Here is a 72089-nt window from a genome sequence, read left to right as displayed (position 1 = left end):
GCCTGTTTAACTATTGGTCTTTACGAAGAAACTTTGTGAGTGAGGAGGGGAAAATCACACACATGTTTCTCCTGACTGAATCTCCACTGCAGAGCCCAGAACCGGCACTTAGTAGTAGCTTAACTATTGTTAATTAAATTAAGAAATGACGGCTTTATTTCCTACTCTATGATAGTCACCCTCCATTTTTTAAAATTTCTCATTTAATTGACTGAAGAATCCAATAAGAATATTATCAAGTAGTTAGTTTCATCAAAACTTCTCTAGTCCTTCATTTTAATGGGACAATTGTGAAACCCCTTAATAATATACGACTTTAATTATTGTTAGGACTTATAACAGTACTTATTAAAGTAGTGAGTCATTGTTTGCTTTTACAGTACTAAGAGGTTTTGTAAAACCATGAATCAATTTTGAATTTTATCGAATAGCCTTTCTAAAGTAATAAAGCTTAATGGTTAGAAGCCTTCTGCATATTTACTAGTTGCATAACTTTGGGCAAGTTTCTTAATTGCTTTGTGAAACAGTTTCCTTATCTGTAAAAAAGACATCATAGTAATGAAAATAAGTGAATAATACCTATATTAAACAAAGAAGTTGGAGGCCTGGTGTGAAATACTGGGACTTGCAAGTTCAATGAAGAGGCAGTTCCAGTGAGAAGCAAGGTGTGAGAGTGGCCATGAGTGGATGAAATTCAGTAGTTCCATTGTACTGGAGGGATTTCGAGCTGAGTTGACCGGAGAAAATAACACCCACCATTGGTAAAATGATGAGAATCCAAGACATTTTACTATTAGGGGCTAAGAGTAAGTTGTCACAGTGTTTTAATGGATAGTTTGATATTGTGAATTTCTAAAATGAGCCTAGCCTTAATCTAGCGTTTCTATAAATTCACTTCTTAGAAGTCAATATTTTCATACATTTTAAAGATATAATTTAAGGGATATTGTTAGTAATATTACACAATTTTGAAAAAGAAGTAACAAATGGATTTGTTACAAAGATGGTATATTGATACCATAAGTATTGTGGTGCTGTAAAGAGTGTAGAACAATATGGTCTCACAAGAAAAGATATCTTCCACCTAAGTCCACATATACTTCTATAAGAGCATGACTTCTAATGAAGGGTTAACAACAAAAAACAAAACAAACAAAAAAAACAAAACAATGAACCAACCAACCAAACAAACAAAAACACAAAGAAAAGGTATCTACAATATTTTATTAAAAACAAAAGCAATTTCCAGTACATGGTTTTTTGCTATGATACTGATTTGCAAATTATATATTATAATGAAAGTTGCCACTATATCTGGCATCCCTGCTTTTACCAGTTGATGCGCAAAGTGTAAAAATATCTGATCTTGTCAACCATCTACTTACACTGCAGCCAGGACTTCTCCTTTTCGCATAATGAAGACAATGCTTGTCTTTATCTGCACTTCTCAGTGTGACTGGGCTCCTACTCAGCTTTCCAGACTCAGCTCAAAACATGACTCCTCTTTGTCTCTGACTCCACCAACGCTAACGTTCTGTTCTTTTTCCATACCACGCCCCCACCATCCCACAGTGCTCACAACACTAGATCTCAGGCATGTTTCCATCTTCTAAAAGTAAGTAAGTAATAAATAAACAGCTTACTCCCCAGACGACATCTCATTCCCACCTTATACACTTTCATAGATCACTGACCTTCTCTTGATAGCTCTTATTGCAGTTGTCACTATGTGCTCTGATTCTTCAATACACACTCATCAACTCCATTGGATTATAAACATCCTAGGGGGAAAAATATCTCATATCTGTTACTGTTTATCTTTTAATCATCACGTAGCACAAGATTTGGCATATGCATACAACGGACACAATTTGGTTAATGAATAAGAGCTGTCTTTATCTGATGATTTATTTACCAATCGTAAGAGGGTGGTTTTTCCTTGGAGGACCAGTTTGTGGAGATTCTGTTTTCCTCTCTGCGGTAGTGCACATTTTGACTGTTTTCACAATGAACATTCAGTTGCTCTTACTGTTAGAAAAATAACAATATGACAAAGATTTGTTTTTGTAGGATTTGCCTGCCAGACTGCAGGCTCCGTGAACGGAAGCACTATTTTTGACTCATAGCAATAGAGTGTCTGTCAGATACTATGTGCAACTAGAATGAATGAACATGACACATGATGCCATCCCTGTACATCTGAAATATATTTCAGCCACACGATCGGAAACATTCTGCTCATGTTCCTTCAGCAAATATAGAATAAACTGTAGCAGCTTCATTCAATATCTATAACTACACCAGTCCTTGTGGTAAAATTTAAATTATAGGACCATAATATAAGCACAGTTCGTCTCGATTTTAATATTTCTCTATTTAATCCATTGGTTCACTGTTATTCTTGTTATGTGTGTATATGATATTTTTTTCTATGTTTCTTGTAGAGAGTAATTTAAATGCATTTTTATTTTTCTGAATATGTCTTATAAAGTTATATCTCGGAAGGGTATTAAAATGTTGGGAATTATGGCTTAGGCAATTTAAAATTATTGGGATGCTATTGATTTGCACATCAGTAAGAATTCATCAGAATCTTGGTGGCTCTATGTAGTTCTCCTTAAATTGGCTCTTTGCAACAGATCAACATTGGAAATTGAGAGAGGCGTACTTATGTCTTGTAGCTATACCCCTGGGAAGTTTGCAGTCTCACAGTGATGATTGAACAAAGGAAAAAACGATGTCAGAATGCAGAGTTTACAATGGCTAAAGCACTGTAACTAATTTTTAAAGCATTTATGTTTGCAAGAAGGTCATCATTGCAGTCATTTTAAAGCATCTACCCCTGAATAGTTTTAAATTACTAAACTCTCATTTACCACTCAGGAAAAGTAAAAAGGTAGTTAAGCCCTGGTTCAGATTATGCTTCAATTGGTTGAATATTCCTGACTCCGGCAGATTCCTGACTTACACTGATATAACATTAAACTGGTGTGTGTGTGTGTGCAAATAGTTCGATGTACAGATCACGTAATGAATTGTTGTACAAGGTGTCTAGAGTCTAAAGAGCATTACTAAATGTCATGGGAGAGGGCAGGGCTGTCAGTCAGGGGAAAATGCAGGGCTTTTAGTGTGGAAGGAGGAAAACAGATCTTAGGAAGAGTAAAGAGGAACATTTCTGAGTGACCTGGACACAAGGAAATGGGAGTGGTCAGGGTGCTGTGATGGTCTCCACATAGATCACCAGGCAAATCTGAGGAGACACGTAGCACCAGGGCTCATGGACAAAATTCAGGGCTCTAAACATAGGTTTACCAAATCAGAATAAAACAAAGCAAGAGACAGAGAGACATAGAAGAGGAAGGTTACAAATCAAGACAGGATGCCAGCAGCTTAGAGAGGTCACACTACCTGACTCTGGTAACCCTCTAGGGGAAAGCTGAAAAATCAGTTAAATCCTGGTTAAATTATTCAATTGCTTCTAAAGGCAAATAGCTATGATTTTTAAAGATTCCTGATGCAAACTGATGAAATTGTGTGTGTGTGTGTGTGTGTGTGTGTGTATGTGTGTGTGTGTGTGTGTGTGTGTGTAAAATCATTGATGGCATATATCCTGCTCTGTTGTCTGCTGCATCAGCCCTCGCCATGAACAGTTGTGAGGGTTCAAGAACTAGCATACACTATCCAATTCATTCTGTTCTATAGAAGAGACACAGGAGCAAAAACATCTGGCTACAGCTGTAACTTGCCTAAAACCTGCTGAGCAGCTATCACATTTACATCCAAGTCGTGGGTAGAGAACATTGGGGACCATTCTGAACATCACCAATGGGTGGCCAATTTATGGATGCTATAATTGTCATGAATAGTTGATGCCCCAGGAATAATTGGTCCCTTCATCCAACTTCCTACCTATTTTTAGCAGACATATGCACTCTAATTTATCTTTGTCTAGCATGTCTCATAAGCTAGTTGCTCACTTTCTCTCATCAGGTCACATACCTAATGGTTTTTATCCATTCCACTTGACTTACTTGTTCTCTACAGCTAAGGTGAATATTGTTAAATGACAGTAAAAACATGTCGCAGGTGACATTATAAATCAAAGAGGAAGAATGGAAGTTGAGAGTGACCTAGGGCAGGTAGGATATCTGGATATCCATATCCATAGATTCATGGCTGCTTCCGAATAAAGAGCCTTCAGTGCAACCCTACAGCTGTGGCCAGAATTCAGTGGACTGTGGAGTAGTGCTTGAGCCAACACAAGAGCCTGCGGGCTGGTCAGTGCCATGTGCAATCACATATGACTCTGACATGAAAACACTGGTCAGATGGAGTGTTCAACTGGTGGATCTAATAAGTTTGAGTTTAAATGTGACACTTATAGAGACCCAGATAATCGCGATGGCACAGGTTAGAGACCAACACACACCATAAAAATGCCAGAAGGTGGATATAACCATCCATATACCAAGAACTAAAAGAAATTCAGTTTCAGTAAGGGCAGTAAGTAGTTAAGAGAATTAGAAATGACAGAGAAAGAAAGGCATTTGAGTCATGAAGATAATGGAGACTCAGAAGAAAGAAATCGACAACAAAAGCCAGGCATACTTTCTCAGCTGGGTGGGTATTGTATTCTGAAGAGTGCTCAGTTTTCTCTCAGTGTTCTCTTGTGTTGTCATTATTAATTTGTTGTGTTTGTTTATTATTTTGACATAAATTTCCAGCTCAGTCAAGGGACAGTATGGAGAAAATACTCTTTTTCATAAAAGAATTGGTTGAAAAGCAGTTTAAGCAAAGATATATCCTTTATCCCAGTCTAAAGTATGGTAAGACTCTATTTTAGGTAGTCCAGTTAGCCAAGGTGCTTCTCCCCTTGAAAAGCAGGGTTTGGAGAGCCAGGTTTTAGGGATCCAGAGATTTGTGAATTGAGAATTTCAAATGGGTGTTCACCAACATGGCAAGAATAGCATGGGTAAGAGACTTGCATTTAAACAATGGGGCGTCTGGTTTATGCGGCAGGTAACTGATTCTTGCAGATTCAGCGGTGAGAGCAAGATGGTTGTGCCTGGGGACGAGTGTACGAGCGTAGAACTGTCAATCAGAGAGAGCATCCGTATGACCATGTGACGATGGGGTGGGGGGTGGAGGGGAGAATGGTGGAATGGTGGAGGGGGTGGGACCCAGTGTCAGGCACAGTGTTGCTTGGGCAGGTGCCAGGACCAGAAAGAGTATCTCAGTGGAAATGCCCTCTCATAATTGAACCAGAAAGGATTAATCTTTAAAAAGCGTCTATAAGCAGCAATAGTTTGGGGGTTATCAAAACACAGTTCTACCTCTGGCTTTTGCTGATCATTATCTGCCGTCCGAGTGAGTAAATTTTGGGGAACTTTGGGTAATTTTTATGACCCAAATCAAGACTAAAGTGTTGAGCTTCTTGCTGGAACCTCATATGTGAAGGCTAAAACAATTAAGTGAAGAAATGAAAGAAATGAAACAAATTTGTACTCCAGATTCATGAAGCAAATCACAATGCTCTCCCTCCTCATAAATCCTAATCATCTGGGATGATCTGAGCTTGTCTAAAAGTAAGGCCCTGAAGGTGCCAACACAGAATGTAAAATTATAGAAACTATGGATGGAACATGTCAAAGAATGACAAAGGGATGGACTCAGGGACTGAGGTGGAAGGGCGGCTTTCTCTGAAAGAAGGAACAGGATGGGATGGACCTGGTTGTTTTGAGAGGAGGATGAAGGGAAGAACCATTAATGCTTCCAGGTCCCCTTTGAGGCAGTCGGTAGCCTCTAGCCCTAGGGTCCCTGGAAACTCTTAGGAACAGGAATCTGTAGGAGAGCCTTTAAGAATTCTCCAAAAGGGAACACTAGGGTGCCTTTCAGCCTCTCCTCCCACTGTTTGCGGCTGGGGCATCATTCCCCTGGCTCTGTGTTTCTGAGTGAAGGGACGTTCGGTAGAGTGACAGCCCTTTACTTTCTCCACCCCCACATTCATTCTGGGAGATGGAATTTGGTTCTTTCTCTCCATTTCTTCTGCTTTTGGAGGAGAAGAAAATTGACAGGTTGTGAATTTCCAACATTTTTGCCAATCCAAGGTGTTGTGAAGGCCTAGGGCATTGGAGTGGGAACCTCTAGGAGAAGAATCTGCCAGTGAATTTATTTCCTCCCAGTGCCCAGTTTACCATTCATAGATGCCCGGCCATAGTTAACAGGATTCTTTGGAACAGCTGTCCCTTATGGTGAGCATGATGGTAAGCTTTCTCAGGAGAAGGTGCTGATAAGACACTGTAGGGGAAAGAGCTGCCCTGTGGTTTGCGGGCTGTGAAGGGTGAGTCAGACGGTGAGGGTGAGACCAGCCAGTGGCGCTCTGTCCCAGGCGCACGTCCAGAAGGCGTGGTCGCTCGGCAACCTTGCAGCCCCTCTGCCTAGCCTGGCCTTGACCTTCCTGCAGCCTGTCCACATGAAAACCAGACCCCTAAAGGCCTCCTGCTGCGTGTTTGCATCCTGTTCACACTAAGCCGCAGCTTCCTTTGCAGCCCCACACCATCTCCATGCCCACGTCACTGCAGACACTTGAGTGAGGGATACCTGTGCCCTGCAGGGCTGCTTCTCAGTTACTCAGTGACTTGCAGACTAGCCACCTCCAGTTCAATCTGCAAACTCCCCTGCTGTCCAGTGGCCTGAACACACCTTCCGCAACAAGCCTCAGGGAGTGGTCTCTCTGCTAAGTTTCTCCAAACATGTGCACTATCTCTCAGCCCTAGAGTGCTGAATAGTTTCCATGTATCCTGTAACCACTTTTTTATTATCAGCATTTAATCATTCTTTCTATTGAACTTGCATTTTGCCCAGTGCGTGGTTTCTATCTGATTGGACGAAGATTGATACAAAGACTCTGAGTAGAATTTCTGAAGGAAAACAGCAGTTGCTGCCTGAGGATGTCACCCTCTGTCACTGGGTTAAGGTGGTATCTGCTAGCTTTCTTCACTATAAAGTCACATTTCATATCATTCTATACACAGCTAGAAGCAAGTCAGTAAGTCTTGGGATCAAGGTGTTGGTGGCCAGTTAAGAATGTTTTTATGGAGATACTTTTAGGCTATGCAAATACTCTGTTTCTCTTTCAAATTTCGCCCGCTAATTTTGGCATTCATCCATGGATCTGGGCTGCAGCAATTAATGCTATGGCATTATAATGGTGATTTTCTATTCCCCTATTCTATGTTACTTGGAATTTTTCTATATGTGTCCCAGCCTCCATTTATTCATTTATTTAATTATATGTGTATATTATGATAAACTCAAGGATACTTGTTTTTTCTTCAGTATATAATACAGCACTAGCATATCTTTTGCTGCTCAGATTGTTCCAGCTGCAGTCATTGCAAGCTCCTTCAGACCAGCTCCCTTTGACAAGCCCCATCTTCTACTGATTTATTTTTTAAGCACTTCGTTATTTTCTGGCATTAAAAGATAGTCTACCACATCTTGTGTTTTTCTGGCCCCAGCAGAGGATCATTTCATGCTCCAGAATCAATCATTCACGAAGGGAGCTCTGGCTTCTTTTGTTGGATCATGATATTTTGAAAATAAATATGGGCACTGGTTTTGCTTGTTGCTACTGGAGTGTCACTGATCGTAGGTCTTCTCAGTGGACAGAGCTAACAAAGTCCGTCTGTACTGAACCATGTCACACACAAGACTCTATCTTGTCTGTCTTTTTATCTATCTATCTATCCATCCATCCATCCATCCATCCATCCATCATCCATCCATCCATCCATCCATCCATCCATCCATCCATCCATCCATCCATCTTCTTATCATATATTTGTCTATCTCTGTGTCTTCTCTCCTTGTCCCCATTCAAATTAATATGAGTTTTACTGATATCTCCGACTCTAATCTAGCATCACAGGGTTTATTTTAATCTTCTGTTTTGCTTATTTACAACCTCTTTCTCTGACAGTGAGAAACTGGTCTCCCATTACCTACAATTTATTTACTTTTCAATCCTAGTATGCATATAAAGTCATTTCAGGTATGACTGAGCGAACAAATTTACCAGTTAGAGTAAGGTGTTTATGTACAGTTGTTTTTTTCATCTTTAGCCTGAAATTATTCAGCTAAAACACTGTTTTCCAAGTTTCTTGAGTCAGCTCCTTTTCTCCCCACTGCCTTTGTGGTTATGCTGTACCTTTGCACTAGGGTGAGGCTCATCTGTCACAGTCCGCGTTCCGCCCTGGGGCTCCGCACCCTTCAGGTTGATGCTGTACCGTTGCCTTCCTACAGGAACACTCATTCCTTGTGCTGTGTAGTTCTGTGGGTTTTGACAAATCCATGCAATCTTGTATGGACCAGCCCAGTACCGTATGGAAAGACGGCAACTGAAAAATCCTTAACTAATGCATTTTGGAGAAACTATGCACCCAAACTTGTGAAAAACCGCCGAGGCAACAGCGGTGGAAGCAAGCCTTCTTCCACCCAAGTAGCAAGGATTTGTTTGGCTGAGAATGAAAAGATTAAGAAATCAAAGAAAATTTAATACCTGTGGACTTTCAACTCATACAGACAGGTCATTTGGTATTGAATTTAGGTCTCTTGTAATTTTACATCTTTGGACTTCAGCCCAACCTAAAAACACTTCATCTTCAATCTTTATGTTTTCTTTGAAAATGAGCAAAAGAAATCATTTATATTTAAATTTGGGCTGCCTTCATGCTGTTAGCCTTTTTATTGGGATACCCGTATAGTACCATGCAATCTCATTGCTGAATTGCAGATGTCAGACAGTATGGCTGAGCACGATTGGGGATGGAGAACAGAACGCATGGAGGCTTCAGGCTTGGCTACGACATGGCTTTGGGGTCAATTTAGGCACTACGCTGCCCTTCAGCATTGCAAAATGACCCCAATAGAACAATATTTGGGTTTCATGTTTGGAGAAGGTGTAACGTTTTTTATCTCTTTTCTCCCTCGTGATGATTAATTTTAAATGTCAGACTTGACTGGGTATGGGGTACCCAGATTAATATATTGTAATATATTATAATAATAGTTCAGATATAATATATAGTATATTTACATATAATAGTAGCTGAGATATTTCTGAATATATTATATTATATATTGCATTATAAGTTATTATATGTGAATATATAGTCACATTTTATATATATATATATATATATATATATCCTACTAGTTACTAGTTGTGTTTCTCTGGACAACCCTGACTAATGCATCCCCTTCGTTCTTTCATCTGTTTTCCTTCTCCTCCTCAAGAGGCAAGAAGGTTTTGTTGAGGAAGGAGACCTGGGCAGGCGTAACTTTTCTCTCTTTCTCTTGCTCGCTCTGTACTTGGCCTCACTGAGCCCAGGCCCTGCCATGAAGCCCCCCACGCTTAGTCCTGTCTACAGTGAGGTGGGCAAGTGGGCCAATTCCAAGCTCCTCTTTGGACACCATTTGTGGCTACAGACTTAAGGCACATTCCAGCACCTCTAACAGTTACACAGCTCCCTTCTTCACCTCCCTCTTGGACTCATTTGTCTTTGTCATTTGGTTTTTAACTCTGGCAGGAAACAAGCGTGCCTACCACAGCATGGGTAAGGGTGTGGGTAAGAGTGAAGGGACGTGGTATTTATGAAAATCTATTCTTTACCGGGCTCTCTGCTGCATATTTTAGATATGCTCTGTTTATTTGCTCTTCCTGAACAACTTGTTTACTCTCTGATGCTGTTAGTTTCAATTCCCCCTCTTCCCAGTGCAGGTTCTGAGACAGGATTTCGGTGCAGCAGTTGATTTGGGAGGGGATCACGGGAAGCATCCCGAGGAACTGGGGAAGAAGGACAGGGGTGGTTGGAAAGCTGGTCATCATGCAGCTTTGTGGGGTTATTAGGTGAGTTAACTTTTAAATGTGGAGCATCCAACCTTCAAAGAGGGATACCTATATTTCCTTATTTTTCTTGCTAGTTCTACTCTTTCTAATTTTCTGTTTTTACTGAGATAATTCCCATGGTACATAAGGAAGAGCTTTATTGTTTATCTTCTAGGATTCATATTTTTTTCTTTTCATAGTTGTCCTCTTGTTTATTACAGAGATAATAACTTTTGTTTCACTGATTTAATTTTTACAGATATTTATCTGCTTTCTTTGCCTTCTCTTCTATTTTGAGTTGGACATGATATTTTTGATCCCATGGAGGATGTTTTAGTATCATAATAGTCTCATTTTATGAGTACATGGGAGCCTTTTTTCAGTTTATTCCCTGCTTGTTTATTTCTAGACATTATAGAGAAATTTTCCCTAATTTTATTCTTGGTATGCTTAGCTTTATCCTTGACAGCTCTGCTTTTCTATCTCTCTTGCTCTCTCTCTCTCTCTTTTTTTTTTAAGGCATGACAATCTGTGCTACCATACTCTCAGCTCTCTGAGGGAAGGAACATGTTTCTCTTAGTCACTCTTGTAACCCCAGCTTCTATAACAATACATGACAAAGACTATCCCCTTAATAAATGTTAGTTTATAAAGAGCACAGGAAAAGTGCCACCGACGTCATTTCCCGTGTGATTTACAGCACACACTAGTGGGAATGGACTAATTGTTCATATCCAATGTGTTGGGCATACGTTGATCCGCATAAGACAATAGCTCAGGTTTAGAATACATACGTGGGCTGTCTCAAACAGCAAGCAAAGTGTCCTAATCACTGAGAAAAACCAACAAGTTAGACTGTGATTTCTGAACAACAAAACCATCATCTCTGCTACTCACCATTTTTCCCGGCTAACATTTGGTGCTGTCTTACACATATAACTATACTTTTAAGTGTCAGTGTATGAAAGGCACAACAAGCCAATCCTAGAAATGACCAAATCCTAATGCTTGAAATGGATTTTCAGGCATGCATTAGATACTAATGAAGCCACGTAGAAAAATGAAATTTTACTGCTTAGAACTGTTAATTAAAACAAAACAAAACAAAATAAAATATTAAGGATAAAAGAGATGATACAATTTTCATTCAAAATAACATAGCTATCAGTAAATGATATGGCAAAAACTAAGGGTCTATTTCCATGTTTTTCTGAGATTTATAAGTCAGATTTATGAAAATGTTATTACTTCCAGCATATCTTTAATCTTAATATATTTTTCTCCCTGAATGGTCTGATAAGACCTAAAAAAGTAATATAAGTTCTTGAAAGAGCAAATATTTGAGGGAATTATTAATATTAAGTAAAACACATTTCCCAAGTGTGTCATCAAGATGTAATCTAGAGAATAACATTAGATTTAATATTCTCTCTTCCAGTCTCTGCAGGCATTATTGATCATATCCATATCTCGACGTGCGATTTTATATTAGTGAACTTGAATGGATGAGGGGCTACGTTTTTCATGTTGTATCTGATATTGTAGTGATTTTATTAGAGCTTGATGAAATATATTCCATACTTAATTCAGTTGATTAATGCATTTTACTCATGAAGTTACATTGAGTTCAATTTCTTTAGAAAAATTCTCTATTCCATTGTCTACAAAGGCCTGCTAGTCTCAACTAACCAATCTGATATAGAGATGCCCAATAGCAAAATTGTAGAAATTTAGAGACAGAGTGATTTAGGTGAGTTGTACAGAATAATACCATCTAGCTACAGGTCTTTGATCTCATAAAGTGTTGTAAGTGAATTTACTGTGTTCCAGTGAATTCATGACTTATAATGTTGAAATTCCATTACGTAAAATGATATAATCTTCAATGGAAATTTATTAGTTTTTCAATTAAAAATGGAAAAGATTAGCAGGTAACCATCTTTATAGTGACCTGGCCAATACAGTCTCTCCTGCTAATATGGCTTACACTGGTACTTACTATCTTCAAGTGTCATTTTCTTCAATTTGGCATAATGATATAGAGTGTTTACTTTGGAGGCAACAGACAAATGTCCTCTTGACTTTAACATTTACTAGTTGTAGAAGATGAATGATGTACTTAATCTCTTTAAGTTCAGTTTCTCATCAGAAGTGGAAGTGACAAAAGTCACAGTCTCTATGTGACCCCAGGAGTGTTACATGAACTTACCCATGTGAAAAATATAGCAAGTTCAGGATACATTTGCCTATGATGAGAAATAAAGAGATATTTGACTGATAGGGTAAACAAAGGAAATCACAACTTGTCTAAAAATGTTTTTAACTTCAATAAAAATATCAGAAAGAAAATGATACAGTAGGAACAATAATATATTCTTAGAAGAGTATACATAAACTTTTGGTGTATTATTCTAGGCATCTTTATTTTTAAAGTTGAAAAAGTTATTTATGCTTTCAAGAAATTCACTATTAGGAGACACAGCAAAAAATTACAATATTATAAAACATAATGGTAAGTTCTATAATACGATAAAATTCAACCTATAATGTTTATATGTATGTGAAATGCAGAGGATGGTGTTCTCTTAAAAAATACGTGAGTGAAAATATACTTCTAAAATATTATACTTTTGTGGATTCTGGATGACTGAGCACTAGGGTGCTAGGCATGTAGGAAAAAATGCAAGGAAAAGGCAGCAAGTTGTGAAGATTATTGAGTTTTGGTACATTAAGTAATCTGATAGGAAATATCTTACGTATTTGGAACAAGGTTTCCTGACATGATAGACGCAAGGTGAAACTGGAAGGGCAGCAGGGGAAAATCCTGCCAAGTTCTGTCAGCCAATGGTGAAGCTTGAAGACACATTGTTGCTCTGCGGGCTAATTAAAGGAGTGTGATGTTAAGAGAAGTGAACTTTCAACAGATAATCCTCTTGAGCCCCTTGGAAATCTCTGCTTCTCTGATCAAGATATTGACGGTAACCTTTTAACAAAGTTTGCTTCAACTGGGAAAGTATGTACTTGTTCAGTTGTCATTAATCTTGGTATAGTATATCTACCAATGCTGGGTCTTTCTAGTCCCCAAAAGGGGCAGTAACAGACAAGAAGTGAAGCACGGGCTCTGCTAAGTGAGCTGTGTTGGTCTCTGCCCTGAGAAATGATGTCTTTTTGAAATTTTCTTCTATGAGAACAAATAAACTTGACACAGTGCTCCAGTGAAGGAAGAAAATGCTGCTCGTGGTGTTATCTTATTCCTCTACCATGGCTTAAGCTGAGGAATAACCCTTGGAACTTAAACATGAACGAAAGCCTCTCTTATCTCCCTTCTTAATATGAATCTTCTATGTTGAGAACTTGGAGTTCAAATAGAAAGAAAGCTTATCCCTCGAAGATAAGATCACATTGGGTATGATATCTCCTAATTGTTTTTATCTTGAGCAAAACAGACAGGGCTTTCTTGGAATAAAATAAATATTGATAACACTTGTCTTTTGTAATTCTTACTCCTTTGCTTAAAGTAATATAAGTTAAATAATAAAGAAAAAGGAGTCTCCCTGATATTTATTAGCTTCCCCCAAAATAGCAGTATCAGTATGATAAACTAAAGGATCCATTACCTTCTTCTTTGTGGGCCACATGGATTTCTCTGGAAAGTAAAATGTCAGCCAAATTCAATTAGGGATATTTGGGGAGAGAAGTGACACCTCAAAACTGAGTGTAACACTAGCAATATTTTACATCATGATGTAGTCGAATTCAAGATCAGGAGAATTTAAAAAAAAAAAAAAAGATTATTCAATGGAGAATGCAGGACATTCAAAACTTGGGTAACCCTTCCTTTACCCCCGTTCTGTTATCTGTGTCTATGTAGTAAAATACCCCAGAACTTAGCAATTTAACTATATTTGTGGATTAAGGATTCCATGCGAAGTTTAGCTGGGCAGTCCCACCCTGCATGGTGTTGACTGGAGTCACTTGACTCAGGCTTGACTGTGTGGATCAGGGATAGCTGGGATGGTGAGGGACCTGGGCTCAGCTGGGCTCTTCTCTTTCTCCACATGGCCTCTCTAGCAGAGTACTGGGATTCTTCCATGTCAGCTCAGGTAGCTAAAAAAAAAAAAAAAAAAGAACAAGAAAAGGAAAAAATAAGACAAAAACAGCCAGTCCACTTAAAAACCAGGTTTTAAATCAATAATAGTATTCACTATATACCCCTAGCCCAAGTAATCCAGCCCTGACTGAAGAAGAGAGGAATCAGACCCCACCTCACAATGGGAAGAGTATCAAAGAATGTGTGGCCATCTTGAATTTGCCTTAGACCTAAAAATCAGAAGCAGAGATAGATTTTTCTCAGTCTGGTCCCTGAATTTGTATGTGAGATACAGAACAGTTCCCAGGTAGTTAGCAATGCTTGGAAGGGCAAAGGAGTCCATGAGTACTGAAGACAAGCTTTCTACAGACCTGAATCAAAATCAAGCTTATCCTATCCCCAACTCTCACTGAGCAGAGTGGAGAGAGATGTCTCTGGAGCCACTTCTACTTTTCCCTTCAAGGTATGGAGGGCTGCATGGTGAGAGAGTAAGAACTTGAGGATAATTTGAATGGTAAATGCACTCACATTTAAGATTACCCATACCATGAGGGATCTGCAAAATTCAATGAATACAGGGTGTTATCCTTTACAAACAACTTTAATATGCCAACCAATAAAAGCTTTCATAAATGTGAATCCACCCTAAGACATAAGGAAGTCATTTCATCCATATATCTGCAATAAGACATTGTGGTCAAGATTATGGAGTAGGGACACAAAATGAAGACAAAGGTAATAAAACAGTACATAATAAAACCAGAAAGTAAAATGTTTATTGAAAAAATAGATTTTCTGAACAGGAGACCTGCAGACACAGCTGAACAACAAATTACTAGGCTCAAAAATGAAACTGAATAACTGCCTCAGAATGCAGCACAAAAGTCGAAAGCTGAAAAACATGGAAGAAAGATTCATAAGAGTCAGAAGAGAGTTCCAGAAGGGAAGAATAGACTGAATAACAAAGAAGCAGTAGGATGGGAAATAATACTTAATAATTTATTAGAACAGTTTGAACGGAGATTAACAGTTGCTGTGTAGAATAAATGAAAAGGAACTCATGTGTACACAAACTGCAGATACATTTCAGAATGTCAGTGATGAAGAACTATTCTTCGGCTCAAACAGTGATGGAATAAATGTGTTGACTAAGGAGTGGGGATGACATTGACATGGAGCAGCTGCAGTGACCAAGCTCACGGGTACTGGAGTCGGCCTGGCTTACCACCTATGCCCCACGGGGCACGTTCCGTAACTTCCTGGGCTCCAGAGTTCTTATCTGCAAAGGGAAGACAACAATTACTTGTTTTGTTAGGCAGTTGTGGTAATCAAGTTAGGTACTACTTATAAAATTGTCTAGTACACAGTGCTAGTTTGTTGTGATTGTTTTCTGATATTTTTAGTGACACTGCCTGTAATAGAACTAATAGAACTATGAAGAGATATTAGAGAAGCACTTAAGAAAAATCAGTGTTTAAGCCAGAACAGGCAATCATTTAAACCTGAAGATGATAGATCTTTCAGACATTTCAGGACTCAAGAAGTCTGGGTGTTGCCTACAAAATCTTTTTGAGGAAATTGCTAATGAAGCACTTCATCAGAGAAAAATAATAATACTAAGTTTTAAAAAAATATTCTGTAGTAAGAGAACTGGGTTTGGTTTAAAATAGATATTTTCTAGTGCTTTAAAAATGACCAAAATTTTCTGGTTAGAGTAAAAACCTAAATAGCCCTATATACCCAAAGAACATCTATTATCAAAAGAGCACCAGGCCCGTTTTATAAGAAACATCTACCGTCTGCACCATAAAAGAATAGATAAATTTCCATTGAAATTTTCCCAAGACACACAAAATAATCTCCTGGTGTCATATATAGAGTCTAGAGTAATTCAGCTATCAAATTCAGGATAGGACAACTCATGAAAATTAAAAACAAAACAACAACAACAACAACAACAAAAACCCAAAAGTTCAGGATAACATCCCCCAAAGATATAGGAAGTCTGACAATGCAGTTTGTGAACTCATCCTAGAAAAAGTACTACATACCTCACTGCAGAATATCACTAATGTCATCTTCGATGTACTCCCCTTGGGAAGCTATGCACTGATGACACCAGCACCTAGTCCACCCTCCAAAGCAATTTGGAACTCTTTTTCTGGATTGGCCATCAGAGCTGTCATCATATTACCCTTGATGTCCTGAATGCCATCAAAATGTCTTCCTTTCAATATTTCCTTTCTCTTTGGGTAAAGAAAGAAGTCATTGGGGGCCAGATCAGGTGAGTAGGGAGGGTGTTCCAATACAGTTATTTGTTTACTGGAAAAACTCCCTCACAGACAGTGTCATGTGAGCTGATGCATTGTCGTGATACAAGAGCCATGAATTGTTGGCGAAAAGTTAAGGTCGTCTAACTTTTTAACGCAGCCTTTTCAACACTTCCAAATAGTAAACTTGGTTAACTGTTTGTCCAGTTGGTACTAATTCACCCTTCCAATACCAAAAAAGTTTAGCAACATCATTGCAACTAGTTTGTGAATGTAACTAACCTCGTACGTACCAAAAATTAAAATATTGAATATTAGAATATTTTTCTCTATATTAACCATAACAAACTCATGAATTTTATATCAGTAAATAATTATGCTTTGTCATTATAAAATAGATCAATGCAATTTATTATATTAACAAATGAAATAAGAAGAAAAAAATCATTGGCCATGAAGTTGCATAAAAATATTTGATAAGTTTAAATGCACATTCATTTTTAAAAACTCTTGGCTTTGAAGAAGTCACAGTGAATTTTCTTGATCTGTTAAGAGCATTCACCAGGAAATACAGAAAATATCAGAATTAATTATAAAATAATATGTGATTTCATTACTGTCAGAAAAGAAACAAAAATCAAGAAGTGACATTATTAAAAGTAACTCTAATGGTGGTTGGTGGTGTTTGATAATGTAATTGGTGAAGATACAAAGGCTAAGATATAAAAAAGATAATATTGTGTCACTCCCGGACCTAAAAGGCAATTATAATTCCTCTCCTGTTGGAATTTAGATATGGCCAGGTTGCTTGCTTGCTGACCACTCAAATGTTAGTAGAAATGCTTTGTCTCACTTCTGTAACTGAAAAAATTAAAAAGCCAGCGTGCATGCAGTCTGTCATGCTTCCTTGTCCTGCCATACCAAATGTGAACTCAAGTATTGAGATTATGGTTAACTCAAGATTGAAGAAGCCCGATTTAGGAACCATACGTGGGAGACACCTGCATTAGACGGTCATCCAGACTTAGGGAGAAACTTGGATTAATGAAAAATAAACTTTCTTTGTTAACTGCAAAAGGCTTGGGCCATTTTCGCTACAGAAATGTCTCACTTAACCTAATGTAAAAATGGAAAAAAAAAAATTGAAAGGAAAAAAACAAGTTGAACTATTTGGAAGAATTATGATTATTTACCTAAGAAAAACAAAAAAACAGGTTTCGCTTTTTAATTTATAAGAACTTAGCAAAGTAGATAGAGTAATGATCAAAATCTAATACTCTACATGCAAATATACTAGGATAAAATATCCCATTCACAATAGAAAAAACAACAATAAAACAAAATGATGATGGAAACACACATACATAGAGGGCGGGAACAAGTGTTGCAAAGATTAAGCACCCCTTTAGGTAAATACGTATTAATATGTGTGTGTGTGTGTGCACAAATACGCATTAATATGTAGAGATCACACAGAACGATAATAGTCTCATTACCAGCATTATCGGCAGTAAATAGGCTCTTTTGAAGTGGCTATGATTAGAGAAAGCATCGGATAGGAGCCTGCATACAATCAATGATTCCTCAATCCTATAAATCAGTACGTGAGGCAGAGGCTGGCATTTACTGCTGAATGAATTCCTGTGCAAATTTAATTTATCCAGGCTCAGTAGCCATGTCTGTCAAGTGGGAACGATTATTTTACCTACTTGTATCTCTTATGTGAGTATTATGTCTGGTTGAACATATCGCCTTTCATAACACAACTTCGGTAACATAAGCTTTTTATTATTGTCCTACTGGGAAAATGTCATGTTTGTTCCCTCAACACACTGAGAATACAGGAAGAGGGTTGATAAGATATAATTCTAGAGGGAATAGACTGGAAAACTAAAATTTCTTAAAAAAATCAGCCTAAAAAGTAACTGCAGAGATAATCTAGATGTCATATTGCCTCTCTCTCCCCAAGTATTATGGGTAGAAAAAACAAACCCCAAATGTCATGAAATCATGGTGTTCACTGGCAGTTCCTGCCGAACTAGTTGTGTTAGGAGAGAAAGAGCCACAAAAGAGAAGAAGAAAAGACTCTAAGAGGAGATTGTGTTCTAATTCAGGGCAGTATTTATGACCGCTGGGCAGTGAGTCTATCATCGGGCCCAGCTCTTTGTGAAAGGATAATTGCAAGCATTCAAATTGGAAAGCATGAATGTTCCAGAATTTCAGTTATTTGATCTTTCTTCCCCCTCTTCTGTATATAGCATTTTAAAGCAAAATTTAATAATGTTGAAAGTATGCTGACACTATTATGCTTTTAAAATCATGAACAGTCTTCTAAGTTACTTTAGTGTCAGTGAGGAACCTGGCTTAAGAACTAGTTTATGTTATATTCATAATGAGGATTGAAGGGTTAGTAGAAATTTTACACTCTTGAGTAAAATCAGTACAGGAGAGTTGTTTGGCGACATATTATCCGTGCTGATTCCCAGGCTGTGGTAGAGCACGTGAATATTCCAGTGTGTTTAATAAATATGAAAAAAGAGCTTGACATGCCTTAGCCTGGGTTTCAGAATTTATATGAATCTTCTACTTTTTAAAAATTATTTGTGTATTGTAATTGGATTCAAATGGAAATATTCCAACACCTTGTGGATGATATTGAAAACTCTTCACCAATAACATTTTTTTTTAGCAGAAAAAGTGCAAGTAATTTTATTTTATTTTTTGAACATTTTTTTATTAGTTTCAGGTGCACAAAACAATGTAATAGTTAGACATTTATCATTTTATCCCTCACACAGCGACAACCCCCCTCCCCCATCCACTACCCCTCTGACATCGCACACAGCCATTACATTTCCACTGTCTCTATTCCTAATGCTGTACTCCACTTCTTGTAACCATAGATATATATATATATGTGTGTATATATGTGTACATATATATGATGTATATATATATATATATATATATATATATATATATATAATTGTAGTTGACATTTAAAAATGATCTGTGTAAAGTTGACAAACTTTAATATTCTAGGTAACAAGTTATCAGATTTTAGAATTGATTAAAAACATATTTAGATAAATAATTTGATGCCAGGAGAGATATCAATAGAGAGGAATCATAAACATGTAGCAAAATCATTTTGGATGTTGGAGAATAGACTGTTTGACGAGAGGTAACTTTTCAGTACAGAGGCCTGTGTTTTGAAACCTGAGTTTTTGTGGGGAACCAAGAGAAGCACAGTTCAGTACCACAGAAAGGCTGAGAGCTGGGAGGCCCTCTGGTATTTCAGAGGCAGGGCTATGGGATAGAGGATGGACAAGAAAGTTTCAAATGGTCTCCTGGATCTATCAAAATTCTACCCCCACCACCACCCTCACCTCCCACTTCCCACAGTTAGGAACTGTCACATTCTAGCATAGAACTGAAGTTTACATTCTGGAGAGACTTTACATTTCACTTTTAATTATTTAACCACGTGGAAGTAAAATTTAATAGGAAGCAAGAGATAGGAATCCCATTTTATTTTTCCAGATTTTCTCAGTACTGTTTACTAATACATCAGTCCCCCATTGAATTATAATATCATCTTCAACATGTATTATTTTTGTGTACACTCAGACTTGTTTTTGAGCTACCTATTTTGGAATTTTTCTGAAATGCTTGTTTTGTTTCCTATGTCTTTATTCCACTCTTAATATGCACTTTTAAATACTATAGCTTTAAATGCATTTGAAATCTGATATGTCTCCTTTTCACTAATCTCCTCTAGGTTACTTAGCTATTTGTGGATCTACAATATAAATGTGCTATAAATACTATAATACACTGCACATACACATGTGTAAAGCTTATTGAGATACTCAGAATACCCAACATATATTTAGTTGAGATTATATTTGCATATTAATTTTGTTAGAATTTACATTTCAAAATGATTAGTGGAATAGTTTCTCTATTCTTATCAACTGCCATTTCCATTATTGTAATTGTAAAGTCTTCTCTGTGGTTTTTATGCATCTTCTTCGTTAATAACTTTTTAGATACTTTATAATTCTATTGCTTCACTAAATTGTATCTTATGTTTTCTGAATTAAAATTTCCAGTATACAAATATAGCAAAGGAAACATTTTGACCTCACCAATTGGTTGAAAGAGGTTGTCTGTTGGTTTTTCCAATTAGATAGACCATCATATTATCTTGAACTAATGGTAGTTCAATCTCTTTTCCTCCAGGCTATATAGCCCTTATTTGTTTTTCCTTACAGCCCTGGCTGAGAACTGCAGCACTCTGCTAAACAGTAGAGATGGGAGCACCCTTGTGTTGTTGCTAATTTTGAAAGGCATGGCTTTGTTTTATCTATCTGTGTATCTATCTACCTATCTACCTATCTACCTATCTACCTATCTACCTATCTACCTATCTACCTATCTACCTATCTACCTACCTACCTACCTACCTACCTACCTACCTACCTACCTACCTATCTATCTATCTATCTATCTATCTATCTATCTATCTATCTATCTATCTATCTATATCATCTATCTATCTATCTATCTATCTATCTATCTATCTATCTATCTATCTATCTATCAATCATCTATCCATTCATCTATCATCTATCATCTATCTACCTATCATTGTCTATCTAGCTAATATCATAAAATCTATGCAAGCTTAAAGGCGTTTGTTTTTCCATTCCTAGGTTGTTGATGCAGTTTTTAATAAGTTTCTAATAAATTCCTGGGATAACTTCAACTTACTATAATGCATTACATTTCATTTGCTGTTGTATTTAGTTAGCTAATATTTTATTTATGATTTTTATATCTACAGTCATAGTTGGAATGATAATTATATTCTACTGTCTTTACCCCTTTTTAGGTTACACAAGATTAAAAAAAATGAAATTGGCAGCTACAGTTTTTTTCTGTTTTCTCTCTTGAATAAGATAGGAATTAATTTTTTTAATTAGTAAGATTTTCTTATTAAGTGATCAGGGTCTGGGGATTTTAGGGGCATGGAAGGGTCTCAATACCATTTCAGTTTCTTTAATTGGTTATTCAAGTTCTAGAGGTAGTTTTGTGCCAATGTTGACATTATATACATTTCTAAAACTTACCCATTTTATTGAGGTTTTCAAACTTGTTAGCATTCATTCAGTTGTTGAGAATATGGCCTTGTTGTTGATGTACTTCTTAGCTCATTTGTGAGCACTGTTTTCCCTCCCTTCCTCCAGAATCAGTCTCACTAGTACCAAAAGCAAACTACCAATACAAATAACAACATGAATGAATCTCAAAACTTATATCGAATAGTAGAAACCAGACACAGAAAGGTATGTTTTTAATGATCCCATTCGTATAAATTCTAGAAAATGCCAACAAATCTAGACTGACACAAAGCAGATTGGTGGTTGTCTGGGACCAGTTTAGCAGGAATTATATATAAACAGCAAAGGGTCAAGAAATATCTTTTAAATTAATGGAAATAGTCTCTATCTTCCTTCTGACAGTAGGTTAACGTGTGCAAATATTTGTGAAAACTTGAGTGGTATGCTCTAAATGGATGTGATTTGTAGTATATAAGTCATAGCCTATTAAAATTGATTTTTAAAAAATAACTCCATCATCTTCTAATCCCTATGCTGGTATTGAGAAGTCCAATATTAATATGATTCTCTTTACTTTGTTGCTGATTCATAGTGATTTTTATTTTCTATTTTTCTTCATAATTATTATATTTTATCACAGGGTATCTGTGATTCCTGAATCTTGAAACAATCACAGGATTGTTTTTTCTTCTCTACTTTTCACATTTTAGCACTGCATACAGCTTTCCAATTTGAATGTTTCCTTAATTCAAGGAAGTTTACCTCCATGATTTACCAAAATATTTCCCACTCCTTTATTTTCTCTTTTTCACCCCTTTTATTATGAGGGTCTTATCATCTGGAATTTGGCAACTCTGTTTTCACCATTTGTATTTTCTATTTCTTTATCCTTTTCTGCTGCTTTTTAGGAGAATTCTGCAATATGCTTCTCCAATCATATTCTTAAATGTAGTCCTACTGGTTTTTACATCCTATGTTTCGTCCTCCCTTTAATATATTTCAGTCTGTTTGGAAAATGTATAATTTCTTATCTCCTTAAATATGTTCAATATTCTTTTATACAATTTAGTGTCTGTTCTAATAACCTTGCCTCCGATGATTTGTGGCATTTCTTTCATGGTAGTTTTGTTGTTCAGATACTGGCCTATGAATGCATATTGCCCCGTGGGTATAGAGGGGCCTAGAACAGCCAGTTGAATGGTTATCCATGAGAAAAACAAAGGAAGCTAGAGTTACTTTGCTCAGAAGCACCTTCCCTCCATGGTTTGAGCTCTGATGTGACAACCTGGGAAATTTTCGGAGACTCTGGAGACAAGAGCAGCAATGAGTACATTCTGCTGCGTGTAACTGGAGAGCCCGTAGGGGGCAGAGATGGAGGGGTGGGGGGCTGGGGGACATCCCAGTTTGTCCTCATTCCTCTGGCGCCCCCTCCAGCTCTTCCTCACTGGGACCTCCACTCTAACAGATCCAGAAGAACACGGGATTCTTTGACCTCAGGGAGGGAAGAGCCACACCAGCCCCTGGACCTTGTCATTCCAGCAGCAGGGAGTGACAGGGAGTGAACTGCCTTCCAGCGAGTTCCAGGTGGTTCTTCCTCCTTAGGGCAGGTGGGTGTCTTAGCTCTGATCCTGTATCGCTCTTTATTTCCTCAAATCCTTCCACAACTACATAAAGTCTAATTTTTATCCCAGTGTTTATCCCATAATATTCTATAATATTCTCAACTATCTCCTCTATCAATGTTTTATGCCTTACTGTTCACATAAAGTATAGTTTACAGATATTTAAGTAATATAAAGATTTACATGCCATGTGGGTCAAGGCAGTCTTTTGACTGAAACAATTTTACAGCCAGTGATTTCTATGACTTAACTTTGCATGTTAAGAGAATTCAGTAGAGATGTCTGTTTCTTATAATAGCAGGGCATAATGTCACAGAGAACAGTGTTTCTATTTGCCATAAATCAGCAAATAGGTTCTTTTACTTGATCTTTATTTTTCCTTTATTTTTCCAACTAGATAAATACCCAGCTGTCTTACTCAGAGAAATGCATGATGTCCCATAGCATCTGAATATACATGTATTGAGGGTTAACTGATCTGGTTCATGGCTTCTGCTCAGTTGAGGTTAATTGGTGTCTCCTTAGTAGAGTCTCCTTCCTCAGAGACCGTGATGGTCAAGAGAACCAATGTCGTACTGTGCTAACAAACAGCTCAGAAATCTCAGTGGCTTTTAACAAACTGTTGTTTTTCACTCACACTAGGTATCTATTAGCAGATCAGCTGCAGCTTTGTTCCACATCGTTTTGACATCGGTCAGGGCTGATGAAACAGCCTGTCTATAGCTGTGAGAAAATAGCACTTACCAAATTTATGCCAGGAAGAAAACATGTTGCTTCCACTTCTTTTTTCCATTGGCGGAAGCAAGTCAGAAGGTTAGGATTGATATCAGTGGCAGGGGGAAGTCTATTTTTCCCCAGTGAGAGGGAAAGGGTATTTTCAGTGTCATAATACACCAGAGTCTATCTTTCTAGACATCAATTGTGCTTTCCTCCTCCCCTCCCCTGCAAGGCATACACACTCCCTTACCAAGAACATCAAGTAATAAAATCCTAATAACATCCTTCATCACATGACAGTCTTTACATCTGGTCTGGAGCTGTGTCTTTTTGATAAGAAGACCTATAAACTAAAAGCAAGTTAAATGCCTCGCCCACTCTCTGTATTTAATGAAGCAGTAGAAACAATTTAACTGCAATGAAAATTCTCATTTGGAAAAGGGAGCAATCAGAAGCAACCAGCCATCACTGGTCTGTATTAATCCCCCACACCCGCTGGGTGGAGATTTTGAGAAGCTCCTACTCAGTGTGGGGGATGTTGTTTAGGCCCTGATTGCACACCATGGGAATACACTTTCTTTCCGGTTCCCCACGGCCCTTGGCTCTACTTTCGAGATGTCCTTCCTTTGTCACCATTTCACTTTGTCACATCTGAGAAGGGCAGTGAGAATATGCCTTCCCTGGGGACTAGACAGCCTTCTCAGTCTGTTCTTTGTCCTTTGAGGTTTGGAGAACCAGTACTTTTTTTATGTTCTAAATAGTCCAACACTCTTTGGCCCATACTCATGACTATTGGAAATACAACCCTCTAAAAACTTAACGGACTTCTCAATTTTTCCTGGAAGCAAACATTTTTGAACAATAATGTGGTCTGCCTAGAGATGGTGCCTCTATTGTCTTTTTTACATAGAGTACCTGATGAACTCAATGTTTGTTTCTACCTGTCTCTTAGCTCTCATTTTGTATGTGACTTGGATTTGCTACTAGCAATAGCATTGGACAAACACTTAGAGATCCAAGCTTGCAGCTCATGTTTCTGGTAGACACCATTCCTGACCAAGGGGTCACTTGGCCTATATATAAACCTAAACATTGGAGGGGGTCTCAGAGCTACCAAGTGTGTTCACTAACTTTTGGCTCACCACCAGTGACGCTATAAGTCTGTCTTCTAGTAATTTCCAGGTGCCATGCTTTATTCTATCCACATATCAGCACACAGTAAGTATAAGCTGTCTTAAAAGCTATCACCAACCAGTCAGCAGGACTTCTTACTAGGAGCCAATGATTTTGCCTGAAAAAAATCTCTGGTTACTAAAACTATATTTTCATGTAACATAATTTTATTGTTTGCCCTCCTTTCACTGTTTTTTCTATCTAATTTGACATTTTCTTTTAATGTGTGCCTAGCAAACTAAATGGAAATTTCTAGACATCTGAGTGTCACTATAGAATTGAACAGTGCTACTATTCCCCTCATTTTAAGTAGCTGTTCTTCAGTATTTTGAAGATTATGTATTTACTGTTTTTTCTAGCTGCATTCCTGAATTGATTTTTAAAGGTATCATCTAAATCTCCTATTATTTAATGAATCATTTAACCTAATTGCTACATAGTTTTGCTACTCATCATGCTTTGTATGTTTTTATCTAAATGATCGATACAGTTTTGAAAAGGACGTAGCCAAGGGCAAAGCCAGTGGCATCCTACTGGAAACCACCTTTGCACATTGACAACCGTTAATCATCTCTTTGGGTTCAGTTTTTCCAATCAGCTACTTTCTAATCCATCATTTTGATCTTGCACTTTTCTAAATCTTGTCCACAAATGCCTCATCTGACATGATTTGTTCTTTGTGGGTCTATATTCACCTCCTTCTCTGTGGAACCATCTTTCAACTTTAATGATGTGTTCCTCAGAAAGGAAGGCAATAAGCAGAACCTTTGTCCAACTTTTAAAAGTGTAATAATTGTTTGTCACACTTCAAACTTGTGGTAATTCTAAGTTTCACTAAGTTTCCTCAAATGTTTTCAAGAACATGTCCATGATAATTTATTTGCAAATTATCTGAGCAACTTGGATGCAAATCCATCTGTTTTAGCAGACATTTGAAATAGCAAAATATGTTAGTACTAGAATTCTCCTCCCCTATCCTAGGACTCCAAGTCCTTTTCACTAGTGCTCATCTACTTGTCTCTATCTGAGAGTCGTTATAGAAACTCTATCCTCTTTATCTCACTGTTGGTCCTCAATGGAACAAACCCCAGGCCACGTGTTTGCTAGTCATTGCTGAGGTTGTATCTAAACCAGCCATTATTTTACCTTGCCACTTCGGTAGTTAGTTTCTTTGCTGAATTTAGGTTAAACTAGAAAAGCGAGCACTGCAACGTTTAGATGTCACAATGTTTCCATTAGATTTAAGAAAGGAAGACAGGTCTTGTCATGGAAAGAACACTGAGTGTGTTCAGGGATGTGAGGGTTTGAGGACCAAACCCCAAACTCTCAAGTTCTATTTTTGGTAGGTCATAAGATTCTTTGACCTAGAGATCTGTAAAATTATGATTTTTTTTCTAAGAGTGATACACCATGAAAACACCATGTAAACTACCTTAAAATATGGGAAACACAAAGCATTTTGCTATTGTTATGACTCAGTAATATCAAGTTGATACAAGAAGCAAGGATAGGAAAGGGGAAGTGAAAGCAGCATGTTGAGAAGCGAGAGAAACAACGTTATATATACTGAGACTGTGTTTCATTGACTTAACCCATACAAAAATTAATAGCTGGGAAATAGTCTATTCATTCATCTTTAGTAATTAAAATATGTTAATGATAAAAAAAAGTCAAAATGAGACAACAGTGGCATAAATTGAGTGTAAAAGGGAGAATTTTTTGTAGTATATTAACATAACCTGACAATATGTCACCAATTGGTGTTTTGAGAAAATTTCAGGGTTGTTTTTTTTTTTAACTTCTTAGGTCATATTTTAAATATATTTGTAGTTTTTCAAATTTAAAGAGTTTAATTTGTTTCACATTAAAGATATTTTGATGTGGAATTGGGAATATGTTTCTTTTAATCACTGGTTTTTTAAAAATTGACATTGAATTGACTTCACAATGAAAATTATAAAAAAAACTGGCTGAGGGCATATATTTATTAATTTCCTTTATGTTAATACTTAATTACTTACAGGTATCCCTGTTTATAATTTAAAAATTTAAAGTGTGAAGTCACGGAAACTTTATCCATGAAGTTTTCTTACTGCCATTTTTTGGAGGCCAAAATATATATATTTATCTTCCAGAGAGAGGCTAACATATAAAATTTATTTTTTCTTTCCTGTTTACATATTTTTCATAGATCTTTGTAGCTTATGTGCTTTAAAGAACGGGGAAAATCACTGTTATTAGTATTTCAACACATTTGAGACATCAGAAGATACAGGATAATACTTAATAACAATCAATACCATAGTATCTCTAACTTACTGTTCATATTAAGTTAATGGGCAGTTTTAATATTTAAAGAACTAGCCATTAACATTTCTTAAGTGGAAATATATTTTAATTTTAAAGACATTTAAACTGTTTAGTAAAAGAGATCTTTAATTGTGCATTCATTACGAGTTAATCACTTTTGTAAAATATTACAGCATAGTCGAGCTTTAACTCTGAAACCTGCATAATTCCATTTAAAGCAACATTATTGTACTTTGCTATGATGACACTTAGTCACCTTGTCCTGATTATTTGATTTAGTCCAATTAAAGTCTGTGTCATGGATTTAATATACATCAAAGCATGGTCATTGCAGTTAATAAAACTCGTTACTTAGGAGTATTAGCTATTCATGTCAGTTTCAAACACGTCCTCCAGAACACCCACTCAGAGGGATCGGGCAGTGTGCGTGCCCCATATTTGCTGTGTGAGCTCGGAAAGAACGAAAGACCTGAGGACGGTTGTGTGTGTGACAGTGTGTGTGCCCGCGCACACACACCCATGCCTGTGTGTCCGTCAGCTTGGGCCATTTTTTCCCATCAATGTGCTTCTTTCTTTCTGTTCTGGATACTATGGGGGGAATTTACCAAAACCTTCACCTTTCCTCCTTCACCGCAAGCTAAAAATACAGGGACACTTAGTTTAAATTTTCTTTGTTCCCTGGGTCACTCCTCCCCGAAGACGGACAAGGTTTGGTGGGAAGGAGGATTGGTGGAAATGGAGAAGGGATGCTCTGAAAGCTCTCTCTTCAGAACAATTGCTGTCCTCTCCCATGTAAATGACTTCCCCATTCAGTGGTCACTTGTCCTTAGCATAGTAATATGAAGGCCACTTGGCCACAAATTCAAGCTCCATTCTCCATTTAACTGTCATTTTAATTAAGCTGATACTTTGTTTCTATTTTTATGATTCTTATACCTTACTTTTCAATTAATTCCAAGCTATTAGTACAGAGAGGACTAATTACTTTGGCCCTTTTCCCACAAGTTAACAAATAGGTTTTTTCCCTTCTTTGTATCCTTCCTTTAAAATTTCTGATTGAGAAGTGGGTATGTAACCATAGAGAGTCCTACTAGGAACTTTTTTACCAGAGCACGTGGGTAGATAAGAGTGTGCATTGCACTGCCAAGCCACCCATTCCGAGCAGTGGCTTTCTGGTGGGGCAGAGCCTACGGAGACAAAGAGGAAGAGCAGCCCCCAGTGAACACAGACCTAAGCCACGTGTACCTCTGTTCTTATATTGTACCTGCTTTTGTTTTCACTCACACGAGCAGATAGATTTCCATGGGTCTTTGGACTCGCTTGAAACGGATTTCTATTTTTTGCAATAAAGAGAGACTGTCAAATAGAAGTAACTGAGTAAGGAACACAAATGCCCAGACATGAAATTGGCTGGGAATCCCTGACAGTGAGGATGTCTCTATTTCCAGCTAAATGATGGCAAATTCATGTTACGCAGTGGCAAGACGTCTACATAAATTGTTACCTACTTTGTTCAGTACTGTGCGACTATTGACTGCTGAGGGCCGTTTTGCAATCCTCTTATTTTTTTTTGACTGCTCTATTGAGGAACAATTTATGCAACATAGAATTTCCCCCTTCAAAGTATACAAGTCACTGTATAAAAATTATATTTCAGCATACTCACAATTGTGCACCCACATGCATAATCTACTTTTAGAACTTTTCATCATCCCTCCCTCCCCAAATCTTTATACCTATTAGCAGTCAAGTCCCATTCTCCCCAACCCGTCCCATAGCCCAGGCCTAGGCAACCACTAATTTACTTTCCATCTCATAGACTTGTCTATTCTGGCCATTTCACATAAATGGAATCATGTTTCACATTATCTATGCTACAGTGTACTTTATATCTTTTTTTTGCCTAATAATTTCCCAAAGTGTGGATTCTGCTACATTCTGTTCATCCATCCATCAGTTGATGGGTAGAAGGTTATTTCACTTTTTATCTATTACAAAAAACTCTGTTACGAACATTCACGTAGAACTCTTTATGTGGGCATGCTTTTGGTTTCTCTTGTATACATAAGTAGGAATGGAATTGCAGTCATGTTGTAACTCTATGTTCAACATTTGAGGAACTGCCAAATTGCTTTTCAAAGAAGTGGCAACATTTCACATCTTCACCAGCAACTTATAAGGGTTCCAGTTTTTCCACATCTCTACCTGAAGTGGTATTTCATGGTTTTGCCTCACACTTCCCTATTGATACTGAGCAGCTTTTCATGTCTTACTGGTCATTTGTATGTCTTCTTTAGAGAAATGTCTATTCAAATCCTTTGACCAATTTCTATTTTTTTAATGTTTTAATTATTTAGTTGTAGAAGTTTTTCTGTATTCAGAAAGTGCGCCCCTTACAGACATGATTTTCAGATATGAGGATAAATACAAAATAAAATTTTCTTTCATCATTTAAAAATAATTGACTGTCTAAGGAAATAATTGTGAAAATATTTTGAGATTTATAATATATGTAGAAATACAAATGTCTGAGTTATATAACACATGTAGGAAATAAACCAGAACAAAGGAAGTAATGGATGAAATAAAAGTATAATGCTGTTTGTTTTTCACACTACAGGTAAAGTGGTATATTTTAAAAAAAAAATACTGTCCAAAGTTAAGATATATAATGTAAACCCTACAAAAATCTCTTAAAATATCTATAATGAATAACATGATGGTAGACACACTGAAGTTATAAAACACCAATTTCATCTAAAAAAATGGCAACAAAAGTGCACAAATGGGTGAAAGAACAGATGGGACAAATAGAAAACAACTAACAAGAGGATAGGTTTAACTCCAACCATACTGATGTTACATTATTCATAACTGGTATAAACATTTCAATTTTTTAAAAAAGAGAGATGATCACATTGGATATTAAAAAACAACCAAGAAACATATTTTCAACATAAATGTGAGAAAGTATACATTTTATTTTTGTTTTTTGAAATCATTCTGATATGTGTGAAGGTAAAATGATGCGATTTCTCTGATTTGCTTTAAAATGCTTCGGCAAAAAAGAAAAAAAAAAAGAGAAAGAAAAAGAAATATGCACATAGAAAAGATAAGAAACTATGGTAATATATTGAGTTCCAGGGTCTGATTGATGAGTATGTGGGTGAGGAACTGAATCTTCTCTATTTTTGTGTATGTTCAAGTTTTGAACAAAACACTTACAATCCATGATTCTATGGGTTGCTTTATCTCGTCTTTGGCAGTATCCCAATTACAAATTATTTCTCTGAAGCTAAAGTGAATGACAGCAAAGGCAGGGGAAAGCTGGGGTGCAGTGGATTTTGGCCGAGGAGCAGAACCGGGGGTTCAGTGATCTTATGTCAACCCTCAGTGACAACATTAAGGGTTACCTTCCACTGAGGGCCTGGCTCACGAGGTTCAGAGGGGAACAAAGGGCACAGGCCATTTGTTTGATGATCGAAGACAAAGAAAACCTCCCACTCTCTGGCCCTGTGGTCTCAGATCAGAAGCCGCCTCAGATCAGAGGGCGGCCGCTCAGCGTAAAGCTTGGTCTCAGGAAGGCCAAGCAGGGAGAACGATCAAATAATTTCTGTGAGCATCTTACGTTTTGATTTTCCTAAGTTAGCTAAAAGGAAAAAAAAAAAATGTTTTTCACTAAGTCTGAGTCGAATTTTCTGTTGCTTGCAAATAGCATCTCCCAAATGATACATTTCAGGGGACCAGATCTAGGGGAAGCCGGGTTGATGGATGATGAAAACACTTGTGATCTTTGTTCTGAAGTCCTGGGTATTTCTGGATGATCGAGTGCTGTGTCTGGATTGCTCTTTCTGCAATGTATAAGTAGCAGTTCTTGTTTTATTATTTTGTTTTGTTTTGAATTGGAGCACTCACATTTTCTTTTTATGCTACATACTGATGTGCTTGGGGCAGTAATTAAATTTATTGTTAGCTCTGATTCTGGACACCAAGGAGTGACGTGTGGAACTAAAGGACTCCTAGCACCCAGCAGGAACACACACACACACACACACACACACACACACACACGATAAAATTTCTTTATATGAGCAGGATATATGTTTGGAATTTTATGTGTGGAAGAAGGAATGCTGGTGAGGTTTTGGTGGCGCTCTCAATTGTTTTGCTGGGAAATCCAAGAGCTGCAGAAAGAATCCTTTTTGAGGAGGATTTCTAATCTGATAGAATATGAATCTTTGGTTCCTGGTGGCCATGTTGCCATGTCTGCTCTAGAGAAAGAACATATGTGTGATATGGAGAGAGAATGGATCCCTATGACATGGGAGAGGCCCTGTAGCCACCATTTCTGTATTCAAACTGTATCTAGCTGTTTTGGTTCATTTTGTAGTTTACTGACATTTAAGCTGAGACTGTCATTTGCCACAAATTAACATTTGAACTACATGGGCATTTTCTGGAGAGAGTTGGGGAAGAGACTCTGGAATAAGAGACATGAGAAAGACTTGAATGCAGAAGTCAAATACCCCATTCTTTAAATACTAATGTTGCAAAGTCTGGAGGCTGAAAATGGGGTCCCTTCCCTCTCTGTTTCTGTCTCAGTTCCTAGGATGCCAACAGCCAGTATTATGATCCCAGGTGGAAAACAAGGGAGTTCTTTTCTGAGGATATTGGCCAGGTCAAAGTAAATACCCATAGATACTTGTATGTAGGGTTCCCATAATGACTAATGTCTCCCATTGTACCTTTATTTGTTAACTCTATGAGAACAGAGACTCCAGTCAGCTCCACAAATACCCCATTAATAAAATACTAATGAAAATATAAGAATCCACAGATGTTCAAAGATATATGGTGATTCCAAAAAGAAACACTCCAAAAGAGAAAGAGAGAAATAAATAGAACTCAGAAGAAATAGAATTCAAAAGAATTCTTAAAAATTCACTAAAAAACAAACAAACCATTACTAGAATTAGCATATACTTATGAAAGATTCTTCTAGAAAGTTGAACTAAAAAGTAAAGAGGTCAACAATATGTGAAAGACCAGAGTGTTAGAGTACAAATTTGGAAGTTCATACCCTTGAACCAAAATAAAAGGGAAAAAAAGGCAGCAATAGGAAAATTTCCCAAACCTGAAGGAAATGAATTATCAGATAGGAAGAATACCGATGAATGCAAAAAATACGCACTAAAGACAGACACACGTCAGGCATTTTCAGAAAAATTTCCATCAGACGCACAGAGATAAAAGAGATCACTCAGGAAGAATGAGGGATCGGATTGACACCCATCAAATGGTCTGACAGCAGCACTGGAAGCTGGATGACAAGAAATCAGTCTTTTAAAATTCTAATGAAACATGATTTCCAAACTATCAATCAAGAGTGAGGCTAGAATTTTCAAACATGTTAGAGCTCTATAAATTTATTTCCCGGGCAACGGTTCTCATTAAGCTTTTGGAAGATGGGAGCAGACTGATGTGAAGATGGGCTTGGATCTGGGAGAAAAAGAGACCTGCCGTAGAAGCAGAGGAGAGAGGGAACGGTGAAGAGAAGGCCTCAGACAGCAACTGTGCAGCAAACTAGCAACCAGGCTGCACTGCAGCGGGAGGAGAGGGATCTAGAAGGAATGTTCCCAGGAAAGTACCACGAGAGCAGAGGGATGAGCCTGGCCACTCTCAGAGGTGGTTTCGGTGCTTCCTCGATATTTGGAAGTGAAGGAGCTGTAGCTATGGAAACGACAAGGTAAATTTTCAAACATGGCACTATTACCATCCATGAAAAAAAATCATGGGATAAAGGAGAAAATATAACAATAGCACACAAAATAATAACGTAACCATTGAAAAGCTAAAATTGTGATGAGAGAGGAGAATTATGTGTGTAGTAGAGATATAATAGAACCAAATCTTAATTTTTCATAAAAACATGTTAATTGATACTATTTACCGTCTACTCATCAGCAATATCAGTCGATGCAATTTTGGGATAAAGTCACTATTATTAGCTAAGGAAAGTTGGGAGTAGTTGCCACTTGCAGTTCCAGTCATAACACAATAGCTAGAATCAGACTTTTCCGCCTGCCATACTTACTTGTAGAAACTGGAAAAAATACATAAAACAATTATTTTGGGCATTGAAGCGCAACTGAGGCAAGGCCATGATCATCTTAGGTGACCCCCAGTTACCTCAACTTTTTCTCTGAGGGCCAGGACGTAGAGTGTGAGATGGAGGAAAGGACATAAGAGTCCACGTTCAGAGGTACAGAAGCAGCTGGAATCTGGGGAGAGAATCCCAGAGAGGAAGAAGACACAAAGAAGGGGACCCCCAAAATCGATAATGTTGCACAGTGAACACCCAATTGTGCTTTGTAGCTCCCTTGGCTTTGACTCTGTACTAGAGCAAAGTCTGTTCTTCTCTGCATTGAAAGGACTATTTATCCTTTTAAATGTATTCAGCAAGTCAGCACATTATATTAATTGTATTAAAGGGTATGAATGGCCCCGAGTAAATCTCCAGAAATGTACTTTATCGTGAACTATGAAGATCTATGTAATTGAAGAACTCCAGTTGTTAGTGGTAGTTTTGTAATTGCATGTGTATTATAGAAAAAAATGGATAATGATTTCCCACCATGTCCTCGGTGGACACCTGAGCTAGGCTAATAGAGGCCCAGCAGAGGACAGCAGCTGGGGTGTTGTGGGGTCCTGGCTACAGCACAGGGGGGGAGGCCACAGAACAGGAAGACACAGACATGGAGGGGACCCGGAAGGAGGAACTAGGGTGTGGGCCACTGACTCGAGTGGGGCCATGAGGGCAAAGGAGAAAATAAATGTCACAATTCCAATTTGGGCAACTGGAATCTGGTGAAATGATTGATAGAGCCAGAAAGTCCAGGAGAAGGAGCTAAGAAGGAATTGATTTGGGAAATATTTAAAATTCTTTAGAAAGACTGTGGAACTCTGAAGTTAATGGGTAGAGAGTTTGAAAATCTATATATATTTTTTCCCTGGTGGCATGAATGGGAAAGTCAATTGTGACTTTATTACAATTGAAATGGATGAATGAATATCACAAATGAATGAAATCTTAAAGAGAATATAGGGATTAAAGGAAGAGTGGAAAGAAATATCTCCATTAGCACCAAGGGTGTTAACACCAAGGCTTGATGGGTGAGTGTGGGAAGAGGAGGGGGCCAGGTAAGGAATCTGAGAGAAAGCAGTTATAATACAGATAAATAAGCGGATGGCGTCACAGAAGCTAAAAGCAACATAAAACATAACAATCTTTATCTCTCTAGCCTAGGCACCTGTGGGGTGCCCAGTAAGTATTTGTGGAAGGAATGGATTAATGAAGGAATAAATAGATGAGGTCCACACTAACCGATGACACAGACAGGTGTTGAACAGCAGTTGCGAAATGATTTACTAGCTGTGGTGTCAGAGGAGTATTTGGGGCACAAGGCAAACTGCAGAAAAATGGCAGCTAAGAGTGGAGAGCAGTGGATATCCCGAAAAGCAGGCCTGATTAGTCTAACTCAACAAAACAAAAAAGGGTACCGTGGGACCACTGAAACCATCCTAGTTAAATCTGTCTCCTTATACATTATGAGAAGTTTACACACTAAAAGTATATTTATAAATATAATTTTCAAAAATAGTAAAGCATACATGTTTTCTAACAAAAAGGGGAAAAATGTAACCATGTACTGTACATACAGAAGAGCAGTTTCCTATAAGATGTTACTGGAATGGACCAGTATCTATCTTTTCCTTCTGAAGGAAGCAGGAAGGAGTCAAAATTATGCACACTGTGGTGGTAGTAGACAGTGCAAAGGAAGTGGATTCATGATAAAGAAAATTCACAAACGATCTCTATGGACATCAGAAAGTGTGGTTGAATCATGTCTGTTAAACATGTAACTGGCACTTGAATTGTTTAAGGATTAATATAAACTAATACACTGAATTAATCAAGCAGATTCTAAACCTCGCTGTTATGCAGTTGATGTGCTAATTATGCAATTTAAAATGTTTTGGCAGATGTTCAAAGTATACCCATAGAATACAAGCACTTTTTTTTAAGACAAGGAATCTTTCCGACTCAAAATACCACTGTTGATAACTGTGAAAGCTCATGGATCAAAACCAAAATAGGCCACTTCAGCACAAAGTTTCTGGTTCATCTTCAGCATCCAAGTTCAATGGTGAAAGCTGAAATAGTGATCAAATTCTCTGTTCTCTCTGATAATAACAGGATGTGATTCTTCTCCATGAAATCAGTCATTCAGAGGAAAGACCAGCATTATAATGTGATCAAATGAACAAATTAAACTTCTTAAAGCGGAAGAATGTTTTGAACAAGATTTTAACCCTGTTCTGCTAGGAAATGTATAGTTAAATGAATGTAATGCCTGCCATTGTTGAGTAAGAGTGATATATAACTGAATGTGACAGCAGGAACCTCTGCTGTGAGATCGGACCTGATAATTCCTGAAGAACTCATTAGAGAAATGTGACTGCGAAGCTTAATTTCTGTTCAGTTGTTATCTAAGAGTATTCCTTTTGCATATATCAAGTCCACTGCCGAACAGTGCCCTTCAAATTCCTTTATGCCTCTTATCACTGACTGAGACTGTATATTGTGTATTAATTTGATTAATGCCTAGTATTAATGGGTCTTTACATTTCTGCACAACTTTTGAGCAGACTCTTTTCCTTCTTTGTTCCCACCTGTCTTCATAGGTGTGTGTAGAGAGCAAATCGCCCTGGGAGACAGGGACAAGGCCTCTCACAGGGGCAGAAGGCAGGCAGGTCTAGAGTCCTCTGTGAGTTCAAGTTCCTCTCTGGTAACACAGGCCATGCGTTTGCAGACCTCATCCAGCCCCCTTACCATTGGCTTGAGGTAACGGGGCCTCAGGAAACCAGTGCCGATGCTGCCACTGCCGTGAGTAGTAGCCTTTCATCTCCGACCACAGGTCTCAAGTCTTCTGTCAGCGTCCATGGAACTGTGGTTGGCTGCTTTAGCTTATAACTAGACTCAACTCTCAGACACATCCTGGCACTTGACATTCAGTTCCCTCACTAAAATATAAGCGCCTTTGACAGCAGAAACCAGTTTTGTTTTGTTTAACATGTATGTCTGGCATATTGCCCGGTACCTTTCACTGGATAAATAATTATGGAAAAGATGAATGAAAGAATAATCGAATGAGCTGTCAATTTAGTTTTAGCTGCTAAACCCTGGGAACCTTTGTGATGTAAATTCAACTACATTCCTTCCTTTGTGTCTCTTTCTCTATCGCCATTTTCCTCCATCTTTCTCCCCAGGTGTATCTCCACTTTTATCTTCATCGTCATATCTTCCTTAAGCCTCAGCTTCAGAGTTCCCTCTGGCCCCGGCTCTGGTGCTGTCACTTAGATGTTCTTATATTTAAAAGCTAAGAGTACCTGACTGGACCAAGGGAATGACTGAGTTGGTGGGAACTTCTAGGAAACCCAAGTACAGAGCATGTCCTCAAGCTGTGCTTCAATTCCAGCATCTACATTCCATCTGTCACGTGATATTTCACTGGGGCATTTTAGAAACACTTGGAACTAATAATTGATAATTATTAATCAATAAATTAATAGGACAATGGACAATTTCTTGTCCAGAATCGAGATACAAATTTCCTTTGTAGTAATCTGGTCCTAATCCATCATTGTGCAAAAGAAAAAAGGAACCTCAGAATTTGGGGTGTGCCCACATTTACAAACCCAGAGGTCAAGAACTATGACTTAGTGCTGACTGCATCCTCTAGGGTTTTTGCGATATCCTCAGATGTGGTATAAAAAAAATCACAGAATAAGCATGGCCTATCCACTGATTACTTAAGAATGTTTCTAAACTTACTTTTTTTTTTTTTTTCTATAGGTCTATCTGTCTATTCATCTATCTATTGTTAAGGAATTAAAATGCACAATTATCTTTCAGATGAACATGCAACTCCAAAGAAATTGTCCGCTAGTTGTATTGCAGTTCAGGCTGAAATCCTGGACTCTCAGCAGGTCTCCATCACTCTCCTCTCTCTATCTTAAAGTCTACTCCAGGGACAAAAAAGAAAAAAAAAAAAGAAACCTTCATAAAGACTGACTTATTCCTATCATTTCTCATTCTTTGTTGAAGGTTTTCGGTATTCCATTTATCTTCCTGTCTTCTCCCCTCACGCCAATTCTGCCTCCCATAGGATGTGAGCTCTGGAGTCAGGATGTCCAGTACATTTCCGCAGCAAACTGTGGTCTACTGGTCAGAGCTTTGCTTTAGAATCAGAATGACCAAGGCTTGGGTCTTTGTTATGTCACCCCTTGGTTTGTGACCTCATGTGAAATACTCCTTTAAGCCTGAGTTTTCTTGACTTTAAATAACACAGTAATGGCAATTATGAAGATTAAACAAGATAATACATAAGAACTGACCGCCCAGTAAGTGGCACAAAGAAAGATGTAAAATAGCAAACATACTGCTATGGGAGTTCAGACAAAACCGGTGTGGGTTTCAGCGAGAGGCCTAGCTATCGCGTGATCTTCTGTGCACCTGGCCTTTATTTCCAGGGAGTTCCGCTTTGAAAGGTGACACATAGATTTCACAGAAGAAGAAGGGACCTCAAATTAGTACGAGAAGAGTAGTGCCAGGGGTCAGATGCCCGAGATAAATATAGAGCTGGAGAAAAGATACAAAATAAGGAGCCGAGACTCAGCCCAGTAGAGTCACACTGTGAAGCTGAGTGTGAGATAGTTCTTAAAACCTCAGGCTCTGAACAAGGCAGAGATGCTGAGGGTGGGCCCCTCCTGGGTGTGGGCCGCGTTGGGGGTTGGTGGGTAGGCAGGTGGAAGACCAAACTGCCAGACACATAACACACTGACTTTACGGCTGGAAACAAATGGTAAGAAAGTATTTTTAACTGACTCCCAGCCAAGCCCAGTAGCACTGAGACACTTTAGTCTCTAAAATCCAAAGCAATTCCCAGTGTACTTTATTGTTTTTAAAGCTGTGTTCTTTAGAGTCCCAGAATCCAACACAAGCACACGAAGGACAAAGGTGAGAGCAAGACAGAATCCTCATGTACTTTAGAATACCATTGACGTTGTACATCTGTGGAAGCACATGTAAACACAGAGCAAAGTCTTCCCACTGTTGGCTTTTGTTGGCAGTCCATCTCCCTCGCAGGGCTGTCCCTGTTATCATATCTCTGATTGTTTTTTTGTATAAAAGAAAATGTTGTCGTCACTCTACCAATAAATGTGGTGGCCCTAGGACAGTCATTGCACAATTTCTCTCCTCCAGACTCCTGGAACAGAATCATGCTTTGTCACAGCTCAACACCTCTTGTGAGCATACTTTTGTAACATAACTGTTGAGAACCAAAATATACAATTATTTTTCAGAAATTACTGATTCAAAATGAGCTTTAAAATGTGAAACATTATGCTACATTCTCTTTTGGGATTTTTTTCCTAAGCTTATTCTAAAATTTCCAACACATCATAAAAAGATATCTAATCAGGTGTTCTGACGCTGACAATAATAGGGTCTTTTGTTTTGTTTTTTTTTTGGTGGTGGTTTTGAAAACATTGAGATGTGCTGTTTCTTTACTCCTGCTCTTTATAACTATGGTTTTAACACATGCTTAATGTACATACCGTACATAAAACTCTTAAATTAATTGCAAAGTCATAATTATTCAAAAATACGTTCATAGAGACATGGACACCCATATGTTTTTGAGGTTTTCTGGGGGAGCTGGAGTGAAAAAGACTCACAAGGAAGCGAAATGCACGTGTTCCTCGAAACTCAGAGCCAAGTGACGTGCAGAAGTGCCCTGGCCCTATGCCCTCGTGGGCACTGCCACCTCCCTGCATGCGAGCCAGTGAGCAAAGCGGCCACACCAATGCATCGGTTTCCCCCAATGAAATTCAGAGCTGTAATTAGTGAAAGCCCGGTTTTCCATTATAATCCGACATTTTCCAGTGTACTCAGTACAGCAGTATAAACAGCTGTGGCAGTTTATGATTGACTAATACTTCCTCCCAGACTAGATTTCTGATGCCCTCACGTTAGGATTACCCAATAAAATGCAGAGTGCCCATTTAAATTTGAATTTCACATAAATAACAAACCTTTAAAATATACTTTTTAGTATATTTCAAAAATTTTGTGGGTCCTACTTGTCCTCAAAAAAAAATAAATAAATACATGTTACTGTTGGACTCATGTGCTCTCTCAGTTTGGCAGCCCTGCCTCAAATACACGTGCGGGGAGGAAAATCTTTTCCTCTATGATTTAAGTGAGTGGTGTGACAATAGAGAGATTAACAGAGAAACGTTTACTAGGCAGTGGGAGCCTTCTGACGGAGATGCTCCTTGAACAGCCAGGGAGGGAGAAGGGTTTATGTACTAATTAGTAGAGGAAAGAGTAGGGTGGGGCTTGTATGTGATGCAAATGGGCTTCGAGGGGACTGAACGGAAGGCATGGCCGTGTGTGATCTTGTGTGTTTATGTACCTTCCTCACCCCTGTGTGAATGGTCAGCTTTCCCCTGGAGGGAAGCTGCCCCAGAGGCGGGTTACAGCAGCTCCACTCTCCAGAGGCTCTGCCTTTACGTAGAAAATGGAAGGTCCCAGGAAGCTTCTTTCTGCCTCCGCTGTGCCTCAAATATGTGCCATTTGAAGTAATCTTTATACGGTTGTGAATCCCTGCACACACATACTTTGACACACCATTGCGGCGAGTGCGTATTGACACAGCATTTTTGGAAGGTAATTTGGCATTATCTATACCATTAACTATTGACTTAACAATTAAACTTCACGGTATTTATCCTACAAATTACGCACAGGCCTTTACAAAGGCACAGTGTGTTTTGGAATGAATATTATGAGTTTTATTTTAGAATAGTAAAAAGACCAAACAAATAGAAACCTAATTGTCCATCAAAGGGAGATTTGTGAAAATCATTTTGATGAACCTGTATAATGAAATACTAAGGAGCCCTTAAAAAGGGTAAGCTAGATTTATTTACAGTGCTTTGAATCTACGTTTAGAAACCACGGACTTCCTCATGTGCATTTCTAATGAAACGGATTGAACTGACCAAAAGTACAGTCACACTCCAGTGAATGACAGGGCCGCATCTGAGAAATGTGTTGTTAGGCCACTCATCACTGTGTGACCTCATAGAGTGCATGTACCCCGAGATGGCATAGCCTCCTGCAGGCCTCAGTCTCCTGCTCCTGGCCGACGCATGTGCCTCATGCTACTGTACAAATGACACAAGGTTAAGTCAAGCACAAGAGAAAACGATGCGATCAAGAGACACGCAAACACGACCCGTATGAGGCCGCTGCTGGCATAACACGGCATGCTTTTTTGCAGTAAACTTTTGTTTATAAGTAGAAACAGTAGACTCAAAAATAATGTTAAAAAGTGTAGGATAGTAAGTACATAAACCAGTAACAGTCATTTGTCATCAGCAAGTATTATGTACGGCACAAAATCGCATGTGCTGTACTTCTGTCAGACAGGCAGGCAGTAGGTGTGTTTACACCAGCATCACCACACACACGTGAGGAAGGCTTGTGCTGTGCCATGATAGGTACAATGTCCCGAGGCAATAAAACTTTTTCAGCTCCATTAGAATCTGATGGGACCACCGTGGTAAATGTGGTCCATGGTTGACCGAAATGTTGTTATGTGGCATGTAACTGTAATGTAGAATACCAACGGCCATTTTGGGGAATTTTTGGAATCTCCAAACTGACATTTCTTAACACTGAGTTGGATAATCCTAGCTCTGAAATCGACAAAACTGAATGGAGAGCCTATTTTGAGTGGTATGTTGAGGCTTCCAAATGTTACTAGTAGTTTGAAGTTGCCTCTGTGTGAAATAAAGTTTTAAGATTAAGTAAGTGTCATGCAGGGTGGCCTGCGGGGTCTCAACTCCTGCTCCCCACATAAGAATGCAGGACACGGTAAGGCCAAAAAGGAACACCCATGGAGCCATAGGTAGGGGAGTCATACCACTATATTCTCGCTGGCAGCTGGGTTGGAGACACAGGAAGCAGGAGCCACACTGTCTGCAACCTGCTGTCCTAACTGCAATCAGCGCTTGCCAGCCACCATCTTCTTGCTAGCCCCCCATTTGCTGCTAGTGTAGCCACAGCAGTTATATTAGTGGCCAATGGCTCACTGGTTACAGCTGACAGCCAACTAGCCACAGCTGATGGCCATCCAATCGCAGTTGATGGCCATTTACTACCTGAGTGAGCACCTTTCCGTGTAAGGACGAGAGCCTGGAAACTGCACTCCTGGTTCTGTCCCCACAGTAAGGCAAACAAATGTTTAAACAAAGAGAAAATGGCTTCCGAGGCCACATGTTGCCCACCTTTGGCACCGTCCTGCTCTCCCTTCTTGGCTCCTTTGTCTCAGGCTGTGCCTCTGGAGCCATCTGCCTCTTCTTCTGTACTGTTAGTACCTGTGCCTTTTAAGTTACATTTTCTGAGAATCAAAAGGATGAACCCCTAATTTCTTATATTCCCTGGACTAAGGCTGAACTACAAACCTTGGTAAAAGAATTTTCCGAAGTACCTGAGAATCCTCAGTTTTGATGAAGAATTTAGCAGTCATACAAATTTACCAGCCTGGATTTTCTAATTCATATTATTTAGTTTACATGCCTTGTTTGGAAGAGCCAAGCCAAACATTGGATGGGCCAAGCTTGCTGGATAGAAATAGCCTGAAAGCGATTTAGAAATACAAACCCCTATTTTTGGCAAAGTGCTGGAACACTCGCTGGAGGGCTCTGCTGAGCAATTACAGTAACTTTCCCAAAGCCTGTTGATTGGAATGAACTTTAGGTTTGGACACAAAAGTCTGATGAACCTGTTTATAATTATTATAATCAGATTGTTTTCAAAGAAAATTTGTATCTTCCTTCAGATATTGATTCCACTTGGTAGCCTTTAATTCCTTATGTTTATTAACGGGCTGAACTGAGACCTTTCCCTTTTAGTCAAAAGAACCAAATGGAATGGGAAACTATGTCTCCCAAGATTTAGTTAATGAGACAAATCAGTTTGCTCACACCCTAGAGGAGTCACTTGGAGGTAAGACTGCTAACATTCTTAATTTTCAACTCCGACAAATAAAGGTCCCTATGTGAAACCAAAAGCCTAGTTTCTGCTATTATTGTGAAAAGCCAAGACGTTGGAAAAGAGACTATCACGTAATGAAGTGCTCTAGGCACCCTCAGACTTCCAACCGGCCTTCCCACGTTTTCCTAATTCCAAATAATGGGGCTCTGAGGAACTACATCGGTTCTTCGCAATTGGCCCTCTTCGTCAGCTGGGAGAAACTTTTCTCTGGATTAGAAATGACTCTTTCTGTCCTTTGTGACACTGGAGCTTGTGGACACTCTCGGTGCCCAACCCCCTGGCTGTACCCCACTGGAGTACTGAAACACTTCCACTAGTGGGGAGCTCAGTGAACTCAACTGGTTCCCATTTCTGAAACTGCTCTTTCTTTGTTTAGATCCTTAGAGGAACCAGATGCAGTCAAACTTCTGTCATGGCCCAAAGGTGTATCTCTTCAACTGATCAGGTAGAAAAACTGGTCAGAGAAGCTTAATGATTGGCCTCACAAGAGGAAAAACAAGATTGGAAAGCCAGCAATTGTTGGTTTGATAAAAAGAGGAATTTCTGTTTTGGGCCAAATAACAACCTTGTCCAAATGGGGACTCTCAAATTTCTATTTCCAACTACTGTATGTGTGTGTTAAAACATTGATCTACAAACAAAATGAAAGCATTCATGAACAAATATAGGTGGGGAAATATTAATAAGGCTGTGAAAAGCACCTACCTCACCTGGCTAGAGTACAACACCGAGGCCACAAGAAGGTAGAGATTAGAAATTTGCTGCCACAAATCTCAGAAAATCTAAAGCCACAAGAAGCTGGAAGAGGTAAAAACAGTTCTTAGAGCCTTGTGAGAGAGTATGGCCCACCAACACCTTGTTTTTGAACTTCTGGTCTATCTAGCTGTGAGAAAATAAATTTCTATTGTTTTAAACAACCAAATATGTGGTAATTTATTACACTAGCCAGAGGAAACTAATATAGCCATCATTTCTATTTGACCAGAATCTTACTTTTAAAATATAAAAGTCCAGATTCATGGCTCAAAGAGAAATAATATATAATAAATATAACTTTAAAAGGAAAATCAGCCATGAAAACCAAGTCGCCTGACATAGTAATTAATGGACAAGGGAGCCAGAAAAGTAGGAATTAGTGAGAAATTATGGAAAAGTTCTTTGGTTTCTTTGCAGACACTGGGAACTATCTGGTTGCCTTTTGAAACTTTTGACCCAGATGATTTTTTTTTTTTTCTGATGGATGATTTTAACTATTTATTTCTAACCAAACGGTGAACCATATACAATCAAAGTATGTAAAAGAATTTACAAGGTACCCTCAACTTCTGTTCCTGGAATAGCAAACAAACAATCTTGACTGTTAGTTAGTGTGCAAAGCATGTGTCAGCTATTTTAAACTCAATTTTTAGGTAAAGTAAGTGAAATTCAGAGTGGTTAAAGGAAGCCACTTCAGGCAAATAGCAATGAAAAAGTATATAGAGACCAGGCCGGCCTAAGTGTTTCAACCACGTGGTCAGTAATCTATCACCCAGCTGCCACATTCCTTTAAGTATCAAAATGATGAAATATGGAGGGGACGTGCCATGGAAATAAAACGGGCAGTGACACTGGGGAAAGAATGAGAATTGCTCTTGCGATTTTGGGAATAGCTCCAGATTTTGTTAGACATGCTGGTTGTCCAGATGAGATTGAAGGGCATTCATTTACAAGAACACTAGCTGCACAGTAGATGTTAAATTGGTCCTAGTTCAGAATTTGAAGATAACATATGGTAGCTCTGAAGTTAAATTTTTAGTAATGCACACAGACATATTTAAGACTTACATCAAGGCTGCTAGAGCAAAAATTTTACATATTTAAATAGTTTCTTGTTAAAAAGAGAAAACACCTAAGCTTAGACAATAATTTAGATAAAAGCATAATTAGGTTATGGATATTCTTATGCATTTTCTTCTTATAAAGGTTAGAATTAATTTCTCAAATTTCATCATAAATAAGGCTGCTTCTTTGATTGGCCTGGCATTGCATTTATAGATCAATATTTCTTCCTTCACTTCTTAAGAATATTTGCTTAAAATCAAAGTAGATATTGAATTTTATTAAGTAGCTTTTTTTTACAACCATCAATATATTCATTTTAATATTTTCTCCATTAGTCTAATGGCTTGATAAACTGATGGAGAACGCTGGCCTTGGTGGTAATATATTGCTGGAACAGAACAGCTAATTAAAAAAAATAGTTGTGCTTATGGTCACATATGGATTGAATCTCTACTTCTGTTTATTCTGCAATTGTTTTAATTTAGTATCAGAGATATTCTGGATTTATTAAATGACATTCTCTATATTCAATAACCTTTATTGTTTCTTAGAAACTTAGTAATATGTATGTTAGAAAAAAAAATAAGTAAAGCCACTTAGAACTAAAGCTTCTAACAACAAACGTAATTTTCAAGCAATTGTAATTTGTTTCATTGTCATATTGCTCAATTTGAATTTTAAATATTGTTTTCAGGCAATTTTGATCACTTAGAAATTTTGTAGGATGATTTACTTTCATTAATAGCTCCAAAACAATTACAACTCACATGTATTATATACAGTACTCATTAAAAGACAAAACGATTCCTTTCCTTGCAGCATCATTTTTCTTTTTCTGAAATAAATATTTTTGTTTTATGTGTTTATTTTTTTTTTTTTTTTTTTTTTTTTTTTTTTTAACTTTAAAACAAATTTTTATTACACAAAGGTTGTCACATAATTGGATCTTTTTCTACTTTGTACACAATTATTCTTACTCTCCACAGAAAGGCTGCTTCTTAACTTCTCATCGGGTGATGGCAAGCACTAAAATCCTGATTTTAACAGAATAGTAGTAAAAATGCCTCAGTGATTTAAGTTGAAAGCAGTACATTGGTACATGGCTCTTGCACTTAAGTCATCAGGAATGTACAAATGTCTTTTTATTCAAAAATACAAAATAAATTATCTGTAGGCATGGACAATGACAGCAGTAAACCATTGTATGTTGTCATTTTTAATGGGATATTTCTTGAGAAAGTTATTTATATTTTAAACTATGCTGTCTTAAATTCTGTTTTCTTTAAGTATTCATTTTGGTTATCTTATTAAAATTTAACATTTTTCGTTTATTTCTATTTTTTCTTTTCCTTTTTAAAATAATGAAATTGTTTAGTTCAGAGGTATTTTCTTCCAATGTGATTAAACCTGTGTTTTGTGTTACAAGTACTAACGAGTAATATTCTTATTGCTGTTCTATAATAGTTTAAATATTCTGTAGCTGAAATTTAAAGCTTCTCAGACCAAGTTATTTAGAGGAACATTTCATTAATTTCCAATTTGTTGAAATACTTTTGTTTAAACTTTTTAAAGTGCATTATTATTCCAGTGACCAATACAGACTTTGAATGACTGATCTGCATTCAGTTTCTCATGGTGGCTAATGAACTGTATCCATATTTCTTATTTTACACAGTGCTTGACACATATTTAGCAGTTTTTAATTTAGTATTATTACTTTCATTATTCCCAAAGAATGGTATCTCATTTTTATGATCTCTCAAGCTTATTGACATTTGATTTGTGGCCCAAGATATAAACACGTTTATAAATATTCCAGGGGCACTTGTAGAAATGGTATGAGGTGTTATAGTACAATTGAGTAAAAACTAATCATGCTAACATCATTCCTATTGCTAAAGTTTTACTTTCCTTTTTAAAAAATCTCATGAAAGCTTGTGAGTTATAAGAGATCCTTCCACTATAGTTATTTTTCTTTAAGTTGTCCAAGTCTATGAGCTTCACATGAATGACATTTCTTTCATTCTAATGATTTTGCCATTCTTATTTATTTGACTCTCTATTGCATGGCTCAAAACTCCCATAATAGCAGTGTGTGATATGAAAAAGATACCTAATATTTAGTGTGAAATAGTATCCATTAAAAGTAACTTATACCTTGTCTCTTATAATGTTCTTCTGCTACAAACATATTTACAATTGATGAAAAGCATTGCTCTAATAAATTTAATAATTTTTTAAAAGAAGAAATTCTTAAGTGAGGAAGTTCTAAAAAATATTTTAAAACCAAGTGCCTTGAAGGCACATGACTGACACATCTTTATTTCATTACTGATGCTGTAGGAAGAAGGTAAAATAGCATCTGATTTTACTATAAAATACATGCTGTAAAATAGGAAACTCACTCTAATTGAATTAATTGAAAATTTATGGGTTGGAATAAATATGCACTAACATAATGCTTATAGTGCTAAATGCTTCAAATAATATTTCCTCAATTAGACATCTGGGTTGTTTTTAAGTGTGCTGAAAAGTACTTTGGTCAAATAACAGAAAAACCCAAATTTGCTATTACGTTATTATAGAAACTACATCCCGTTTGGCAGTTTCCACTGTGGGACAGAATATTTCTGTCTAATGAGCATTACTGATTGGAAAGAAGTATTTATATTATATGCTATCATTAACATGAGAAACATTATGATTTGAAGAAAACAATCTAAGGGTTTGTGTATCATTAGAAAGAAGATTTAATATCTGTTTCATTAGGAAGTGATTCCATCTGATTTAAAGCAAAGATAAAATGAAATATACTTCCTTGAACTCAGTGAGCGAGTGGAGTGGGCGACGGCCTCCAGAATTATATGGTAAGAAGTGATCAGTGTACAAATCGGACGACTTTCTTTAAGTATCCTTCTAAAGTTGTTTCTAATTACTTGCTGAGGCAAATTTGCAAACTAACTGCAGAAAAACATTGCAGTTATAGCTAGATGAGTTGGAATGAACACTGCTGGTCATTTGCAAATTGATTTTTATTTATGAGGACTGTAGTAACGCCCCTGTCCAGGGTATGGTCTCCCTTCAGGAATCACACATTATCATTACTTGTCCTAATATTTCCTCTCATTTTTAAGCTTAAACACTCAAACCATTTTAATGATCAGAAGCCAGAAAGTGAAACTTTCCCCATCCACGGCAGTTTTGTAATGTAAAGTGGGTTTATTTATTCTCAACTATGTGTCTTTGTATTTTATTTATGAAATTCCTGAGGAAGAAAAAAATTACCTCTTGTTATTGAGAGGCCTGAAAAAGGTGGATTCAACTGAGATTTCCTGATGAGATTTGAGTGTTCAGCCTTGACGGAGAAGGCAGGCAAAACCCCTCTCAAAGAACAATGCCCATTTGGGGACATAAGTGTTATGGGGTCTTTGAGAAGTATCCTGGCTGTGCTTGGGACTCTGATTTGCTTCATTGCATAGAGAACCAATGCAGAACCTCTCTCACATTCTGAGTTTCTTAGCAACCCAGTAATTAGCCCCCATGCCCTATGGAAAGGTAAGAGTGATCACCCCAAGTGGATGACTGGTAGGGCTTATCATTCTCTTCCAAGGACCCCACAACCTCGTCACTACCAGGGGCCAGTTTCACAAACAAATAGGCAGAAAGGGAAGAGTATGGTCACTTTCGATCCAGTACTGTCACTCTCACCCACCTCCATGAGAGCTGGCAGCGCTGCTGTGTAAAAACAAACAAGCAAACTGGAAAAGTTCAACCAAGGAGGCTTAGAATCTCATCTTTCACTGTTCTGGATTCCAGACTCCTTGGAAATAATAAAAAGGTTGCTTAAAGTTAAAGCATAAAGTATAACGATTCAGTAATATGTAAATATTCCTCCAAAACAGTTAAAACACTTTCACACACATTTACAAAAAAAAAAAAAAAAAAAAAAAAAAAGATTAATTTTGTACGGTTTGGCTTAGCTGTGTTGAGAGAGAATTACCAGATATGCATTTTGATTTTATCAAATATATTTGTGCATGAGCTAGAGGAATGGGGTGAAAGTGGGAAAGAATGGCATTTATTGAATTCATTTGTTTTGGGCTATCCTGTGGGGATAAAGTTTGGGTTTTTTGTAAAATGAGAGCAGTGTTTTGTGATCACAAAAGTGTTGTGGCAAGTGCTTTGTAGTAAAGAAAATTTTTTCTTGTCCTCAATACACATCATTGAAACTGTGAGGTGTATTGAGGACAATTGTTGTTTCATTTGGCTAGTCATTCAGTTAAGCAGAGAACGAGCTGATAGTCTTAATGATGTGGTGTATGGGTTTAAACCAGGAGTGCATTTCCCTTTCGGGGCTGCCTTCCATTCCCCAGGAAACAATCAGTAACTAGCAATCAATGGAGATTGAAATGCAGCGAGCAATAAAGAAAGGTCTGTGTCCCAGGAATGCATATGCGATGCTAAGCTGAATGAACCCATGAGACTCAAGTTTAAGTCTAAAAGGCAGTGTAAGCGTAAATTCAGAAATATTCAATACTAAATCTGAAAAACGGTGCATTAAATAATACTGTCATTTGTAAGTTTATGGCTTGTCCTTCACTTTTATTGAGGAGACGAGAAAAGAAATGATTTTGTCTTAAGAATATGTGAATGTGGGATTTCTGCACTTTGATATAGCACATTTAATCAAGCACACAAAAATCGTATCAGAGATTTTGTTGTTTGGTTGATTTATTTTGTTTTCAGGCCAAATTGAATTCAAAGCACTAGCACCAAAGAGAACACTGGGCTGTTTCTATTGTAAAACAGAGCCCACCGTGGGGTTATATACGGGAAAGTATAACATCAAATATTTGAAATAAAATATTCATGGATTTGAGGTTTGCTTTGCTATGTTCATAAAAGCCATGCATCCTTCCTGAAAAATGTATATAAACACACACAGTTCACATAAGTACGTACAAATATGTTGTTTCATGTAATTTTTAGAAAGACATACAAAATAAATAATTACAAAAGCAACAAGGAAAAAAACCACTTTTTGGAAAACTCAGCAAGAACTATGTGGAAAGCATAATACATAGTAGAAAGTAGTAACATAGAAGAACCGTACCTTGTGTCTGAATGTTTATGTCTTGCCTGAATACTGTAACAGTTACAACTAAAACTAGTTTCCGGGGGTCCAGTGGTGTGGGGCAAGTTGAAATATCTGGTCTTAGGTAAGAGATAAGCTGTTGCATCCGACCCCCGAGAACCAATAAAGAAGCACCATCCCCAGTGGCATGTGCGACTCCAGCCCGTTTACTGAGTGGCCTAAAAGCTGGCTCATGTCACATGATGTCCAGAACACCTGCAGGCTCCCCCAGGCCCCGGCTGCTGTGCAAGCTGCCCTCCCATTGGGCCATGTGGCTCACGTGATCCAGTGGTCCTTGGAGTGTAGTGGGGGACACACTCTCTGTTTGGAGCCTTGGCCCGGCCCTCGAAGTGAATCACAGTCTAGGCCCTCAGGAGTTGAAAGCAAATACCTGCCTTATTTTCAGAAAACGACTTTCCTTTTGATGCAAAGCTCTCGGCCTATGACTGAGCCTTACGTGAGACTACGTGCTTAACCATGGGCCACCAAGCCATCAAGCTACCTGAGCGACCCGTCCTGAGCTAGGGCTTGTCCCACTCACCAAGTCACACATTGGGTGCGCACAGCATCCATTGTATAAGAAGGAACACTTCGTTCTGGCTGCACTAGATCATTCTATGGAGACAGATTGGCCTCCTGCGCACAGCTTCTGCCCAGGCTCCCATCCTCGGACTCACAGAAGCTTTATCTGCAGCCATGGCGTTCCACTCAGCATGGCTGCTGATCAAGGAACCCACTTCACAGCAGGTGAAGTGGGGCAGCGGGGCCATGCCGACGGGACTCACTCGTCTTCCCAGGCCCCTCATCCCCTTGGAACAGCTGCCTTGACAGGACGGTGGGACGGCCTTTGCTTGTTGTTTCTTATTGTAATACATAGTCTTTCTTTTTAAGTTACGTTTATTGGAGTGACACTGGTTAGTAAAATGACATTGGTTTCAAGTGTCCATTTCTATGATACATCATCTATATATTGCATTGCCATTTGAGGGTACAGTGACAGTGCCATCGAGGCGGCAAAACCCTGCAAGGCCATGCGCACTCTACAAGGCTAGTTATGCTCTGAATCAGTGTCAAACACATGGTGCTTCGTCTCGATCTCCAGGGTTCCTAGGTCCTGAATGAGGGCTGAAATGAGAGTGGCACCACTTCCATAGGGGTCCATATCAGCTCCTTTTCTTTACTTCCTGTCCCCATGACCTGATCCTCTGCTGGTCGAGAGATTGTACTTCCAAAGAGAGGAAGACTTTCACCAGGAAACACGATGATGAGTCTAGTGAACCGGAAATACAAATCAATATTACTTTCAGAATTATTGTTATTATTTGCGAAATAATATGTATTAATAATAACGCATATCTCTCTCCTTAACTGTAGCTCCTGCAGGATATTTAGTCTTAGTTACAAGGCACTGATCTGACTTAGCACTGCAGTGAGTTCTGTGGGTCCTGCTAGGGAACGAGCAAACTTAAGGGGGATTTAAGGAACCCTCTGTGATGGTTAATGTTGTGTCACTTGGCTAGGCTCTACTACCCAGCGTTTGATCAAATGCTAATGTAGGTATCACTGTGGAGGTATTTTGTGGATGTGGTTGACATCTGTAATCAATTGACTTTGTGTGGGTGGGCCTTATTCAATAACATTGGAAAGACATATCAGTAAAGAACTTCAAAATAATTTTAAAAAGTTATTATTCCAGGACTCTCTAATATTTTCCTCAAGTGTCCTCTAGTGTAAACACTGTAACCCCAACTACCCCACATTATCTTTCCTACCCCTTCAGAGCCCTTGATGGTTCAGAGTCATTCTGGCTTCCACTGTTCAGACCGCTGCATCCCTTTATGGTTTGGCCTACCAGCCTCCCTCCCAGCCACATTTTTGCATATGGGCAATGCCCTCATCTGACACACTGTCTTGATCTGGTCTAGCCACCTCCACAGGGCTTTTCTTTCTGTGTCTCTGATGACAGAGCCCCTAAGAGGGTAAGTACTAGCCTATCATCAGTGGAAGCGATGCCTGAATCAGAGCAGGAGTAGACGTCCCCTTGACTGACCCAGAGAGCCGTGTTCTACCAGGAGCCTGGGCACATCTTTGCGGCACGGGGTGTGGCTCCAGTCCCCCTGGCATGTGGCCTCCCCTGCAGATTTCTTCCTATCTTTATAGTGAATCTCCTTCGGCTTTCCATTGCTGCAGAGACCTTGCATCTTCTAGCATAGCTGCTCCATCTAGGAGATGACTGGCCTTGCAGTAGCTGAGCTTGTGTGTGAAGATACAGCCACTCATCACTGAGCTTTTCCTTATAAGCGCACGGTCTTCTGTTGATGCATCTTTGCATTTTCCTGGGGGATGGTTAATGTCAAGGAAACCTTTTTGCCAGAAGCTACGGAGTGTGGGTAACTGGGTTTTTCCCTTTTCTTTTTCTTTATGCCTCTTTCTGAAGTCTTTTTTTTTTTTTTTCCCCATTTATATATAAAAAAAGTAGCATTTTGCCATTCCTTGCATATCTTTTAGAGAGACAGAAGATCTCGGGGAAGTACACTTCATCTGTGGTCTGTCAGTTTTGAGGGGTCCTTTGAATATGCTTCATGGGACTTGAGTGCCAGGTGATATTACCTTCAACGCACAGGTCTGAAATCCGTCGGCATTATTTGCTTCAATCAATTAATTCTCACTCTACAAGCAAGTCACAAGTATTTAAAGGGCTTTTTTTTGAGGGGGTAAGATTAATTAGAAAAAGAGGTTTTATAAGCAGTTATTTAAACAACTGCTGTGACTACACAGAGTGTGCCCCTCTCTTTGCAGTGACCCCACCAAGAATGACACTTGGCTCCTGCCCTGAACAGGAGACCCTGGCCACTGGATACACACTGCCCCGTTCCCTTGCATATTTAGAATTCATGGGATTTTTGTTTCTTAGAACTCAATTCTGATCATTGTACAGCAGCCTGTGAAACGTATGTGGTGGATGGTTTTGTCACTTGCAGAAATCAAAGAGTGTCTCTAGGGAGATATTCCACTCACGTCTCCACTTTGGTCTCCCATTTCAAGATATTTTTCACAGTTCAGGCTGTAATGATTTTTGCCACCAAATGTTTGTTTTCACACCATTTTAAAAGCAGTTTTAGATCTTTGGGCAACTGGTCAAATGCTTGTTCTGGGTATTTTCTTCATAAGTGGGTTCTTTTTTTCAGGAATCAGTCGCCCAGTCACATGCTACACTAAGAGAACCGCTTTACTCTTAATAGTTTTATAAAATGATAACATACACGTATAAATTGAAATTTGCAGTAGCTCTGAGTTACCAAAATGTGTTTGACTTTTATTATCATTCTGATATTTTTAGTCATCTCTATAGAAATTGAGCAGATGGCTTCATGTTATAATGGAAGAACAATTATCATTAAATGGGTAATGATCTACAACATGTGAGAAAGATGAAAAAAATTAAAGTTCTTTTATAGGCCTCAGGGAGATGTTTCTTTCACATATAGGTAATAATTCCATGCATTGTTCTACACTTATTTTGAAAAAAAAAAAAAATGGCAAAAACACCAATTGGAAATCCATCATAGCTTTACTCACATGGGTGTTTGTTCCTAGGCACATGTGTCCCCTCACCAATCTCCACACCCTCTGTGACATTGTCCTGCCAGCTTACATCACAGGGAAATGTGGGAAGGGCTGCAAATTCCTGTACAAGGGGTAAAAGCAGCAGAGAAGAGGGATGAACTCTCTTAGAAGTTGCTGGCTGGGGACAAATCAGAGAGTGAAGTTAAGCGTAGTCAGCAACTGCAAATAGACAGGTGTTGTTCTCGAAGCATAAATAACCATGATGTTAGCAGGAGAGAGGATTTGGGAGAGAGAAAGATGATGGCAGAGAAGCAGTTCCCTTCCCCAGATCCACACTCACAGTATCTCTTGGCTGGTCTACACTCTGCCGGGTTATTGCTCCAGGATCCGTCGAGATATTAGAGTTGTCTCGGCCACTACTGCAAGCCAGGAAAAGCATTTGCGCGATGCCTAAGGATTAGCAGCTGGGAAGAAGGAAAGATAGTTTATGGAGCCTAGAAGAAATATTGAATTGACTCAAGTGGGATTTTTAAGGTCATGCCTTCGGCACTATCCCAAGAATTACATAGACTCCAGGGACCACTCATTTTATCCCCACGTTGATCTAAATGTATAACCTCTTTCTCATTTCTCACCTGGGAGCGTAACTGCCAAGTTCCATCGTGCCTGCTAAAGCCGCCATTCTGCTGTGAACAAGCAGCTCTCACTTCCAGCACACATTAGCCATAGCTCCTCACCCTAACCGAAATAGTATTTTGAATCAGATATGTTACTTAAAGGGAGTCTGTCTTCTCTCACCCTCTACAGACCACCTGGTTGGGAAGTGGCCCTGATCTCTACTAAGGGGTCCTTACACAGGTGGGAGCTGGAGAAACTCACATAGCAATACCACCTCTTGGACTACCCATCATTTCCCCTCACTCCTACACTGCTTTTCTCTTGGTGATTTTCCCATAGCCACAATTTTCTTTTCCACTTCTATTCTTGAATAACCTTGCTGAGTTAAATAGCCAACATTTTCAGGTTTCAGAATTCCTTAAATTTTACTTTAAAAACTCATTCTTACAGCCACTCTGGCTCTTGTTATTCTAAGACTGTTCTACCTTTGGATCTTAAAATTCCTAGGCACTCCAGTCCTGTAATTCTTCCACTTTCCATCTTCTGACTGTAATCACATTTCAACGCATTGCAGGGACTCAGTCCATCCACTCTGTTGAACTCGCGATTTTCTCACTTCCTTCCTCCAGAAATTGATACCACAGGAGCAGATATCCCCAACGTTTGATGATTTTGTGACATATGTCTTAAAACCTAAAAACTTCCAATCGTTAAGTGTTTGTGAAGAAACTGGAATTGACAAATTCATGACTCCCAACCTAAATTCAGCATACTTACCTATCTATTTAAAATTTCTCTGTATTCATATACATTCTTCTAATCAATAGTACCAAACATTTTTTGACTCAAATTTCCCTCCCCACTTTCATTTTTCCCCCACAACAACAGAGATTAACAGAAAGGAGTCCATCTGTTAAGAACTATCTTACCTGTACTCACTCCTAATCACACCTTAAAAAAAAACTGATGGAAGCAAATCAATATTGTTTTCCTGTCATATCAGAAGGATAATAGCTTATCCTGCTGTTCTAATGTGACAGCTGCATCCCCAGAGGTGCACTGAGCCGGAAAATGGAAAGAACCATGTAACAGTCTAAGCAGCAGAGTGGCTTATCGGGATTCTGCTATGATTTATCAAATTTATGTTTTACAAAGGTCAGTGGGCAGCATTGGTGACTGTAAGGTGGGGCCTCTTGGAGAATTTTGCCCTTATTCACATAATGGCTAAATCCAACTAGAGAGGGGATGCTGGGAATGAAAAAGGCAGGATCGTACAAAAATCATTTTATGAGGTGGGGTTGGAGTCATTACAGTTCGGTGAGTCACACTGAGATTACGGGGAGGCAGCATAGTGCCATCTTCTTGTGATTTCAGGGTTGAGCTACAGGGGGGGGGGGCAGGGGGGTGGTATCAGTCGCTGCAACAGGACAGGCTCAGCAGTGTTTCCTGGGGAAGATTCTGAGTTCTCTTGGTTGTATTAAATTAAAGGTGCCTAAGGTGTTCCCATGTACATGCCCAGTAGTCACTTATCAGTGTTCAGCAGATAATTCTGGCCTGTGTATGAAGTATGAAGTTTTATTATAGTGACAATGGCTTCGTCTCGTGAGTGAGGGCACGTTCACTCAAAAATGATGGAGAGAAAAGGATGGCTTAAAACAGACCCCTGGAGATAACTAACATTTAATGGTTGAAACACAGAAAAGGATCCTGCCTAGGAGAGAGGAAAGCAAGAATTAATACCAAGGAAAAGGCGTTTGCAAAACTGTGATACGAATGAGTTCAAGGAACTGATTTATCTAGACAGTGGCTAATTACGGGGAAAACGACTTTTGTTCAAGACCATGCTGACTGTTAGAAACCTGTGAAACATCCAGTGAGAGAGGAGAAATAGAAATATCTAATTCGGTTCTAGAAGAATCAGGTTTAAATGGAAAATTTCAAAAACTTTTTATTGTGAAATAATTTTGGATTTATGGAAGAGCTGCAAACACTTCACCTAGCTTTCCCTAAGGTTAACAACTTACAAAACCATAATGTATTTATAACACTAAGAAATTAACATCAGTACAATAATACTATGGCAGTGCTACAGCCGTCATTTGCAGTTCAGTTTTTCCACTTAGGTCCTTTTCAGTAATGTCCCTTTTGTGTTCCAGGACACAATTAGAATAAAGCAAGGCGTTCACTTGTCATTTTTCCTTAGTCTCCTCTGGTCTTTCAGAGTTTCTGCTCTTTTGTTTTATTACCGTGATACTTTTGAAAATACTAATCAGATGTTTTGTAGGATGCCCCTCAATTTTGATTTGTCAGACACTGTCCCATCATTAGACTGAGGTTATGGCTTTTGGGGAAGAAGACCACAGAAGTTAAATGTCCTCATTGCATCATATCAGGAGATAAACAAGAGCAATATGCCTTGTCACTTTTCATCGCTAACCTTGGTGACTAGAGTAAGGTGGTGTCTTCCAGCTTTCCTCACTATACACTCACTCTTTTTCACTTCTCGTGCTCTAGTCTGTGGAAAACAATCCACTCAGGAAGAAAATATTATTCAGCAAGCTCACTGTGGGATAATGGAATATGAGGACAGGATGCGGAGTCTTTAGAAATGTGAAAACCCAGGCTGATCTCAATCGAGAGAAAGAGAGAGAGACAGAGAGAGATCTGGAACTAAGTATTCAGCCCTGATTGTGGAGATTAATTAGGATCCTGAATGACCAGAAAATCTTGACCAGCACACTTTCCTTCACACATAAAGAGTTGCTCTAGATGAGAAAGGAGGACTTCAGTTCTTTCTTGAAACACTTTAAGATGAAATCCAAAGACAGTGATAAAACAAATGCCAGCCAAGCCTTCAGAAAACTTGAACCTATTTCCTACAGGAAGAGCCACACAGAAAAAGAATGAGGCCATGTTGTCTAGCAGATGTGTTAACTCTGGTAGCACATTACTCTTGTATTCGATTTTCCGTTGTATTCTTCTTAATTTGCGTCATTCACTTAATAGAGAAATTAATAATAGAAATGGAAATACCATTTGATCCAGCAACCCCACTTCTGGGATATAAACAAAGGAAACGAACTCTATCTCGAAGAGACAAAGCTGCTTCATTTTAATGTTCACTGCAACATTGTTCACAATGCACACTAGATATAAACATTTCCCGGACACAGAAATGAAGGGAATTCTGCCATTTAGACCAACGTGATGAAATTGGAGGGCCTTATGCTCACTGAAGTAAGCCAGGCAGAGAAAGTCAAATACTGCACGGTATCAGTTATATTTGAAATTGAAAAAAAAAAAAAAAAAAAAAGTCAGACTCAGAACCAGACAGTAGAACGGTCTGGTGTGGGAAATGAGGATGTGTTGGTCAAAGGATGGAAATGTTCAGTTAGAAGATGAGTAAGTTGAGAAGATCTAACATACGGCGTTGTGACTATGGTAAAGAATGCCGCATTGTATACATAAAATATCCTGAGGATAAATCTTAAGTGTTCTCACTTGGAACAAAGTCACCTCTGGGAGGTGATGGAGGTGATAATGAAAGTGACAGTGGTAAGGATTTCACAACGTGCAGTGACCCCCCCCCCCATATCTGCAGTTTCACTTTCCATGGTTCCAGTTACTTGCTGTCAACTGTGGCCCTAAAATATGAAAAGGAAAATTCCAGAAATAAGCAATTCATAAGTTTGAAGTTTTGTGTTGTTTTGGGTAGTGGGATGAAATCTTGAACCCTCCTGCTCCATCCCGCCTGGGCCATGAATTGTCCCTCTGTCCAGTGTTTCCATATGTTCTAGCCACCCATTAGTCACTTAGAGGCAGTTTCAGTTATCAGATTGGTTATGAGAGAGAGAGAGAGACAGAGAGAGAGACAGAGAGAGACAGAGACAGAGAGAGACAGAGAGAGAGAGAGAGGCCACTACATTACGATTGTTTTATTGTTGTTGTTCCTCTCTTACTGAGCCTAATTTATGAATTAAGCTTTATCACAAGTATGTGTGTTTAAGAAGAAGCATAGTATGTATGGGGTCTAGTGTTATCGACGGTTTCAGGCACCCACTGGGGATCCTGGAACATATCCCCATGGATAAGGGGGGGCTACTGTATATGTATATCAAGTCATTACATTACATTTCAAATATACACAATTTTATTTTTGAGTTATTCCTCAATAAAGCTGGAAAAATAAAATCAATGGATATGTGTATGAGTGATAGAGTTAAAGTTAATACAGCACTTTTTAGGGCAGGGATATGAAGCACATGATCTGAGGCTATTAGTTAACCTTCTTATGATTTACTCCCTCTAATTTTCAGTGAAATTGCCAATCCAGTTTAGAGACAAGCGTGACTTGATGGACCATGGAACTGGCAGGAGTAACACACAATTTCAATGACTCGTATTTTGTTTCTGATCAGTACACAATTGATGTCTTCTGCTGGATGCATAGGGTCTTGTTTTATAATATCTGAAAAACTCTTTATTAACATGAGTTAATGGCATCATTTTCCCATAATTAGACTGAAGAAAAAACTCTGAGTCTTCCACTGACCACTAGTCTATGTTTCTCAAGTCCCCAGTACAAACCGTCATCTAATCCAACCTTCTTGACAGTCTAGCCTGTTGCAAATCTCAGGATAAAAGTAACATCAGTATGTTGTCAAAAACAATAATACGAATATTGGTGCTCTGTAATATTATCATTGAATACAACTTTGTTCAAAATAATGTATTGCATTTATAAATTTCGGAACCAAGTTTATATACTCTACTATGACTACTCCGGGGGTTCATTAGTTTTTGTTTTGTATTATGATTTTAGTTTTCCTTTTCCCTACTCTTGCATAATTTCAGCTATTAATGTTTATTTTGTTTACTTGCATTGATACTTGCAAATCATCATGAATCAACTTTTTGATATGAGATGAGTTATAAAAATAAATGAATAGTGAGATATAGTTAGATAGATATTGATATCGAATTCATTTAAATCAGAACACATTCTAATAAGATGATGCTAATTAACTTTTCTTCTGAGGAAATCTCAAGTAAAATTTCTCGTCAAGGACAAGTTAATTTAATTCCCTATGGCTATGTTTAATGACCCAATGTTGTGACTTGAACATTATAGACTTAGATATTCAGAGTTAGCTTCCCAGAAGCCGTTTTTCTTTTTGTCATTCTGCCTACATTGTAAATAGTAAACACTACGCAATAATTCTGGATATTCAATTAACAGATTGAAGATAATTTAGAATGTTCTATGCAAATAAATTTTCTAAAAACAATAAAAAATAATAATGCAGTGACAAAATTATTCATATCACTGAAACTTTTTGTTATGTTTTTGGGTTCTGTTAAACGCACTCCTCATTAGTCTGGTATGAGCTCTGATGTTAGAGAGACATGGTTCAGATTCCGGGTCTCTGTTTTCACTTATTGGCATTTCTCTAGACTGCCACTTGTAGGTGGTCTGGATGTTATGAGAAACATACGAGATTCGATACATGATGTGTTTATATAGTACCTAAGACACACGAGCCCTTAATTATTCATTCCCCATCGAGTCTGCTTAGTATCACACTGGCCAGCTTTCTTTATACCTGAGGAGACAGGGCGTTTCCGTTTACCTTCAGGTATTCCTGGTTTTCCTCGGTCATGGTTCAGATAGCTCCAGGCAGATTTACCTGTTGTTAAATCTCTGGCTGTCCTTTTTGTAATGCAGAGTGAGAACTTGCCCTACCATGTCTGATAAATGTTGTCCAGGTTCCATTGCTAAGAATGTGTTGTCCAAAATGCCTGTTTAGTTTTTAAAGATGGGACTCCACCCTTTGCTTTGTTTTAAGTATGTGTGGAATGTTATGATAGGACATAGTAGTAGTGGTGGTCAGACAAATGGAAATGGTGGGGAGACAAAAATGTACATGCAAAATAAACTCTGTATTTTAATAAAGTGAAAAAGAAAAATCTCTTAGCTTACAGTTGACATCATGCTTGATGTGAAATACTTTTTGGTATTACCATTTAGGCAGGACAAAGGAAAGAAGAGAAATATTGGGAAAGAAACAAAGTTATCACTATTTGCTCTTGTAACAAGTGGACAATGACTAAAATAAATTAGAAAACAGAGTGATCAGATGCATGAATGTGGGTTCTTTCATGCATTTCCTATGTCTCTCATTCTAACAATGGAAATTATAAATCCGTATATCCTTTCAGGAAGGCATTATAATGCATTAAAATAAATGTGTTTTTACACGGCCAATTTATGTCCTAGGAATTTATCGAAATAAAATGAAATGGTTGTGGAAATATAATTTTCTAATAGTTGCTCTCAATCATGACTACACATTGGAGTTGCCTAAGAAGCTTTAAAAATTGTAGATGCCTGGTCCACACTAGAGATTCTGAATGAATTGGGCTGGCTCCTTCCTCAAAGACTTGTAAAAATTCTCATGGGATTCTAATTCATAGTGGAGGTCAATTAAAAATATGTTCAATAATGTCATGTTTATATTAATGGGTGATTTTGAGGTAAACTAAATCCCAGGAGAATGGCTAAAATATTAATTTGGTGACAACTTTGAATCTTTAAAACATAACATACTTAATAATGAATATAAATTATTTTAATCCATACATTTTGTAAAAGTATGCCCTATTTATAGTAGTCAATATTTCTACTTAGTAATACGGTTTGTCATTCATCTACTTATCTCCATGCATACACTCAAATTTGTAGTTTTCTTCTTAAACATTCCGTTTATTTTATTATTTTAACATTAATTTTATGTTGATTATTCGTTTATTTTTTTATTATTATATAGTCCATTTATTTTTATTATTTTTTATTATTTTGTTTTTGAGAATGGACACTCTTTCCCCATGACATTTCTTAGTTGATGATTGTTAAGATAAGGAAACATTATTACATTTGACAAATAATTTGTACATTATTAAACTGTCAGTAATTCTTTCAATAGATCCTTTGAGTGTATAAGTTCTTTATTTCTGTTTCTGTTCCTTATTTCTTGACCAGAAAATGTAGAATAACTAGTTTGGATGGTTAAATGTATTTTGTTGGCATGATTTTCAAATAAATGTATTTTAAGAAAATATTTATTTCAGATTTTGAAAGTCATTTTACCATGAACTTTTAAAAACAAATATTATCAAATTTTTGCCAACTTCTATTTAGATGGTAACCTATGTGTTGATCATCTGATACTGTAGTTATTATGTTAAAGTATCCTAAAATTATTAGCCTTGCATCACTATGATGAAAACGGAGTTGGTATGGGGGATAATTATTTTAACATCTTTTAAAATTTAACTTGCTGGTAGGATTTAAAACATTTTTAGTATCTATGTTCATAAGTGCAATTGTCTACACAATTAGTTTCTCATGCTGACTATGTTTTTATTTATTTTATTTGGTATTATAGTTTTCTTATTGATGTATTTTTAATATTCCCCTTGGGAAATTTGAAAAACGTTTACTTTTTAATCATGTTTCCCCAAGATTCTATAATGACCCCATATATAGCATCTGTATCCTTGTTTCTGAAGAAAGTGGTCCCATGTGACCCATGGCGGCCCCTCATGGTATTCCTGGGGCTGGAAGCTGTAATTGCATTATGGATCCAGTCCCTTCTGAATGTTTGGTCATTTATTCAATCTTGTATGGACTGGTTTTCTGACTCTGTCTGTCAGCCCTCTTCAATTGTCTGGTCCACATCCGGCGGTAAGATGAACGCTTGCATATGTCCTCTGCTCTGGGGTCCCTGTCATCCCTTCAGTGTTTCTTTAAATTTCCTCTTGGCCCATCTACAAATCATGACTCCGAGGTAGACACTGTTGCTTACGCAGTCATGAGGGGTTTTCACAATTAAAATAGCCCAAACCCAAATTAATTATAGGTCAGAACTGAAAATACATCTTTTTTTTTAATGATGACGGTGAAGCAGGTACCCACATTACTAGTATCAGACCATAACAAAATTTCTTTCATAACAGAGGTACAGTTGACTCATTTGGTGGAATGTGCAGACATTGTTTCTTATCTGAACTTTGGGAAGTGCAACGGTTAGTTAAAATTTCTGTTTTTTTCTTCCTTTTGTTAGTTTGTTTCAATATCTTTATTGCACTGTCCCTGCTGTTTACAGGGTGTCCATGGGTCCATTTAAAATCTCTCTCATTAACTCTTCCTCGTTCTTTTCCTTTTCCAGTGCTATTGCCAGTTTTTGTCTTTTATCTTTATTGTCCTGGATATATTTTAATGTGAACTTGAAACAATATTTATCTAGCAAGACATTTAAACTGGAAGTAACTTGAGCCTTGGCGTTAGATTCTGACTCCTTCCTGAGATGGTCCTGTGTCTACAATGAGGGCTTGTGATACAGTCAAAAATGCTTCCTCAGGGGTTAAAGCCGTGTTCCAATGACTAGAGTAGATGGCCTGATACTTACCTGATGCACCCTTGGAATCTGAATCTATTTGGCTGCTATTACACACTTTGTATAATTTAGGAGGGATTTTTATTTACTGGGTATGCTGAAATAAATAATTGCTCCTCTCAGATTCTGTGGATTCTGAATATCTAAGTGAAAGTTGCAGAATATGAAGAAACTCTAGTTAGTTCATACTCCATTCAATATCTATTTTAGACTTTCCGAAACAGTAAAATTGCTATTGGATATTATAGTAAGTGATCCCTTACAATGATTGAGGTGAAATGGAAATAGCAACATTTATCGAGTGAATTTTAGGGCTTCAGGGGTATTTTCATCATAATCAAAAAATGCAATCATATATGGTAGAAAGATTAGGTCAAGCTTATTTATTTAAGCTGAGTTTGGAGTACAAAAAGAATACATCAAATGTTTTGATCCCTTTCAGTTTATTTTTTTACCCTTGTCAAGTCCTCATAGGATTTTTGGTATTTGACACAAAGAGTCACTCACCAGTCTTAGTAGTCTTGTTTTTGCTTTATAAGTTGATATGTTTCTCCAACTCTGTTTTCTTCCATTCTTTCAAATATTCTTTCCAAAGTTCATTTGTGTTTTATGCTAAGATAATGGACGTTATTTGCAACAAATAGTGTTAAGTAAGTGGAATGAATGCTTCATTATCAGCAAACTTGTGATAACTAAGCATGATTTAAATAAGTAAAGGCAGAGGAGAACATAAGGGCAATTTACAGTTAGTTGAGAGGTGTATACCACAGCTTTAATAAATAATAGATTGGAGTAATCAGAATTCCAACACAGAGTGGTTGTAAGTATGCAGAGTGGAATATCAATTTTAATAAATAGTATATTAGTTTCCTATTGCTTCTATAACAGATTACACAAACTTAATGACTTAACACAACACTAATTTATTCCCTTTCAGTTCCGGAAGTCAGAAGTCTGACAATCAAGTTGCTGCTGAGCTGTGTTCCTTCTGAAGCGTCTCGGTGACTCGTGCCTTTTCCAGCTTCCAGGGGCTGCCCACGTTCCTTGGTAAGTGGTTCCTTCCTTGCATCAGTCCAACCTCTACTTCTATCATCAACTCTCTTACTCCAACTGTGACTGTCTGCCCAATCTATGAGGACCCTGCGATTATATTGGACACATTCATATAATCCAAGAAAATCTTCCTATTCAAAATCTTTACATGAATGAATCGCTTCTGCAAATTCCCCTATGATGTGCAAGGTAATATATTCACAAGTTCCATGGGTTAGGACGTGACCACCTAACCCATGGGGGCATTATTCAGCCTATATATTTTCTCATTGGTTATCAAATGATGTCCTAAGAAAAAGAGTTGGTTTATATGGGTCGTATTATAGGTGATAATTGGGTGAAAGTCAGGGGGAAAAAATCTGACAGATTTACATACCTTTATTTCAAAATCTCTACCATTATTTTTATTTCATATACTTGTTTTACTCCCTCTTGATGTGTTTTCAGACTTCTAATTTATAATATACCTGGTATATATATCCTAAGAAAAATAATTGTTTTATGTTGGCCGGCTCATAAATGGACATAGGGTGAAAATGAGTACAAATTACCTAATATCAGTAATTCCATTCTTGTTTTCATCTTTAATTTGTAACTAACCAAGTTTGCATGTATTAATGCCACTTTTACCTTAAAAGTGGACAGAATCTAAATGATAATAATAAACATGAATGCAACCAAAGGTGAAAATAGAGATTTTATCTTTTTGGTGATACTGACTTGTTTATTGATTTGCTAGCACTTTAGCTTATTTTTCTTAAATTTTGTTATTTTGGAAAAATTATAATAGGCCAAATGATCTATTCTATTCTATTTACTTCTTATTGATTCATCCTTCAGGATCTGGTCCAATCTCTTGTGCTTCCCTAGTAGGCAAATATGTGTTATGAAAATGAATGTGCGTTCTCTGAGGCAGGGTTTTTACATTCCCATCCCCCACCCATCATTGCTCTATCTCTGACACGTAGAATAACGCCTGGAACTTGGTTGATGACAAATGATATTTGTTGCATAAAAAATACTAAATATGATGATAACTCTGCCAGAAGGCTTCCTTCCCTCATTTACAATTTATTATTCATTTGCCATAAAACTTTTAAAACATGTTATGTTAATGAAATTATAGCTATTTCCCCGAGAGGAGGTGTTTTTACTAGACAAAGCAACGATACATTGTAAGGGTTTTAATAAAAATGCTATGTTGTGTTTAAATGGGTTAAACAGCATATTGGTTATTGATCATATTGCTGATGAAAGACTCAATATATCAATTGTACATTCACAATAATAAGCGACACTTTTCTAAAAATTACTGTTGAGATTTTTAAGCTATAACCAGTGTTATATCAACTTACTGAATGCCATTTTAACTCTTAAGTGGAAAAACACAAATACAAACCCAGAAATTACATTAGTGTTTGTAGTACAACCTGGTTTTTAATAAAAATGCTATCAAATTTAGCAAGATCCATCCAGCTATGATTAATTATCATCTATTCAGCAAAAATCTTACTACCGCTAAGATAATTGACAAATAAAATAAAAGTGTATCAATGCATGCTGTTACAATGCATAGAATCTTCAAATAACTAAAGATAAATGATAGTTTCAGAAAGGTTAAATGAATATATAAGTTCACTCCCATAAGGTATGATTCAGCTATTTTGAAATTTTTATTTCATAAGGACTTCTTATTTTGTCCTGTCTCTCAAAATTTTGATATATTGTAATCGTTGTCAAAGCATATCCTTGAAGAGAGAACTGTAGAACACATATAAATGTACTTGGTAGTAACTGAATAACAAGAAAATGAGTGTGGCATACTTTCCTTAACTTGGTAGATGAAAAATGTCTCATATCGTATTATTAGCTGAATAATGTAAAATGATGCATCTTTTAGTAAATTCAGTAGCTATTAATATATGAATCCAGAACCCACAATGTTCAACTCTGCAACAGAAAATTTAAACTGTATCTCATTAAGGGTACAGAGTAAACTGGATCTGACAATAGCTTAAAATAATTTATTGTGGAAGATAATAGTTTCTTGATTTATGTATTTACATTACTGTCATATCTCCTAGAAAATGTTTGTAAATCAGGATGGAACACATATACAATAAGTATTTTGAGACGTGGAAAATTATGGACTTCATCTAGTCATGAAAAATTTTAGTCAATTTATTACTTTATGATGTTTTTCCACATGACATACTCTGAATTCATTTGCAGTTGCAGTTCACCAATTATCCAATACACTTGAAAATTAGTTAAAATTTTTAAGGGGAGTTTTGATAGGAAAATAATTTTATAGAATACTTGGCATTAATCATGGAGATTTTTTGTGTCTCTTCAGTGTGTGGGAGATAATTATACATAAAATGAACAATTACCAGGAAGGAATTCATGGTGTTTTTCACCTGAAAAGTGGTATTCTAATTCTTTCTATTTATAAAGTGGTAATAACATGTTGAGAGATGGTCAGTGCTATTCTCCAACACTTACATTTTCCAAACAATAAAAATCAGGTTTTTAACTCTTGTTAGTAAAGTAAAATCTGCTACATATTACAATACCTTGTACAGAGAAATGTTTGAGGAGAAGCATAGTAAACGAGGACCTAGAGTTCATAATGACAGGCCCAGAAAGTTGGCGTGTTCTTGCGTAAGTCATTTTAATACCACTGCACAGGCATAGAGAACGGTGCCGGTGGTGGTGGAAGGAGAGGTGTAAACTGAGTGTTTTGGGGGTAAATACTTTCAAAAGGATAATGGATTATGGTGGTCAAGTGTGAAGATAGGCATCCACGAAGAAGTAGGTTAGTCTAAAACAGGTAGCTTTTAAGGCAATAACAATGACAGGTGGAAAGGCAGGAAGTGTTTGCTGCTTAAAGGCCGAGCCTTGGTGGCTGAGTGGTTCAGAGACAAATCCAAGGTTTGAGGCCCGAATATTTAATAAATGGTGCTGTTTCAGGAGGGATATGTTTTGGGTACATTGATTCGTTTATGCCAAGTAGGGCCAACCAGCAACTCATTGCATGAAAGGTTTCTTAAAGGAGGAATAAATGTTAGCGGTATGAGTTTGGGAGCTATTAGCTATATGTTTGAATTCACCTAGAGGGAACATAGTCAGAAAAGCAAAAGCATCCAAAGGCTGCAAAAATTCACTTCATTGGTAGAGGTTTTATTCCTTGGTCAGCCAGTGTAGTTGCCCCAGTTTCTATACAATCAAGAGAACCAACGCACCTGTTTTCCTTCATGGTCACATATGAGAAAGTATTGTGAAGTTTCTTCTTTAGGTGTCTAGGAATACAGCAACCACCTTCCAGTGGTTTCTAGATATCAATTGTAAGATGGTGCTCAGGAGAGAATTTGGGTCACGAGAGGAAGGCAGGACCCACCCCACATGCTTAAGCACAAAAAGTGGAGACAGTAGGTCATGAAGTTGAGGGTGTTAAAAGTTGAAATTGGTCATATCTGGTTGATTGTTTAGGTTCTAATAACAAGGTCTGTTTCTGTCTCATATGTTGTATATGCCGTGTTTCTCTGAAAATAAGACCTAGTTGGACAATCAACTCTAATGCGTCTTTTGGAGCAAAAATTAATATAAGACCCAGTATTATATTTATATTATATTATATTATATTATATTATATTATATTATATTATGTTATATTATGTTATATTAAATTATATTATATCATATCATATTATATTATATTATATTATATTATATTATATTATATTATATTATATTATATTACATTATATTATACCTGGTCTTATATTATAGTAAAATAAGATCGGGTCTTATATTAATTTTCGCTCCAAAAGATGCATTAGAGCTGGTTGTCTGGTTAGGTTTTATTTTTGGGGAAACATGGTATCTCCCACATATACCATGTTGGTGGCTAATTGTCTCAGAAATATAGTTCCTAACTCAAGGTATCTAGTAAATGAGTTAATTTGAGTATCCAGTAGGTGAACATTACTACTTTCCCATTATCACTTAAATTAGCTTATTTAAGGTTTGAAATCTAATGATAAAGATCAAGGACATTACAATACATTATTTGTGGTCAAATCCACTAAGAAAATGGGATGATATAAATTAGCATAGAATTATTTGACTTGGTAGACTCTTAAGTGTTGTTCTTGGCCTTGGGTTGTCCATCTCCAATGAACATGGCCATGTTCCAAACTGAACCTGACTCTCTGAGTGGCTTTTTCAAAGTTTCTGCAAGTTTCAGAATAAATATTACTTCAAAGTCCCTTCTATATTCCCAATTCAACTTTGTAAGCACCTCAACCATTGTGATTAGGGAGTTCCTGAAGAAGGGGGAGTCTTCCTCACTGGGAAAGCGGTGGTGACTTCTGTGATTTCCATTTTTTCCTTTGAGGGCACTGATGGTTTCTGTTCAGATGAAATTTCTTCTCTTATGATCCTCATCCACACATAGATGCTGAAGACTGTAACCTTTACAACTTTATTTTAAGGTTACAGGCTAAACCGTGATAATTATAAATTTACAGAGAATAAACATTCTTGCTTTTTATATGTACGCGCTTCTTTACAAAGTATTCTAAGTGGGCTAAGGTCAATTAAAAGAATGATAAGCTGTTTATTAGATAAATTATTATTCAAGTCTATCCTTCTTTGAGATTTGCTGGCACTGGGTTGGTGGAAGGTACAAAGTCGGAATGTTTAGTGCCCTCTCTAAGATTCTGTATGTGACCTCTCTGTGACTATTAAATTGATGACTCAACAAAAGCCCAATTACTGTTTTGAGAAAATTGCTAATAGATGAGTCTCTTAGCAATCATTCTGCAGACCTGCTAAAGGTCTTTAACTGGGGACAGAGTAGTAGCCAACACAATATAAATCTGTGACCTCCACATGCCTAAGTCAAATTTGAGCAATGAACCATGCTAAAAAGAACTGAAATAAGAATGAATTATGCAATTCTATACTTGCTAATGGAATTAAATATGCCTGCTCTACAACAGGAAAGTTTTCTAGAATATCATCGCAAAATTCTTAAGAGCCAGGAAAATGAGCCAACGAAAGAAACTACTAGACAAACAGAGAGATCACTTGAAGAATGATATTTTTAGGGATCCAGGCAGAAATTATCTGCTGCAAGTATTTGTTTAAAGAAATGTGTCACCTCACATGCAGGGATGGAGTACTTAGTATTCTGCTGTCTAGGCTTACAGATCAGAAGCAAGTATTTAGTTATTTAGTCAACTGGCTAAACATGCTTTACTTGTGTGCCCATGTGAAGAAGTATATGCATCTCCCAGTACCAGGATAGACTCAACTCAAAGTTTACGCTTATACTTAAGAAAATTCAAACATATTATGCTGGATATATTAATACTTTGATTTGCAGTGTTTACCTTTAAGAAGTCTCACTGTTTTAAGTTTTAATCTCCCTAAAATAAAATCTCAATTAAATATCAACATATTTTGTACATAATTAGATAAAATGTACCTTTTAAAAAAACATTAAAGTATATATAGATGAGGATAATTTGAAAACATGTTTGAAGAAGAGAACGAAATATGAGAAACTAGCCTTATAACTTCTTAAAATATACTCTAAAACTGTAGTAATAAAAATTATGGTATTTTCAAACAAAATCAAATAAATAAGAATAAATTAATGGGTGAATACTTAAGATGTGATTAAGTATATTTTAAATAAATCTGGGCAGATGGATTATTTTATGACATGTTGAGAAAAAACCTTTGGGAAACCATTTTAAATACATAGAACCTAAATGAGACTGATTTCCTTAAAGTTAAAAAATTTTACAATGAAAAACACTTTATAGAATAATGGGAAAAGGATTAAAACAAGTAGTATACAAATTAAAAAGGAAATATAATTAGATAATAAGCCTGTGAAAAATGATACACAATATAGAACAAACATGGAATGAAAATATCAATAACATTGGATGTCTTATTGTCATTTTGGGAAAAATTAAAACTTATGACAGTATTGATCTGTAAGAGAATGCACTGTTTACTTGTTTAAGTAGTTCTAAAATTTGCTGTAATTACATTATGTTTGTTCTCTTTCCTTTATTTTCCTTTATTGGTGAATTCTGTATTTTATGCCTCACCTGCTACCTGAGACATGGGCAACCAGACACGAGGAAACGTGCCAAGGACAGTAAAGCATTCAGCATTGAACGATCCATGACCTGTGGTGTTACCATAAAAGGCAACTTGAGTGGAGACAATTTACTTTCACAGGTTGCTCAAAATTTCCTACAGGGTTTGAGTGGCCTCACTTCATATGAACATCTATTATTTACACTCTCACTATTGCTGTCAGAGATGAGCAGAGGAGAGAATTTAGGCTTTATAAGGATGTGTAGAATGCTCATTTCAGAAAAGGAGATAATTTGTAAATGTGAAACATAAAATGGTTCACTGACAGTCTAGATCCTTTGACCAGAAAGTTAAATATTCTCTTCCTCAATCACCATACAGGTAAATCCTGGCAATGAGAGAAAATAATTTGAAATAAATTTAAAATTACTTTGTTTTCTTGATTGTTCAAAGTGACTAACATTAGAGACATGGCTTACAAAGAACAATTTACTTGTTTGCATCTCCCTTTTGGAAGGGCTGCATAAATGCTATTTCTGGTCCTTTTTCCTTAATTATTATTTCAATTAGAGGATGTGGGGAGAAGAGTCTCCATGGGTCTCTCGTGTTCCTTCACATCTTGTAGGCAGGGGCACTGGTCATCAGTCCAGTTTCTCCCCTCAAGGATGTATCCAGAGTGAACAGTCTTGGAATAGACAGGAGCAGAAGGCACGCTGGTTAGCTCTCCAGTTTAGTAAATATAAACACAGTCCCTTCTCCAGGATGAAGGCTGGAAAGGCTTCTCCTCTCCGCTATGAAAGATGCAGTTCCTCCCTTGGGTTCCCTCTGCTGTGTGACTCACAGTGGGACCTGGGGTTTGAGGAACCAGGGCAAGCGCTCATGTGGCTACATCTGCGTTCATCTGTCTTTTCTCTCTGATCTGGGAGATTTGGGTCTTCTGCCTGCATCCAGGCAACTAAGGCAAATTAATTTCCTAGCTTGCTACAAGAGTAACATCTCCAACCGTTCACAGTCCTTGACTGTCCAGGGATGATGATCAGAGGGTGACAGAGGCGTGTCTTAATGCAAGAGGAAGGATGAGGACCTCCGAGGTTGATTAAAGAGACTTGAGGGAAGTCCCTGGAAATCAGTGATGAACACGGTCATTAAATTACGGTGTCAGGTGGGCAATGCATTTGTCCTCCGCTATATGTTTGCTAAAGAGGTGGAACCGGCGAGGTGAACGCACCTTCAGGGCTGTCAGCCATCTGGGGGCTCATGCTGTGGCTGTGAATTGGTGTCCCCGACTGACCCAGGGTCCCAGCTATTGTATACAGCACCATCGGTTCAGGTGCACCTTGTGTGCCCTCAAAATTGTGCTATCTGTGTGGAAAGCAAGCATTAGCTTTCCCCCCTGCAAACAAAACAGAAGAAAACAATACAAAAACTGATGAAATGCTGCGTGCACCTTAGGCTGGCAGTAAGTAACTTCCAGTTCTAAGGAAGCACCCCCAATGGGTTACATAGCCCTCAGACCATTGCAGACACCTCTCCAAAATAAGGTTAACGTTGGTTATTCAGAGGATCTCCTAATAACCAGAGGATAACAAATTCATTAATTAAGCACAGAGGGACGAGTAATTCATTATTTAAGCAAACACTGTGGGCAATTTTCTCTATGAAGGGCTTTGTCCAATTAGAAAAGATGGTACAAAGCTTGTGCCTATTTATACCTGAAGTGTATAAGTGTATATGTATAGCCCATTGGTTCTATTTCTCTGGAAACCATAATAGTTACATAGGCTTACTGACCCTAAAAAATATTTGGTTTTCCTAAAATGGGAGTGAACCCTTTTCCTTCAAACACACTCACTGCACGCATGGGTGCTGCCCAACTCCTTTGTATCAGCCTGTATGATTTGGGGCTGGAGGAACTGGCAGAAATGCTGATATTCTGCTGCCATTGCTCAGAGTACCAAACTGTCCTTTGTCTCTGACTCAGAAGCCTTGTCTTTTCTGCCAGCATCCATGAAGCTGTGAAAAGTTACATTATTAGCAGGCAAATAGGATAAATTCTAAGATCATTTACAGTTTTTGAGAGGGTATTGTCAATAATTCATAAAAATATTTATTAAATTTTAACCAAATATATACTTGATATTTATTATCAAAGAACCAATCTTTAGCATGAAGAAATTATGTAAATTAATTCAATTTAATATTAAGGACTGCAAAGCTATCTTGGGTAATATTTATTAAAGTCCATCTGATAAAAATAGTCCGTTCTTCTATTGGGCCTAAAGTGTGAAATGTGGAAGAATTAATTATTTAAAATAAAAGGTCCTAGACAGTCTCTTCAATAAGTGGTGTTGGGAAAACTGCACAGATACATACAAATAAATGAAACTGGGCCCCTTTCTTACACTATATTTACGAATACATTCAAAGTGGATTAAAGATTTAAATGTAAGGCCTGAAACTATAAAACTCCTAAAAGAAAACTGGCAGAAAACACTCTGACATTGCTCTTAGTGACATCTTTTTGGATATGTCTCCTCAGGCAAGGACAACAAAAGCCGAAGTAAACAAATGGGACTACATCAAATTAAAATGTTTTAGCCCAGTGGAGGAAACCATCAACAGCATGAAATACATTGCTGTGCAGAAATGTTTAGAAATAGTTGTCTTCAGTTATGGATTGTAGAATAACTCTGTATGGATTCCTCATAAAACAACTATTTAATAGTTTTCATTAAATATCATAGTGTCTTCAAATCTAGAAATCAAACTATTTGAATTGTACTTTTTAATCTCTGAAATTTATTCAGATGCAGTGTCTCCACCTTAAATTATTTCACGGTAAATATTGAATTGACGCACCTGGAGTAAAAAAAGCAAAAAAAAAAAAAAAAAGCACACAACAGCGTATTATTAGTATCTACTAAAATGGC

The 72089-nt window shown here is 37.6% G+C and overlaps 1 non-coding gene across 1 annotated transcript; it reads left to right on the top strand.

Annotated features, from left to right (window-relative positions):
• Nucleotides 1-33540: 33540 nt before the first annotated feature.
• On the top strand, nt 33541-33671 carry LOC141567019 (small nucleolar RNA SNORA22). The gene has a single exon (XR_012489419.2). It is a non-coding gene; the product is annotated as a small nucleolar RNA SNORA22 (small nucleolar RNA).
• The last annotated feature ends 38418 nt before the right edge of the window (nt 33672-72089 follow it).

This window comes from Rhinolophus sinicus, chromosome 4 (genome assembly GCF_057876585.1).
Source record: "Rhinolophus sinicus isolate RSI-liver-muscle chromosome 4, RSI-T2T, whole genome shotgun sequence".
NCBI lineage: Eukaryota > Metazoa > Chordata > Mammalia > Chiroptera > Rhinolophidae > Rhinolophus > Rhinolophus sinicus.
This window is presented reverse-complemented; position numbering and strand designations above follow the sequence as displayed.